Raw genomic sequence first — 72,089 nt, 5'->3', positions numbered from 1 at the left:
ATTTTCTATCCTGTTCTGCCACAGTGGGTGTGATTTTATGTACATACTTGTGGGTTTATAGCCATTACTTAGATATAACTTCACAGAAGTTTTTCTAAAATGGAGATTTGTAATGATGCTCTCTTCCAGCAGAAGTTTTTCTTCCCTCTTAAGGAGGGCCCCAAGTATGGGCTTCTCATCAAATATTTCTCTTTGCCATGATGGAGATCCTATAAAAAACCCACAAATGTCTAGAAAACAACTATACACACTCTCTTTGCTAAGGAAAAGAGACATAGATTACTTGGGAAGCATCTTGGATCCAGAGAAGGAGATCTCAGAGAAGGTCCCAGGAGGATTCCAGTTACGTTCTCTCCTTCTCCTCTTCTATTCCCCTGACACAAGATGTTTCAGGGTGTGAGGCTGGCATTGAGGTGAAAACTGCACAGATGCAGGGCTTCCCACTCCTCTTTGCTACTTGTAGTCTCAAGAACTACCGGCTTCTGTTTCCTGCTGGAAATACATGCTGAAAAGCATGGCACTTGGTACAGCTGCTACATCTTGGTGGATGGCTGGTGCAACCTTCCCTTCTCCTCCACACGTCCTCAGTTTCCAGGGATTTCAAGGGCTGCACTCGCTATCAGCTGCAAGGTCTACAAAGCCTTTTCTCCATCAGGAAAAATACAGTCTGAGTATTTTCACTTTTTTTTGTAAGGTGATTTAGGTGTTTTAATGAAAAAAAAATCCAACTGTGTTGTAAGAGTGTCACTGAGAGCAGGAATGTTACCAGTGAGCTCTCCACAGTCAGTGGCTGCTTCTCCTGCACTTTCCCATTGTTCTTTGCCCAAATGGAAGCAGGTACTCAATTTTCAGGTTTAGTCTCTGTGCTAGCCTGGTCCAGAGCTTATGCCTGCTGACTTGTAATCCTCTTTTAAGAGCCCCAGAGGCTCTTAAACATCACTGAGTGACCTGAGATAGTTTCTCCAGGAACCTATGGTTTGAAATAAAATGGAGCACTTGGCACAGCACGCTGTGTGCATCTTTTCAAGGTGTTGCAATTGGGTTTCGTTCATGCTGCCTGAACTAACCAGAGGTCCTGAGGAAATGTTTACTGAGAGCTAGGTGAAGCCTACTGGTGTTGACTTTCTGAACAGAGAGCTAGCAGAGGTCATTACTACTCCAGCACTGGGGCAGGCAGCACAGTCAGAGCTCACCCTGTCACTGCAACCTTTTGTTTCTTTGTTTGCAAGAGAAATGCAGTTTACAAAGTATAGAGGCAACCCTTTCAACATAAGCATATCATTTAGGAGGCATTTTTTTCTTCCATTTTCTTTCCAATCAATAGTTCTTTGAACTGTCTATTCATCTATTCATCCAGCAATGACTGCATATCTCCCCACATTTCTATGAAGAGGTTTCCAATCTTTTTTTTTTTTCCTTTGTTTTTATTTCCCCCCACCCCCTTTCAGTCTATTTCTTATTCGGTTTCAAATGTCCATTTGTCTCCCACACAGTCAGATTTGACTAAAGAACACTTTTTCAAACACTGAGTATTACAAGATTTTGCTCAGAATCCACAAGAATGATTGTAGCCTCAGTCCAGTAAAAATTTGTTGACCATCAGTGAGGTCGGAAGAGGAGCCATTAGAAGAGCAGTTATGTTGTTCAATTTTTTCTTACACAAACCTATTGACCTTTTAATAGCTGAGTCAATTAAAAAGAAAAAAGCTTATAAGCTCCATTGCCTGCAAGAGCTGCAAACCTCTCAGAAGCTCTGAAGGTGCCCACCTCCCACTGGAGCCAGCAGAAGCTTTTGCATCACACTGACATGGTGTAAGCTTGTTGGCATCATGCCGACATCTTACCACAGAAGCTTTGGAACGGAGCCAGAGAGCCTCCTTGTGAAGCACATTTAACCATCAGACCCTATGCAACAAGATGAGAATCTAGCAAGATCATTCTGCTGCTGCAGTTGTGCTCTAAGGAGAAACCTCATCTGACAGAATGCAAGTGTCTTTCCTTTCCTTCTTCCATTGAACAAGAAAGGCAAAAGTTGTGGAAAGCATACATAAAATAGCTAAACTGTAACATTTGTCATGTTCTGGTCAGACATCCTAGAGAGCTGATAAAGAAACTCTGAAAAATTAATTCATACAGGTATAAAGGTATGATGGAAAAACCAACTTAGAAAACAGAAAAATAAAAATGTCTCCCAGTGTAAATACAGTGACCAGAAAGGTAAATATCCATTATATTTCTTTAACAAAAAGTCTCAAACCAATGGAATGACACTATGTAAATAACTGAAGGATACAGCTTGTAATATTTCCAAAACATTTTATATAGGGCAATTTTTAGTTTACAGGGAACTACTTCAATGGCAAAAAACTGAAGGTTAAGCTCAATGGATTTGCATGTGAAAATTTCGAGTGCCACCTATTGTCAGAGATAACAGATAGAAATCAGCATGGTGCTGCATGTCCTCAAATACACATTTCCTTTGAAAAATAGGGAGAATAAATATCTGTATTTCATGTTTAAAATACCGTTCCAGATTAGAATTACACTCTGGAGAGGCACACACACAAATGTTCCTTTCTGATTAATGCCTTTATTTCTCAAGTCCTGCTGCTATCTGTGAGCCTGAGGCAGTGACAGATAAAGGTCCTCACAACCACCTTAAAATGAGCTGCCCAATGCCCTTTGAGGGCTTCTGAGGCTTTTGTCTCATTTTATAGCGTACGTAGCATCCTTTGCTTTTTCCTGACATAATTCATAAAGGAAAAGCTTTAATGAAGCCTTGAACAGTGTAGTCCTTGCCAGAAACTAATTTGCACTGAACCTTTTAAAGAACTCTGTTGATTGTTTGCCTTTTCATGGCAATGTATTTAATGTCTGAGTGAAAGTCTATTACTATCTGTTTACCTCGGTACTTTGACATTTGAATAGGAATTATCCTATTTAATTTTTTATGCCTCAGAACACAAAAAAAAAAACCAAACAAAAAAGTCCACTCAAACAAAAGAAAAAACCCAAACCAAAGCAATCGAAACAAAAAACCCAACCAAACAATAAATCCCAAACAACAAACAAACCAACCCAAAACAGCAGGAAAAAAAAAATTGTATCTTTTTAGTAGTGCTTAGGTACTTAGAACAAGATTGTAGAAAAATTAACTATAGAAAGTAAAAGCTCTTAAGTTATTTCTTGCCCTAAGTCCTAACTTTACTTCTGCTGATTCATAACAGGGAGGCCAGACTGTTAGAGATGGCAAATTGCCCTTCTGAGGATGTTAGAAGTCCTTGCCATGAAAGGCAAAGGAAATCGTAGAAACGAATGGTCACAGTGTACACAGGTTGCAGACCCTGATGAGACTTGCTCACACCATTTGCAGCAGCTCAAAATAATTCAGCAGCAGCTTAGCACCTGCAAACATGAGGACTGAAGGGCTTTTTTGGTATATTCCAGAAGAACAAGGAATAACACCAAAGTTGTGGGTTAGATCTCCATACAGGCCATTCACTTACAAGTTGGGCTCAATGATCCTTGTTGGTCCCTTCCAACACAGAATGTTCTATTGAAGGTCACAGAACTGGAGCAGCATGGAGAGAGATTGTCTTGGTTTGGATAGACAGGTATCTGCCAAGGAAGATTGGAGTCTCCCTTGGAATGTAAGCCCCCACCTCCCCTTTTTCAAATTATTATAAATTTGCAATTAAAAGGCTGTCAGGAAAAGATTTTGGGAATAGGTATAGCAGTTCTTTACTAGGGATATTAAAAATACAAATGTTGTAGTACAAAAGAATAAGCAAACAAGCAAACAAGGAATCCCAGAAAACCCTGACAGAGTCAGAAATACAACCTGATGCCCTGTTGGTCAGGGTGTTGGAAACAGTCCAAAGTCAGCCCTCCTGGAGTGGCAGATGTGTCCTGTTGGAAGCAGAGATGATCCTGTGGAGCCAAAGGGTCCAGAGATGGGTCTGGTCTTCCTTTGGGAGACCCGTGGGAATACCAGAGTGCCTGGTGGCACTTGTGGATCCTTTTTATCTAAGTGGAAATGGTTTGTCTTCTGCTCCCTGATAGAGCATCTCACAATAGGATGATGAAATGTGTCATGCCATTGGTGAGCTTTGATGGTCCATTAACGGAAGATATTCCCATGGGGGTAGTGGAACAGTGAACAGAGATAAGAAACACTACTCCATTTGGTTTTAACAGCTGCTTGGGAGGCAGTGGAAGACTGAACAGAGATAAGAAATAATACCCCACCCAGTTTTTAACAGCTGGCTTGTTATCAGAGAAGGCAGTTACCCTCTCCCTTCTGGAGTTACAACAGATAAAGGAAAATCTCCCCAACTGAGCTTTGTCCATCTCTTTGTTTTGGTCAAGTTCTCTTTAAGTATCCAACACTCAGTCTCCTTGGTAACTTATGGGGAAAAAATTCTTTAAAGTAAAAAAGGAACAAACCTAACCCCCAACAGAGGTGAATTAGCAGAAAGGGTCTGGCAAAGCATAGGGAATCTCTAAAGCAGCTGTGCCCCAGAGTAGCTGTCAGGGATCATGTGTATCCGAGAGGGTGGGGCAAAAGGAGACACTTGCAGATAAAAGTTTGCTTTGAAAGCGGTGGCAGTATTTTCATAAAAACACTTTTTAAGTGTCTAACTAATTTCCAGTTCAGGCTTTAATTAAACTTGTACATGGAAAATGCAATAAACACCACATTTGTGGTAGTTAAGTCAGAAAGGTTTTGCAGATATCTCAATCAGAAAATCCTATTTTTCAAGTAAATCAGGAGTAAATATAGTAAATTCTAAGTATTGTACAATTTAACTGCACTTCAAAACTTGTTTCTAATAGTTAATAAACTAAAGAACTCAGTTAACTGGAGGAAAATGTGCTGAAATTGAATACACAAAACCAAGTACCATACAGTACATTTTAAGACATATGAGAACAAAATCTTGCACTGTAGTTAGGAAACCAACCCTTTTTGTGACAGGGAAAAGAAAGTTAGTGCTAGAAAAATTTTAAAAAATAATAGATCTCAGATAATTTCCATGAATATCAGAATACAAAAGCTTTTCAATAGCACTAATGAGTTCAGTTTTCATTACAGACTCCTAAAGTCCTAACATTGGCAAAAGCAATTAATGTAAAATATGTATTAATAACTTTTTTCATGATTATTCATTTTATTTGTAAAATGTAATAGCTAGGAAAGCATATATGTTTAAAACAGAATTCTCAAAATGTAGTCTTTAATATCAACCTCATTAGTTATGTGTGCTTCCTCAGCATGTAACGTTTTTGACAGCAGAAAGGCATTTCAGTACAGCCCTGAGGTTAATATGAATACACCTTTTTTTTCAAATTGGATTTTTATAAGTATCAAATTAGAAAGATATTTAGTATTTTTGTAGGTTTTCATTAGTTTCCAGATCCAACCTAAAGAAAACATAATGAGAAAGTCTAGAATTTTTGAAGCCTGAAGAACCAAGATGAGAGATGAATGATAAGATATTGATATGCCCTATTTAATCTATGACAAAAATTTGCAGGTAGTGAACATACACATAGAAAATCCACCTCCATGGAAAATCTGTGTGCTGTTTCATTCTTAAATATATTCTGAATGCTATAGGAGGTAGCTATGACTGTATTTTTATCTGAGATGCACAGGTACTGAGTAACCACACAGCAGCCTCATGAGCCATATAAATACAGCAGTCTCAAGGTATTAACAAGGGATTAATGTCTCTGTATGTGTGCTATACCCTGTTTTTTACAGCATCCTTAGAGACTATGACATTTCAAAGACTTTGGTGTTGATACTTGTTATTTGTTAATACTAAAATGCAAAAATAAATATTCATTTATTTCTCATCACTTAATGCTTGTAAACAGTAATAAAAAGTCTGGTTGCAATCTTCGTTGCTCGTCTTACTTCAATACCATCAAATCAGCAAGATGAAGAAATCTGGCCATTGCTATATGGAAATTATAACTTGTAGGGATAACGGTAAATATTGCTATATTTATCCTGAGAACTGCTTAAACATCCTTGCAATCATGAAAATTTTTGGTTTTTTTCAAAGTCTGCTTGCTCAGGAACATAAGAACTACTTCTCTTGTTACAATCAACCATATTATAAAATATTTTTCACATCTCCTGGAGAAACACCTTGAAGCATACTGTGGCTCATATCAACACTGCCCTCAACAAAAATAACAATTCCAGAAGCACTCCCAAGTTCAAATGAAACTGTAGATCATTCAAGATGACAATTAAACCTCTTGGGTGAAAAAAACCTTCATTCAATAAACCAATGCTTTGCACAGAGTATTTGGAAAGAGAAGGGAGAGAAACAACTGGGTAAGCAGGCTGCTGCAGTTCTGGCCATAGCTGTGGGCTTTGCAGTGACAGTTTCAGCTCCTGACTACCTGATATATCAGACCTGTAGACTCCAAATTAAACTAAGTGCTTTCACCCATTTCAAAAAGAAGAAATTAGAAAGACTCATGTAAAATTTTCATTTGACCTGGAAAGAAATTATGATATGGGGTAATCCAACTTTTTTTTTCTTCATGACTTTGGATTTTTCTTAATGTCTTTGGATTTTTCATCTGCCTTTGCAGATGGTACATATCTGTCCTTCAATACCTCTGTTTGGTTTTTTTCTATGATCTGACATGGACATGTCTTCATGAATCTCTCATCATGCACAGGTGCAAAAGACAGGCCTGAATAAAGTGTCAAGGGCATTGGTAATGCTACATGAGAGTAGAGCTCCACCTCACTCTCAGCACTCAGCTGGGAGCAAAGCTCCAGACTCAGCTCCTTCTGAACATTCTGCCTTGGACCTGTGTTTTGCTGAGATGCCGAGTTTATTTTCCAGTGCCATTTTACAAGTCATACAGGGCATGGGTAGCTCACTGCCTCTCTATAACCTCTTGCTCCTATTAGTCTGTCTCTTCTTTAAGGTTTTGATTTTTCTCCATCTATGAATTTTTCATAGGTGTTTTTTTTCTTCCTAAGTAACAACAAAGTTCTGGATTAATTGTGGACTTAAGGAGGGAGAAGTCCATATGTCATAAGAGCAGGTATTTTTCATTGTTTTGATTGCAAAAATGATTTCCAAATGTTCACATAATATGTATACATACAAATAACAAAATACTGGACCACAACATTCACTGAAGAGAGCTTGTAATATGGAACATGATCCGGTAATATTTCACTGACCCTAGTATTATGTTTAAAAATTCTGATGAATAAAATAATTTACAGACAGCGAAAGTTACAGTTTTTCTTCTGCTACTTATGTATCACAGATACATTAATCATTTTTATTTCAATTATTTTATAAATGTTAAAAAATCTTTTTGGGAAAATTTCCTGGCATTTTATGTGATTTGGAAAGCTTGCAGTTCCACCTGCAGCTAATCATTACTTTGGCACTGAATTTGTTTTTGACCTTTCCAGATCTAGATAATGCTGCCAGGCCAACAGCCAAGAATGACATTGGACTGAGATAAGCTACTTTTCAAAATTACTGGTGGGTTATGACACATCACAATTGTAATACAGTTTGTAAAAATAACCTGTAGTGAGGGAGTTTTCAGTAAACAGGAATCACTGTCTGTCAAGGGAAATGTCTTATACATAGTGTCTTACTTATTACTGAAAGAAAGAATACATGTGGAGTGCTTCTCTAGTCATTGAACTACTGAGCAGGGATTCTTGACCATGAATGAAAAGAAGAAAAAAAGAGACAATGATGACTCATATTACAGCAGATAGACTATCTTGATGGGAACTCCATTAAATGGATTTTCTAAGATTCTCAAAGGAAAATTCAAACTGAGACTTGACAACCTACTAATAAGAATAATTCAAATTAAGTTTTGGCTTAAAAAACCCTGTGTCATTGGCCAGAGACAGAGCACAAATCTAGAAGATAAGCTGAAAAATAGGGAATTTTGCTATGCCAGAAGAGCAGGGAACCAAGCATTTACTGTATGTGATAATTTCAGTCACAAAAAGAGTAATGTGGTGGGATCAATGCACAGAGCATGGCCAACAAAGAGGAGGAGCTGAAAACAATTACTCTGAGGGGACTGACGTGGTTTATAGAGGAGAAAAGAAAGCTCAGGAAGACTTATCACTCTCTATAACTTCCTGCAAGAAGGTTAGATAGGTGTGGGTTGGTCTCTTCTCCTAAGGAACAAGAAATGAGACAAGAGGATATGGCCTCAGGATTCAGCAGGGGAGGTTTAGGCTGGATGTTAGGAAAAATTTCTTCACCAAAGGCGTTGTCAGTCATTGTAACAGCTGCTCAGGGAAGCAGTTGAGTCACCATCTCTGGAGGTATTTCAAAGACATCTAGATGTGGTTCTTTAGTGGTTGACAAGCAATATTCAATTAATGATTGGACTCAATGGTCTTAAAGCTCTTTTTGCAACCTAAAAGATTCTATGATTTTGCATTTTTCAGGTATAAAGTCTGTGGTTAAGTACCCTCTTGCACTTACCCTATCAACTGCCACCCTATCAAACCTGTATCTTTCAGGAAAAATTCTCCCTGGTCTTGAATTCATATTGCTATCAAGGTTTAAAATCAAATTTAATAACTTAAGAGGATGGTTGAATATAGTTAATAAATAAAAAGAAAAAAAAATTGTAAAGGACTTCAAACTTGGTAATTCTGGGTTAGTTCTAAATAAGAACAGGAATCCAAACCTGCGCAATCTATAGAAAGACAAAAAAAATATCCCTGCTTATATCTTTAGCCAGTCCTGGTCTTTATTTATTACGTTTTCACCACAAATTTGTTTAGTTAAAGGAGAATTCCAAGAACTTGCATTACAGCTAAGTTTTAGTTTAGGGAATTGTTTTTCTCAACCCAGCCCTGCTTTAGGTTCCAATGTGCAGACGCTCTATTAGCTCAGCATGTTTTTTTGCCATGGTAATGTCAAGTGCCAAAAGCAGAACAGCAGCAGTCCTCCTCATGGTGTTACATCTGTAAATGCTTAATGAATAGTGCAGCTTGCACATTTCAATACATTTTTAATTATATTTGGCAGAAAAAAGAAAGTATGACCTGGCTTAAAATGTATCTCAGTCAGATCCCTGGTATTTCAGCAAAAAGTTGTCTCAATGGAATACAAAACCTGTCTAATTGTTTTAGAGATCACTATGATTAAGCTTTGTAACTGTTCTCATTTCTAAATGTTTCTCACAATATTTTGTAGATACTGTAGATACTGTGGTCTTTTTTTTTAATTTTATTTTACCCAAGGACTTTTTTGGTCACGTCTTCTGAAGTGTCCATTGGTAATGAGAATGTTGCATGTTGTTTTCCAATGAAAGTGATTGTGTCAGTCAGGGAAAGTTATTCTATCATCTGTGACAATATATTATGTCTCTGGGATGGCTCTTACCAGTAGTGTGCTGACTTTAATAATGTTTTTTTCATAAGCTGAACTCCTCCTTTCCCTCCTACCTTTGGCTCAGTCTCCACTCACCACTGGTAGGTAGAATTATTTGCAGAAAGTCAGCAAGAGCTTTTCAGAAAAAGGTATCAAAAATAATTTTTCTCACTTGTGTGGATGGCTTTGGCTGCAGAATAAAGCAGAGGTCTGTACTTCTGTCCTGAGGAGCTGACTTCTGCTGTACAAAACTCTTCTTCCAGAAGCCCAAAGCCTGCAGCCCAGAAGCCAGATGCTCTTCACAGCATCTGTCCCATACAAGTACTCTCAATGCCCTGGAGCAGAGAAGCTCACTTACTGCCTGGAGATGTTTTCTCCAGAATTTTTCCTGTTTCCAAATTTTCCAGAAATTACGCTCAATCTGCTTTTTAAGCTTTTATCAGCATCTGTTCTGTCACCCAGTAGTATTAATTAAAAGCATTGTAATACATATCCAGCTCACATTACTACAACACAGTGGTCACCAAAGCACCCACAGGCCCATCTGGGCAGCGGTTGAGATGCAGCATATCTGAACTACAACATCCCCTTTAGACTTTTAATTAGTTACTCATATATTTTATCATTCTTTTACTGGTTGTCATTTTTTATTGCATATCTATGAGGCACTGTTGGAGCTAATTAATTATTCATATGCTAGTTATTTAGATAAGCCTTATTGGGAGGTCTCTAGATCCTAATTCATAATGCCGTATCATTGAGTTTTCCATTGATTTACATTGAGTGTACTCTAATGAACCACAACACATCCTACTTATTATTTGTCATCACTCACAGTTAAAAATCCCTGCTACCTGCTTGACACTGCCACAGAAATGAGACTTTTCATGTAGAGCCCATGGCCTACATCTAAGAATATTTCCCCCTGCTCTCTTCAATACTCCCTCCTGCCATTAAATGTTCTTCAGAGTAGACCAATTACCATTCCTCAACTTTCATTATAAACTATTATTCAACTTCCTTATGGCTGTCTTCTAGAAAGCTGAAACATCATGATAAACTGATCTAACAAAAGGTAAATATATTCAAAAGGTATATTTTTAATAATGCAGATAAAAATGTTTTGGATATATTGTCTCATGTTTGCTCTTTCTATATATGTATTTTGCTGCATTTATAGACAATAATTATAATCCTTATGAACTTTTTTTTTTTTTTGGTAAGCTAAAAAGCAGGCTTTTTTTAGTCCCTTATCACACAGAAAGCTCTCCAGCCTTTTCTTATTGATCTTTAACTCCCTGCTTAATTCTGTGTTTCATCAAAATATGAGGCTAAAATTGTATCATGTGGCATCCCCAACACATAGCCATTGTGTATTAGTAGGCTGTATTCCTTTCTTAATTTTTATAACTAGAGAGTACCCACTTTGTCTAAAAGTCCTTTATGTGTACTTTGCATACTGTGTTGTCATCTGCACCATGTCTCTGAGCTCTTACTCTTTTTCTCCAGGCTTTGAGGAATGCAGCTCTTCCTGTGTAACATCATCATCTTTGTTTTAACAGTGTTTTTCAACCCAGCATCTCTGGAAACTTTTGTTTTCTTGCTCTTTGTGATGAAATCATTAATACAAATTGCCTGCTTTTCACAGGAAAACAGATTTATTATGCAACCACTGTTCTCTAAATAGAATGCACGGGGCTCTTGATTTTAACAACCTGCAGCTAGCTTTCACAGTTGATAACAATTTGCAGATAAAAATCAATCAGCCATACTTGACTGGGCTATATAACAGTCCTACCAAGCTTAACTAGGCTTGTAAAGTCACCCCATATCCAAAATTCCTGCTGCTTTTATTTGCATAATATTTTTCTTTTCTTTTTGCTAGTGATTTGAACACTCATGAAAGACAGTAATTCCTTAAACTAGAATTATGATCAAAGATGGCATTGCATTATATTTCAAATTTTCAATCTTTATGCCTAAAAAAGCCTCAAACCAAACATAAAAATGCATGTGTTGCCTTTCAGAGATGGGCACTCTGACACTCTCAAATATTTTGAAAACTGTTATAAAAAGAGAGTTATCAGATGTTATTTTAAAACCTCTTTATAATTAACTTCCTGACTTTTTACTAAGTTACTCTATGTGCATGAAACTCATCATGTATTCAAAATGTCTGGGTTTGTAGTGGACTTTGTTGTTATAAGAAATATTTTTTAGTACTTTATTTCTGGAATGTGACACAAGATTTTAAAAATCTATAAAATCAATCAGATGATTTCTGTGAAAGTGTTTTGAGATACACAGCTGAAAATACCTTTATAACAGTCAGTAAGTTTATATAAATCCCATACTACATCAAGGAGAAAAAACATTAATTTACCATTTTTATTAGAAAAAGGAGTGGCAAAGATGCACGGAAGAAAATCCAGAGAGGCCTTAAGTGCAAGGACTGATCATTTTACCAAGCTCCATCAGGTAGTGAGAAGCATTGGGATGCAAAAAATCATCCTACTATGTTGTAAAATAAGGTTTGCTTTCTGAGTTTTTGCTTTCTTATACACTTTATGGAGGAAGTCAGAAAAGGTTTCCTTCTATGAGGTGTCACAAGGGAATGGCATATGCTGAGGTCTGCTGTCTCTGAAGTGAATGGATACAGATATATCCATTTTCTTTCTCCACTTTCTCTGTAGTTATCTCTAGATCCAAGGGGTAAAACTTGTGCAGAAAGCAAACCAGTTTAAATGCCGAACTTAAGCATGAGTTAAAGTACCCTGATGGACATGAATCGAAGTATACAACACTTTGCACAATGGGATTTTTAAAATTCTCCTTTTGGAGTAGACTGCTGGGAAATGCTCAGCTGCCTGAACCTTATTTCTCCTGCACCAGCAATGAGAACTAGGAATTTAGTGTTCTCCCCTTCTGGGGTCCTCAGCCAGGTATGCAAGTGGATGGTTTGTCTTGCTGGAGCAGCTGAACACGGCATAGCTCCTTTAACACTGTGTGTTTCTGAGAATATAATGTAACTGATTCTTCAGATGAAATAGTAATCAATAATACTAGATATCTTGGGAACAATTACTCTTACTTGTCAGTGGAAGTGAGGAGTTAGTATCCTAAATAGTATTGAAGAAAGATATCTTCCACAGGGAGTTGTGCAGATAAATTTCACTTTGCACAAAAAAAAATTTGCCTGAACCATTTCAGATTCATTAATCCTACTGTCTGTGAATGCTTTTCTGTATTTATATAATGGGAAGGGCATAGACTAACATTATTTTTATAATTTCTGATTTAATATATATCTTTACCGTAACAGATTTTACTGTCTTGTAGCAAACCTACTCCTCATTCCCTTCAAATTAATTAGTCCATCTGCTTTCAATCTTTCCTTTTAGGGAAGTTCTTGATCTTCTAGACTTAATTATAATTTCCCTTCTCAGGACTTTTTTTATGTGTGAGAAGTTTTAAATTGGGCCCTCTTTTATTCAATCCTTTGCATTTATCCACATTGAATTGCAGCAAGCATTATCTAGTGTAATTACATAACAGCTTTAGAAAATCTTTTTTTTTTGCCCAAATCTTGTCAAGCCTAAATAATTTCACCCTTATAAAGCTTTACAACAGGACTGTTTATGTTTGATTGAATCAATGAGAAATTGATGAGACTCAATGAGAAACATTAGAGAATTAGAAAGAAGACCATGTCATCAATTACGAGTAGAAAATATTCAGAGGATAGTAATTTCTGTGTATTATATTACTACTATTACTAGAGATTTTGATTTAACTTACAGATAACACAAGCCGTGCTGGTTTAGCTGGGATGGAGTTAATTTTCTTCAGCATAATTAGTAGGAGGGTATACTTTGGATTTGTGCTGGAAATAGTGTTGATAACACAGAGATGCCTTTGCACTGCTGAGCAGTGGTTACACACAGCCAAGGCTTTCTCTGCTGCTCACCCCAATTCACCGCTGATGAGGCTGGGCAGCAAAAAAATTTAGGAGGACACACATGTGGGGCGCCTGATCTCAGCTGAACCAAGGGATATTCCAGCGCATGTGGCGTCATGCTTAGTGTGGAGAGCTGGGTGTTGAAGGAGAAAGAGAAGGACTTTCAGAGTGATGGTGTTTGTCTTCCCAAGTCATCATTACATATGACAGACTGTGGCAGACAGGCATTCCTGGGGTTGGCTGAACACCTGTCTGCCCATAAAAAGTGGCAAATTAATTGCTTGGGTTTTGCTGCTTTTGTGCAAGCACTTTGCTTTACCTACTAAACTGCCCTTATCTCAAGCCACAGTTTTATCCTTCTGATTGTCTCCCATCTAAACAGCAGGGAGTGAGAAGCTGTGTGAGGTTCAGTTTCTGGCTGGAGTAAAAGAACAGAGTTTTCTTTCCCTACTTCTCTGAATTTAGAAGGACAGATCTGTTACATTTCATTTCACATGGTCCTCCAGTGATACTTGATCACACCAAAACTGAAAACATTCTTCCTATACATAAAACATTTTAAGTACTTTTACTTATACATATACACACACAGGGGAATGAGGAAACAAATATAATTAGTTAATTTATCTAGAGAAAAGTCACAAGACAATCCCACTGTAGTTGTCAAAAAAATTCTCTTTTGTCTTGACAAAAAAAAAACAGAGAAAACATTTTGAATACATGAAATACCTCCAGAATATCTTGCCTTTTAAAGATATTTTGATTCAGAATACAATTTATGGCTGCTATGGCATGCTTGACACTAATGTTCTGTATGGCTTTTGTTTGGTGCCAAGTTTTGGTGAAGTGCATTGGTGAATTTTCCTGCAAAAGGTTGCATACCAACTAAATGCCCAACAGACTGGAAACCTCAGAGAGCTGAGAAGCCCCTAAGGGCTGTGTAGACTGAGAGTTTGAGTGAGGACTATGGGATAACTGACATACCTGAAATACCTGATGCAGCAGTTTCTGGGGCTGAAAAACTGCAGGATCCTAAAAGCAAAACTTTGAGATTTTATTACTTTAATAATCTCTCTAACTAAACATCTACTGAAGGGCAGCCTTTTGGGACTGTAGTTGTCAAATTAGATATTTATGGTGGGGTTTTTTTATTATTATTTAGCCATTAGTTTAAAGGCCTAGAGATATAACTTAGGAATCACTATTACATTCTGAGATATTTAAGCATACTTCGCTTTGGTCACCCTGTCCATTTTGTTTTAATGCCAGTGCATATTTCAGACATAAATGCAAATAAATGCAGTTCCAGTACAGGTGATCCTTATCTATTGTAAGAATACAAAACTTTAAAATCAGAAAAATATGATATTTTGTATATTTTGTATAAAATTTGTATATTTGGGAACTCCTCTCTCTATATAACAAGGATACCTTGCAATAGGACTTTATATTTAAAAATCATTTGGATGAGGAGATTTAGTGCACCCTTCATTGATTTGCAGATGACATTTAGTTGGGCAGGAGTGTTGTTCCACTGCAGGGAAGGTTCTGCAGAGGGATCTGGACAGGCTGGACCAATGGGCTGAGGCAAATCACATGAGATTCATGGCATGCTGATATTCAGTCAAAGGTTGGACTTGATGATCTTGGAGGTCCTTTCTGACCTCAGTGATTCTATGGTTCTATGCTTCTATTCTTAAATTAGTCTTAAATGGTGAGGAATACTTCAATTTTAATTTATTGCAATGAAAAATTACATAGTCAATGTCAGGGCAGCTTTCTGTTACTATTGTTTCTTTTGGAATAGATTATTACTGTGGGTCAAAAACTCTGAAGTGAGAAACATTTCATGCAAAAGAAATCCTGCATTCAGTGATGCATCTGCAAAATTGTATTTATTAGTTGTAATACTATATATGTTTTCTTTGTCTACACATATTTTGCAGGTTTTTGTATTTTATAGTGTATAAAAGAAATACTAAATTTTTCTAATCATAATGGAAATTTGATTAAATTTGAAAGTTTACATCAAGAAAGTAATGAAAGCTTCACGTTTTGAAAAAAACCCCAAACTCATTTCCATTGTAAGGAGCAAAGGAATGTTGGAATTACTCTTCTGTGAAAAATAAATTATTACATAGATACCTTGTCTCATGCACCTGCACAGCTAGAATCTCTCAGCAGCATTTTTCTTGTTCAACCAAGCATCCCTTGAGCCCTGACTTCAGAGCCTTTTTCTCATTCTTTTTGCCTCCTGATAGACTTTCACTACCTCTGTGAATTAGTTATCTTCTGGAAACAACTTTCTCTGGTAAAGCAAAAAGGGAGTTTTACAGGACTGGAAAATCTTATCTGGATGTTGGCAAATGAAGGAATCAGAGGAACCTGAATACTGGCCAGACTCCTAAGTATTTATTTATATAACTTGAGAATCTCAATCAATAATTAGGGTACTACTGCCAAATTCTATGCATATATGTAATTTTATCTTCTGAGCTCACAGGCACTCTCTTTTCCTGCACCAAAATTGCCTTGAGTCCTGAAAGTTCCCAGCAGAGTAATGAAGGATACATCCTCTACTGGCCATGGCCATTGCAGGTGTTCAAGAGTCTATTTGCCTCCTGTGGCTGTGGCTGAACCTCTCATCAGAAAACAGCTGCTGCAAAATACTGTCCCTGAAAGAGAACAGGGGCAGCAGATGGAGCAGGTTTGAGGTTTTTTTCTTACAGATGCTTCTGAAATGCAGCCTGGGTTTTATTACAGAAGATGTCTCAGAGGAAAGGACAGCCTGGCTGGGAAGGTATGTACAAGGGATTGCTGTGAAAAGAACATGGAGAGGGGGAAGGATCTGTTCTGCACTGCTCAGTGTAGAGGCTGTGAGCTGATTGTGTAACTGCTTCTCTGAATACATGGTGGTTTCACCTTGCCTGGAGCCCACAGTGTGGGGATATCCCAGACTGGACAAGAGGGCCTCTGGGACCAAGGGCAGAACAGTGAATTCTCTAAAGTTATGCCAAAGAAGCAAGACTACATAGAATATTCTGCAGAGGTACAAATTCAGGCACAGTAGCATTTGGTCTTCTCAAATCAGTGTCATCTAAAAGATACTTCAGGAAATAAAAATCTCACATATTTGGCAGCTGGGCCATGCAAAAACATTTCCAGTGTCAATAATTTCAGTACAGCTGTCACCTCACCCAGCTTTTACTGAGGTTGCCATGATGGCACATTACTGAGACTTTCCAAATAGACTTATCTGGTCTTATTATACAAATATATATAAATAAATACAGCAATTTAAATACCCAAATACGCAAATCAGTACTTTTGAGGAAGGGCCATGCCCATTTCTGAGCTAACCTGTTTTTGTTCTTATGGACAGTGTTTTTGAAGATCAGATTATATGCCTGAAAAGTGGGAGCTACAATCATGCTCAAATACTGCTTGAATTATAGTCTCAGAAAGGTATGTATTACATGGTGTAGGAAGAGGGTAAAATAAGGATATATAATAAAAGGGTTATCTAGTAAAACAGGTTACTAAGTAGCTGTCTTTGCCTACAGTCTCTGCATCCTTCCCCTTCTAATCCCATAAGGGAACTTTCTGTTTTTGCATTGCTTTGAGATTATAGTTGGGACATTTTTAAAATCTATACAATTGCTGTCCTTCAAAAATTTGTCTTTGGAAACTGTTTCCTAGCAACAATGTATTTATAATTCTCAGGGAAAGAAATTACATCTTGCCATTCAGATACACTAATCATGATTTTTTTTTTTAGACAAGGAAATAGCGTGGACTCAATGCAACATTAAATTAGAAGGAACAGAATTAAAAAGAAATAATGGCAACCATGACTGGTGTCATGGTTTAACAGATTGTGGGTTTCTAGTTGGGGGAGAATCTCTAGGCTGTATTGGTGGTTCCCTGTGGGGACCTGGAAAAGCCAATCAGCTGGTTAGTTTTGAAGAACCAGTCAGCTGGCTATTTTTGAAGACTGACACCTCTTGGGTTTAGTTTTCATTCCCTGAGATTCAGGCTGGTGGTTCGGGTGGGTGTTTTTTGCCCTCTGCCTTCTGAAGGCTTTAAATTGGCACGAGAATGAAGTGGAGTCTCAAGGGCTTGTTTTTTCTCTTGGTTTCTCGTGTGTTTATTAATTCTTATTTTACAAGTTCTTTGTGGCGGCCAAGGTGTTCACAGCAGCTTGTACACCAGATGATTCCCTCTGTGATTGCTTTTATACAGATAACTACCTGCTTCTGATTTACAATTTCATACCAATGCCTAGCACCTATACTAAAAGGGCCATCTCTACTCTGACCAAATTCCCTCAAACTACCTTGTGTCATCACCACCTCAGAAGATGGAGGACGAGGAAGAAGCAGAAGAACTTAGGCAACACCCTAAATCCTCCATCTTGTTCCCCTGCACCTACATTCTAAAAACCCAAAACTACAAAACTTTCTACCTGATGATAAACTACACTACTGTCTGTTACACATTTGTGACTTGTAATTCCTCTCTGTGCTGGATGTTTTTCTCATGGACTGAAATCAAAATCTGTGTCTTCCTGGGCTCTGTGCCAGGCAAACCCCCATGCACAGACCCCCTTTTCTCAGGTCGCAGGCCTCTCTGCAAAGGTCTGTGACCTTCCAGGGTGCCCAGAGGGATGCCCTGGACTCCAAAAGACACCCAGTTAAACCACTTAAAAGAGTTAAACACGCCTCTGTGGAAAAACACATTCTCAAAGGAGCAAAGCCTGAGAAATGCTCTCTTGGATTCTGACTTGGGAACAGGTAACTGGCAGACCCAGCTGGGCCTAGCCTGGCCAGGCTGGGCTCTGCTGCAGCACTGTCTGGGCCAGCCCCACCCAGCCTGCATGGCCAGGTCAGTGTCCAGCTCAGCCGAGATTCCCACTGCTGCTGACCCATGCCACCAGGACTACCCCAACACTGCAAGCAACCACATGGCCAGGCAGTGCCACATGGCCAGGCGGTGTGGCACAGGCACGGCTATCTCGGCATGGCTCCCAAAATGAACTTTGTTTACTCTGGGAGCAGCACTGGGACCGGCCCCATGGCTGGCACTGGAGGCAGCCCCAGGGCCAGGAGTGGCCACATGGCCAGAACTGCTCAGCTGAAATTGATGCAGCCAGGGAAGCAGCCGTGGTTATCTCAACGTGGCTCCCAATTAACTTTGTTTGCTTCACTGCTTTTAGCCAGCCCCGTGCAGACAGAAGGACAAAAGCAGCAACGGCAGTTTTTCTTTCTCCGGTGCCCCGCATGAAGGAAAGGCACTGGGGTGGCACCGGCAGCTGGTGCGACTTGCGGCTGGTGATGACCGCATGATCAGCAGCAAGAGACACAGCGATTCCTCAGTTGTGGAAACTGGATGAGATCAACCTTTAAGCTCTGCAGAACTCTAAAAAACTGGTTTAGTTGATAAAGCTGGAGAACAAATGAACTTATGAACACCAATTCTCTCCTGGATCAAAAAGAAAACGATGAAGATGTAGAGAAAACAGCATGGGACACTGAGGTCAGTGAAGAAGGAGTCAAATTCTACATGGGAGCATGGGAGGGGATTGAGGAGATGCCTTAGTTTTGCACTGAAATTCATTTGTAAGGCTGGGGAAGATATTATATATTTATCAGATTTTGTTTCTTTGTTTTTTCCCTGTAATTCATGGCATGCATTGGGGGCATGTAGTGTTCTAACCACATCCCTGAGCAGAAGCACCAGTGTTGAAATAAGCAGATGTTGCAGTAGCTGTAATCCAATGAAAAGCTTGAACAGAGAGATATGAGAAACTTCGCCCCAAAAACAGAAGAAGAAAACCTTGGTTCCCAGAGATGGATGAGAAGAATTTTTGGTTTTCTTGCTAGAACAGCTCATCCTTGAATAGCACCCCAATAAGTTGACATGGCCCATGAACACAACTGTGGGAAGGCTGCAAGAAGTTGGAGGGACTTCAAAATTTCAGATTTGTGGGTGGGTGCAATTTGTGGAAATTGAAAACCATGAGATAAACATTTCTTGTAAAGTCTCTATAGCATGGCAAGAAACACTCCTCTCCCTGAGAGAACTGAAGAAAGACTATTTTAGAATTGGTAAACTGACTGAAAGTCCCAGGTTTTGTCTCTACATTCTCAGTGGGAAAGAAAAGAGGGTGTGGGGGGAGAAGAAGTGTTCTGAAGGCTTTTTCTGATTTTCTTATTTATTTTAATTCTGTTAATAAAGTTTTCTTTGTACCTTTTAAAGTTTTGAGCCTGTTTTGCCCTCCTTCTAATCCATATCTCACAGCAGGAAATGAGTAAATAACTCTAGGGGGTGCGTTGGCATTTGGCCAGCACTAAACCCACTACAACTGGAAAAAACCCAACCTAATCATATCTATTTGCATTAATGGATTTTCTTGCCAGCAAGGCTGTCACTAACATATAAAAACAAACTGATAGTTCCCAGACACATATAACTGACTAGCATTCATTACTTTTAAAAAGCAAAAAGGTAGAATAGGGTAATTTAATTATCTGTAACTTTGAAGATATTTTTAATGGAAGTATACTTCATCTTCCTTTGTTAACATCAGCAGCATGTCCTCTGCTTGTATCTGATGCACATTAAGAGAAGAGCTCTGAGTGCTACCAGCTGGTGACTCTAGGTCCTTAATGCCACTGATCACATACAGTACTCTCAGAGTACTGTCAGGCAGTTTGTCATCTTTTGTTTCGCACTTGTAATGCATCTGGTTTAAAATACTTTCTCAGCATGAATTTTGGAGACACTAAATGAATTAGACTTTAAATATGTTTAACAGAATCACAGAATCACTAGATTGGATGAGACCATCAAGATCATCAAGTGGAACCCAGCCCTAATACCTCAACTAAACCACGGCACCCAGTGCCACACTCGGTCTTTTTTTAAACACAGCCAGGGATGGTGACTCCACCACCTCCCTGGGAAGGCCATTCCAGTACTTTATCACTGTTGCCACAAGAAACTTTTCCCTAATGTCCAGCCTATATTTCCCTTGGCGCAGCCGGAGACTGTGTCCTCTTGTTCTGTCAGTTGCTGCCTGAGAAAGAGACCAACCTCCACCTGACCACAGCCACCTTTCAGGAGGTTGTAGAGAGTGATAAGGACACCCCTGAGTCTCCTTTTCTCCAGGCTAAACAACCCCAGCTCCCTCCGTCATTCCTCACAGGGCTTGTGTTCCAAGCCCCTCACCAGCCTCGTCACCTCCTCTGGATGTGCTCAAGCATCTCAACATCCTTCCTAAACTGAGGGGCCAGAACTGGACACAGAACTCAAGGTGTGCCCTCACTAGTGCCAAGTACAGGGGAAGAATGACCTCCCTGCTCCTGCTGGCCACACTATTTAAGATTATGCTTCATGCTTTGTTACTAAAGAGGTGAAAGAGTATTATCATCATGGTTTATCTTAAGCCACACCATTTTGCCCTCCTGATAACTGGGGATGCTCAGCAGGATGGCTGTCCTAAGCAGTTCTTCAAAACCCTCTGTTTGTATACAGCTAAGGACAAATATTGCCTGAAGGTATAGTGGAAAGCAGTTCTAATGCAAAATTATTACTACTAGGATGAGTAACATGATAAGAGTGTTCATTCAGAACTGTGTAGATATGAAAATTTATTATGCTTTGGATTACACTTTCCTGTATATTGACACCAGATTGGATCTGTATTACCTGAAATAATTTGATCTTAAGAGCTCAGCTGTATCATACTGAACTTCGTATTTCCCCTTTTTTTCCTGAGCTTCCCTGTCTTTTTAGTGCTAAATGAGGCAAACAATTTAAGTGTGTAGGCATTGAAGGCAAAATACATTGTGGTACTATTGGGGGAAAGTAAATAAATTTTACATGAGAGGAAAAAATTCATTATTGGTGGAAGAAGAAATTATTTCTGTATTTCCTTTTAATTCTACAAATTGTGTTTTAAAATATGTGCTCAGAGTATTAGCTTGATTGCCATGTAGATAATTAAGCACAAAGTGTTAAATAACTTCCATTTAACGGTGAAATTTTTTATTTAAAAATGCTCATAAGTATTTTCATCAACCTCATTTGTCATGGTACTTTTGATTGGGGAAACAGGAAGAAAATTAAAGCAGGTGTCAGCTGTAAAGTTTGAACCTGGAGAGCTGTGCTTTCCATAAGTTGCCCAATTGAAAAAAAATTCAATAGAGGAAAATTATTTATGTTAAAATCAGACCAGCTTTTTAAAATATGGAAAGTACTTCACAATAACAGTGTAAGAAACCTCTCCTCACTCTGATGTTGAAAAAATAAATAATAGCAATAATTGTCCATGAAAAAGAGTTTATAGTGCTACTTTTAGCATATTTTCGTAACTTTATGGGGAATCAGCCATTCTCAAACAAAAATCCATTTAATTAATAAGCCAGACACACTGATACTGTGAAGAGCAGAATGACTGATGGAGCTGGATGGTTTATTGAATCTTATTCATGGTAGAAGTTTCTATGAGTTTATTTCTCTTACTATTAGGAAATCAGAAACAACAAGTAGCTGCAAGAGTAGTACAGCAGTTTTCTGGTATAAATGGGTTGTCGCATGTCAGTGGTATGAATTTCCACTCTCTGGAAACTTCAGTGTCCCATGGGCAATAGGCTCACCGTTGTTTAGGATGTATCCACTACCACTAGCAGAGAGGATCCTTTTGAAATATTATGAAAATCTCTCAGGATGAAATTCTGTTATGGACCAGAGCTAGTAATTACATGCCCTGAGAGATAAAAATAGCTCTTTGACAGTATTAAATGTGCTTGCTAGGATACTGGGTATTTAATTCAATTTCTTGCAACATTTTAAACATAAATTAGCTGATTGGTCCCAGTAGACTGTTGGCTATGGTTTTAATCTGCAAAACTATCTCTCCCTCTCAGAGACAAAGCAGAAGCTGAATAACTCATGCCAGACCAAGCTGGAATATGCAGAATTTCACAGGATTGGACTGGCTGGCTTTACATCAAACTGTTATTGTCTTCTGGGAAAGTTTGTGTTTCTCTCATCACCTTCTGGTTAGAATAGCTCCTGCCTCAAAATTAGAAAATTAGTTCATTTTTCTAATTATAATTGTGCTATGCAGAAAAAGTTGCATGCATTTTTTCACTTCACTGATAGTTTTCCAACAAATGGAGCAATACACAGGAGACATGCACCAAAACTTTTGCATGTATTTTTTGCATAATGGTTGGGACAAAGCTGCACAAATTATAAAAGTACCTGAAATATTAACATGTTAATAACCAAATCTATAATGAGCTTTATCACCTTTGTACCTCTTTAGAAGGATTTGAAGCCATCAGATATCTCAGGCTTTTGAAAGACTGGTATTAAAACCTGCAAGGACTTCATTTTCATAGTAATGCTTTTCCAGGAGAAAAGAACCCTTATGACCACGTTTTGAATTTTGCATGCCGAAACATATAGAGGAATACATGAAGAAGACTAGTTTTGCCTGTATTTGGCCAAGGAGCCGTGGAGATTTTCTCCCTACCTATGTTCTCAAATGAATTTAGTCAAGCTTTTGTCACTCCAACCTGGTTTATTTCAACTTAGTCTTTCTTGAAATGACACATAGAAACCACATCAGCACCTGAATGAACATTGAATTTATTTGTTGGGGACCACTCTTGTACAATATGCATTTATATCAAAAGGTGAGTGAAAATATTTCTTTTGAACTGTTCATTTGATTTACACAGTTTTAAATATTTTGGGCTCCACACAATTTGAAGTGCTTCTGCGGACACACTAACACAAACTGGCTGAATGGCAGAGTACAAACTGGTTGAAGGAGAAAATTGAGATCTGCATTAAAATCCCTGGTAGATAGTTCTCCGTTGCAAACTGAAACTTAAGAGGTGCTTTGCAATGATGCCTGAACCTTTTGTTCCCTATGCATGTGTGATACATATCTTAGTTGTGTAGAAAAAAGATACCTAACCATCTTTCTTCCATAATAGAGTGCTAAGCTGAATTCTGGGACATTAGAAGTAAATTTTGTGCATATACACACATGGAAGACACCCCCTTATGCAGAAATATCAATTTCTGCCAATATTATCTCTCTGAGGATAGAAAGATCAATTAGCATGTCTTAGGCAACTGTCTTTCTAAACCTGAAATAAGTAGTCAGCAAAAGATAATAATGATGAGTAAAGGTGAGGAAATATTAATAATTGTTGCACAAAGTAAAATCAGACATGTTTAAAAAGTGGTCAGGACAAATTGGAAGGCTGACTTGCTGAAGACTACTTGGCTACAGATGCATTCAGTAGCATTTATTTCAATGGACTTCACCACTACTGCAGTGCCCATGTACATGCATGTACACATGTGTGGGGCTGTGCATGCATTTGTATATATTTATATCTGTATGCTGATTACACTGAAGAATATTTGATACAGACCTCTGGTTCTGGAAACAGGCTCCAACATAAAAATCATTCCCCAAAGCTGTAGATGAATTTTTAATAAATACTGACACCTTTTATGGTTCAATTGGACTTTTTGTGGAGAGGGTAGGGGTCCCATCCTCTTCACAAGCTGAGAGATTTCAGTATACCCAGATCATACTCAGCTTATGGGCATCTTTACTGGGACTCATCTGTTCACTGGGGCTCATCTGTTTCCAGCAGCAGACAGCACTATTGGTTTTGAATGGTTTTAATATCATTGCAGTGTATTACAAGTGGTATATAAGAAACGAAGAAATTCAGACAAAAGATTTATTAAGAATGGAACCTTCATAGCCTAAGTAATTTCTCTCCATACCATCTCCAGAATTTTTATCAGAAAGCAACAAGTTTTCAAATCCCTTTTTAAATATACTTTGCTAAATATCCCAAATGAAGCACTTCTGCAGTGCTGTACAACTTATTTTCCTACTGTTCAGGATTGATCTTCATTTCAGTACTTTCATTCAGGTCTGAATGAATCCATGTTTGAAATCTGTAATTCATTCTCACATGGCTTATTTCTAACAATTTAATAGTGTTAATAATTTACCTAAGTTAAATTATACAGCTAAAATTCCACAGTATCGTAGAATACTTTCATTTATTACAAATTATTACTTCTGCCTCCAGTCATATCAGCTGTTTATTGTTAATAAAAGATATCACTACATTAAGAAAGGAATTCACTTAGTGTCTTTTGTAATTTTTTCATTAAAAAAATTACTAATTCATATTAGAGACAATGAATCAACATCATTTGCATTAACCCACCGTCTCCTGTGACTTGAGAATTAAGTAATTTTCACTTTACTACCAAAATCTGTGATTCTTCCAGGGACCTGTTCCACTGTTAACTCATATCATTAATTATATTTAGTGTTGAGGGAATCACACCTGCAACAGGCAAGCAAATATCATCTTTAAAATTCTAGCGCTATAACTTGAATATTCTTTCATGACACTGTTGAAAGGGTTTGTATTTTCTACACTATTTTTTCTCATCTATCATTAATAAAAACCATTCTATTAAATAGAGACCAGAGAGAATATTGCTACTATCTCTTCAGCTTTCTGGTAGATGTTAATCCTTTGTTTACCCACGTGCTGTGAGTACCCAAGACATACCTACACTGATGTTGACTTTTAAATGCTTTTTGTGACACAGCACTTTTTTTTCTCCTCATATCTTACTTTTTTTGTCTCTGCACGTTGTAGACTCAAGCCAATCCCAGGGAAAACTGCTCAACAGGTATTTTTAACAACTTTTAAAAGATATCCTTTTCCAAGTAATCCTATGCTCTAAACTGCTATGCTTCCAGAGATGTGCTGAGATGGGGATTGGCAACAGAGACACACTCTTTTTTATAGAGATGACTTTAGGAAACAAATAGCATTTTAGCCACAAGATTTAGAAGTTCATTTTGCCTATCAATGAGGAGAACAAGTGCTACAGTCTTACATGTGGCCAGAGTATAATAAGCCCCATGAAGATGTATCAAGCCAGAGGGTTGACCTGCAACTTCTCAATGTGGCTTAATAATAGTGAGACAACTTCTTTGGACGTTTGTAAAAGAAAGGTTTTAATAATGACAAAATAACAAACAGTATTAAAAAAAAAAAAAAAAAAAAAAAAAAAAAAAAAGAAAAGAAATATAAGTCAAACACAGTGCAGATAAAAATCTTGCACTGCTAAGGCAGTCCAAAAAAACCCCCAATTGAGCAGTTCTGTGCAGTCCTTTAAGTATTTGATGGTTCAGGTGGGACAAATTGGACAAATTGCTACCAATACAAGCAGCTACAGGTTTTGAAAAACATTTCCAAAGCCCAACCAGCGTCTCTGTGCTGGCTCTGGGCTAATGCCAATGAGGCAAGCATGCAAAGTTCTGGTACTTTTCCATAATAGGGTAAAACTGAAACCCATTTTCCTTATTTAGAAACACCTTCTAAGGTGTGGGAGTGCATTACTACAAACAAGGGTCACATAGTGTATGTGCTGCTTTCCTTTTTTCTCTGCAGCAATAGTTTTCTGATTTCACATTAAAAAGAAAATGCATAATTATACTTCATAATATCACTTCAGGACATTTCACCATTGCCTTTGTGAGAAGAGACTTGGAGATTGTAAAAATACTCCTTAGTGCTTTATAAAAGTTACTTTATTTTACTACAGAATGACAAGAAAAGAAATAGAATATGAATAATTCATGATAAATGTGAGAATAAAAAGGCCTTGATTCCATTTTTTTCTTTACACCCCTCGCTGTAAGACTGCAGGCTTGCAATACTCTGCCAATACACTTTTAAGTCTACATTTACAATTAATGACTTCTAACATGAAAGCTTTTGGCATCTTCATACAAGAAATAAAGGTGACCACCCTTGGCTTTAAGGAATTAACAGTTTAGGCATACTTACTTGCAACTTTTTGTCTGAAAAAAAAAAAAAAAAAAGGATGCTAGTATTGATTCAACACCATATTATTACCTATTCAAAATGATACATGAAGCTTAAAATTTTTGAGAGCTTGAGAAAAGTCTGTTCAACGCTGTGTGTGTATTCATGGAAAAGCCATGTACATAGTATAAACCACCTTCACGAATCAAGCCCCTATGAGCAAATATGCTTCTCTGACACTGAAAAGCAGTGTTCACTTGCAAGTTATGGAAAACTAGTGAGATAAAGTACTAGCATTTTATCACCAGCCTGATGATACCTTTTGACTAGAGGCCAAAAAAATGAACTTGGTGTATTCTAGGTGTATGGAGGAAATAAAGGCAGGATGACAGCTGAAGAAACACACACCTTGCTCACCAAAACCCAAATCCAGTGCCAGGAAGAGGATTAAACTAGCCAAAAATCCATTAGTAGAATAAATGAATTGGACACTAACTGTAACATGTCCTTATTATCCCCTCTTTATAACACTCTTGCTGTGAAATGAATTTCTGATCTATTTTGTGTGGCACAAATCAGACAGATTATTACAGTTTTACTTTTGGATTTAAAGCTACCAAAGAATCTGCTTATTTTGTTTCAGCCACATGATTTTTCATGCTTGAAGAATCAATTTACAGCACGAAAAAATATATTTGTGACAGAGAATATTTCAGTTGGTAACTACAGGCCTTGGAGCAAGCCCAGAGGTATATAATAATGATAAAACCTTTAATAATTTCAAAGAGGGAGGATAAAAGTAGCAGTACATAAGATTCTGCTGCATAAAATATTAAGCTGTTCCAGTAAAGCCAAAAAAAGACATGAAGCATTGTAAGTCTACAAGTAGAAGATACCCTAGACAAAAATTTTAGAGAAGAAATACCTCACTTATAATTTTCTCCAGGAGTCAAAACTAACAGTAAAGGTTAATGTTCATTTAACTCTTCTTTTAGAGGAAAAAATAGTTACAAATAATAAAAGAAAAAGTACATCATTTGTTGTTTCAGATAAATGTAAAAACATCAGTAGTAAAAATGCAATAAGGAAATACTTTTCTTGATCTGTTAGTGACGTTCCTTTTATGCCCACTGTATGTCCACATTTTCTGCAGTTATATAAAGTGTCTTGTGTTAATTGATTTTTTTAAAATTAATTTAAAGAACAGTAATTAAGGTTTGAAAGGAATGTTTCTATTTAATAATGGGATGAATAAACTAAGTTCATAAGCATTTGGATTCATTCATTGTGTAAGTTCTCTGTGACATGTTACAGAAAGTTAAACCTCAATACTTGATGCCACTAAATACATTGCAGGTTATATATGGAGAGATGTTAAACAAAAGCTGAGATAACCACACGAGTCAAAATGCTGGATTGCCTTTACTGAAAACAGAAAAGGTTTAAGGTGATACTCTTCAAAATAAACCAATGGAAATAGGAATGCAGCATGTCACATGCAGAAGCAGGGTCCAGGTGTTGGAAAGAGCAATATACTTATTCTGGAAATGCTGTATTTACTAATGCAAATAAGAAAAGAAATTCCTATTAAAATGTCAACTAAAGAAATTCAGGATAATACTCAAAGAATTTTTAGACTTTAGATTAATTTTAGAGCTCCTTCAAAAAAGAATTTGAAGGTTTTTTTAAGAAAATGTCAAATAGCTTTTATTGAAAAAAGTTCAATTACATATTCTATGGGAATCCGTAAAAAAGGGTTAAATTTTTACAGGCTGTTAATTGTGTATTTTGCACATTTCTCATGAAACAGCTGACACGTGGTAACTTGTTAGCATGCCTAAGCTCTTGTACTTCAACCTTACTGCACGATTCATTAGTTTTATTACTATGTGAAAGTATTTCATTCATTCCAGTTAGTGCTCATACATGAATAATATAAGAACTTCAAGTTAACTATATGGGGCAAACAAAATTTTGATTATATGTGCTATGAGACAAGCAGAATGTTTGACATAGGATGGTGAGATATTCCTATCATACAGACATACATCATTATTATTGGTGGTCCAGAGTACATGAGGTCTTTATTGCACTGCTAGCATCTGTTTCATCATCATCATATTATTATATCTTCTTACCACAGCAGGTCTTTGCTCCACAACATTTGTCGAGGGAAGAAGAAAACCTCCATGTGCCATATTGTTCCAAGAGCCCTCTTAACTGAAATGGGAACAGACAGAATGTTGAATCAGTGGTGGATCAGAGGAGACCCTTCACCTGTGAAAATGTTTGTTAGGTGACAGATTTCTTCATAATTAAAAAGCATGAGAGATTTGTCATGAGAGATTATACCATTTTTTTACTTGATGGTTAGGTTAAAAGACAAAGCCCGAACAGTAATACAAAAACAACTGTACAGGATTTTGAAGGCACAATTACTTGGGTCAGCAACTAAATGGAATGAAAGAAACAAGGAAGATTTTTAAGATACTCAAAGCAGGATCAGGTCAGGGACATGTTCAACTTTTTAACCAAGAGCAAAACTTGGACTATAGAGCTGTTTTTTCACACCTTTGAAGAAAGGAACAGCCTGAATTTAAGATTATTAGTGATCATAATTTTGTTGTTAGAACATAAACAGTTAAGCTGTGGTATGGACTGGATATCCATATTTGATTTATTGAATGCTTCTGCTGCAAGAAAAATCTCAAATATACTGACCTATTTCAGAATTTCTGAAACAAGTGTAAATCAGTAGTGGCTTTAATTTATTTTACAAAAAAAATATTCATTCCTTGTAACAGCAGCAGAGAAATTCTGCTCACAAAGTTCCAGGATTCAGCTTAGAGCTCTGTAGTCTGGTATCTGCTGTAGGCTTGCTTCCAAGCCAGGTTCTCACTGGGTTGAGTGGTAAAGATGAGAGGCATACTATCCGTTGAGATAAAAAATGATGGCAGAAGCTTTTTTCCAGGGATAAAAGCAATCCCAGATCTCAACAAATTTTCAGGAAGAGTTCTTAAAAAAACAAAACCAGCAAATTAGTTTATTTCATACAGTTCCTGCAGTCCCATTTCAGGTATACTTTTAAGTTGAAAGTACTAAACTTTCTACAAAAACTATTAATACGGCCTCTCTTGTAAATTGCTACCACTCTGATTATGTACTTTTTTGGCAGTTACTAGGGCATATTACAAAATTCTTCATTTATCTTTTCAAGTCTCTGTTATCTTAAATCGTTTTGTAGGTCAGGATTTTAAAACAGAATGTATGTGCTTGGAATCATGTCTGTTTGAGGCTGAGGTCAACAAAGGTGGCTGCTGACATCCCTATACTACATGCAGCCTGTGGGGGATGTGAGAATTACATCTGAGCACCCAAAGGGATGATGAAAACAGCTACCTGAAACATCATCACTGAGAAACTTTGAAGAGCAGGATGGTACAGTACTGATAATGCTCTGTTTGCCTATTTGTTCTGTAATTTTCAAAAAGAAACTTCGGGTGTCTCAGGAATTGATTTAAGAGTTACAGCCTCCTTCTTGCATAACCTCTCCTTCCCTATGAGTAATTAACTTCTCAGAAACATAAACCTGAATCATCCTCATTCTTAGCACAGAAGAGACTCAGCAAAATATGGCCACTGGTGTTGTCCCAGACCACACTGCAGGAATCTGGGAGCACATTCCAGCTCTCTGGAGGACAGATCATGTTTTAACCATCTCCATATCTAAGTCTTGGCTATCTGTCCTCACATCTTCAAATGCCACTTTGAAGTAAGCCCTGGCCCAGGCACACAGATAGAAACTTAAGTCCACTGCAGGACTGAACACACCTTGAGCCAAAACAAGAGAAAGAGGATAATTTTCTTTTCTCACACCACGGACACAGACAGCTTCAGTCCTTTCCATGATGTCTGGGCTACACATGTGTTCTTCCTGGATATGTGTCCTCTTCAAAGCCAAGTGTCTTTGCCAAGGGTACGTACTGATTTTATCACAGCTGGCAGCAAGACCATCATGAGCAACCTCTTCCATTTTTGTGCAAGAACACCCAGAATTTACACTCTTACCGGAACTACTGCCTGAACAAGAGTTGGGTGTTATATGCCTGTCACTGTGCTTTTCTTTCCAGTAGGCCTGCATGCTGCAAAAAAAAATTAATTAATTAATTCTTGAGGGACAGTTTGATGATATTTTTACAAAATTTTCAAAATAATTCACCCCGGTCTAGGTTATTTTCTCACATATAATTGCTGTAGCTATAGGCCTTTATCAGTTGCCAAATATGGCCAAAGCTACCACCAATCTCATCTGAGCAAAATTCATTACACAAATCTGAGGATCTGCAAATATTCTGCTGTCATGGTTCTAGATGCCACAGTTCATGTGTGTTGTCTTATCTTAAAGATTATAGCCACACTCCTTGGAAAATTGCAGTCAAATTAAAGAAGAAAAAAGGCAATTGAACATGCTGTGTTTTTCAAGCACCGGAACTGGAGACAGCTCTGGGCTTGCATCTTCCTCTCAATAAGAACTTCCACTCTTGAAATTCTCTCTTGCCTTTTTTTTCTTCTTTGATGTCATAAATCAGACACCCAAGAGACAGAGGGGAACTAGGACAGACTTTTCAAATGCAACAAACAGAGCAAATGTAGCTGGGTGGCTCAATGGCAATCCTCAGTGTCCCAAAGATTAGAGAGCAACACTTTTTCTGAACTGGTACAGAGAAGAGGGGAAGGGAGTAGCCAGGGGGAAGAAAAACAATATTTATCTGTAATTCCTTTTACTTTAGCTGAAGATGTTGCCATGGGAACTCCCAGCAGAGGAGATGGAGCACTGGACCTGACAGTTTCTGGGAGCTGGTTTAGGAAAGCTGACTTGTTTCCTGTGATATTCAAATAGGGGGAAAATATATTTAAAAATGTTTTATTTACTTTTATTTCCTTTTATTTCCAAAGTCAAAGCTGTAAGTTGTCAGCTTTGCCTGCCATAATGCCTATTATCTTCACTTATTATTACTAGGTCATTGTCTCTGGAAGAAAAATGGAGTGGAAAAATCATTGGACAGAGAGCAATTGAAAGCTTTTATGCTGCTGCTCATTCTCTACACATTGAGAGTGATTTTTAAACAGACAGTAAACATTGGTATTCCTGAGAACTGGCACATGGTCCTGCTATGGTAGTTGTTAGATTGCCTGTCAGATGATTTGAAACTGTATGGTTTATATAGTACAAGCTGCCAGAAATTAACACATATGTATTTTCTGAGTAATAAGGGGAAAAAGCTTACCATTTTTCCTAGGGACATTCTAGGGACAACATCAGCTCTGAATACAATCCAATCAAAAAGGCAAGCAACAGTACACTTATTTGTGGTTCAAACAGCATTCTTCTTCTTCTTCAAGCAGAAGACTTGAAATTATTAATTCATAAGATCAATAGGAGATGGAGCCTCTAACCATTAATACCAAACACTGTATTAGCCCAGCCAGGCTTCAAAGTAATTAAATATGTAATGTGAAAATTGCTTTGGTGAAGACTACTAAGAAAGCATGACACTGAATGTGATAACTGAAATTAGCTGAAGTCTGGAGAATAGGCTACCTGAGCATATTCTAAGGAAAGAAAAGTTCTGGTAATTTTATAGAAGACCCAACAATATCCTTACTAGAAAGAAAGAGACTGTTCATTTACAAGTTTAACCTGAATCTCCTTATGCTCCTTCAGATTAATTTTAAAATATAGAAGAATTGCTTCAGAGAAATACAAAAGATTTTCTCAGAGACTGTTTCACCTGGTGGCTTCTCAATGCTAACTATTAACATGGCCTAATAAAAAGATACTTAATCATTATATCTCTAATTAGTCTGTTCTTATTAATAATCTGGTGGTAGATTTTGAAGTTTTATCCTCTTGCAGAGGATGGTCTCTAATATTTGACTTCTAAGAGCTCAAAAGCTCTTGTAAGGATCTGAGCAATTTATAAATAGAGCTCTCACTTTTTCCTATTAACTACTATAAGAAGTGGGTGGGAATCCTGAATATATACCAGGATATCCTGGGATAGCTCCTTATATTCTGGAAAAAAACTTGTAAGAAAACCTTGTCAAAAATTTCAGTATCTACACTTGCTGTTTTTACTTCTGCGATAGTCACAGATCAGAGAGGAGATATAAATAATTCCGTAGCGGAAAGAAATTACTCTGCCATGGTATTTATCATGTTTCTTTAGCTCAAGGTTTAGCAGCAATTGTTGTCCTAGGAATGACTGCTATGGAAGTATTCAACCTAGCCTCTGTCTTTAAGGGATGTATTATACTACTGCTTAATTAATTTGGTACCTTTTCCTAAACCCAAATTAAAACAGGAGCTCAAGCATGAAACAACTCTCATGTGAAAAGCAATAATGTGGATAGTTGACTCCAGATTCTCAAACGCATCTTTCCATATCCCATAAATGAATGCTAAGAGTTTATTTCTCATACAACTTAGAAGTTTTGGAAGGAAATCTCTGCACCTCAGCTGCAGTACAGACTTCAAACTTAATATTTCTCCTCCATTCTTGAGCATTTTCAGATTTATACTTTTTAATTTATTGCTTTTGTAACATGAACTGCTTGCCTTGAGCAGCAAAAGTAACAAGGAGAAACTGTATTTCACATTGACACATCTTTTTAAATATCATGTGACCTACAAATCATTGAACTATAGAGTGGTTTGGGTTGAACGGGGATATTGAAGATCATCTAGTTCCAATCCTCCTGCAATGGGCAAGAACACTTTCAAGTATACCGGGTCACTCAGAGCCCCATCCAACGTAGTCTTGAACACTTCAACAGATGGAGTTTCCACAACTCCTCTGGGCAACAAGTTCCAGTGCCTCACAGCCCCCACTGTGAAGAAATCTAATATAAACCTACCCTCTTTCAGTCTGACACCATTCCCCTCGTCCTGTGACTACATGCTCTTGTAAATTGTTTCACCACACCTTTCCTGTAAGTTCCCTTCAGGTACTGAAAGGTCACAACTAGGTCACTCCTAAGCCCTCTCTTTTCCAGGCTGAACAATCCCAGTTCTCTCATCTGATAGGAGAGGTGATCCATTCCTCTAATCAACTTGGTGGCCTCCTTTGGACCAGTTCCAACAGGTCCATGTCCTTCCTGTGCTGGGACCCCAGAGCTGGATGCAGCCCTGCAGGTGCAGAGCAGAGCAGAGGGGCAGAATCCCCTCCCTGGCCCTGCTGCCCACGGTGCTCTGGATGCAGCCCAGGACATGTTTGGCTCTCTGGGCTGTGAGTGCACATGGCTGGGTCATGTCCAGCCTCTCATCCACCAGCACTCCTGAGTCCTCCTCGGCAGGGCTGCTCTGGATCTGTTCATCTCCAGCCTGTTTTGATACTGGGGGCTGTGCCTGCTCAGGTGCAGCACCCTGGTACCTGGTCTTGTTAAACCACACAAAATTCCTGAAGATCCACTTCTCAAGCCTGTCCAGGTCCCTCTGGATAGCATCTTGTCCTTCAGGAGTGCTATCTGCACCACTCAGCTTGGCATCATTAACAAGTTTTCTGAGGGTGCACTCAATCTCTCTGACTATGCCATTAATGAAGATATTAAATAGCACTGGCCCCAGTACACACCCCTGAGGGAGGCCAGTGAAGGTGTCAAGAACAACACCTGGGATGATTTTGAATTATAGAGATAGACACTTGCTATTTGGTAACCTCAAAGGAAATTTTTCTACCTAGTATTATTGCTTTGTTTTTTTTAAAAAAAAAAAAAAAAAAAAAAAAAAAAAAAAAAAAAAAAAAAAGTAAATGAAATCCAGAAGAGATAAATAGGAAAAAAAGAAATGCCTACTGTTGTAGCAGCCCTCTTGTTAGAGAGGAGAAATGAGCCAAGACACAGACTCCTTGTTTATCACAGCATGAAAAGGGTCCTGGTTTATCCCTCTTTACAGCTCAGCCATTTTGACTCCAACTATTCACTAACTCTGGCTGCAGCAAGCTCCTACTGTAGGTTTCCCTTACAGTCCCTGACTGCTGGTTATCTCCTGCTAAACTGTAACTGCACGTATTAGTTTGCAGACTCCAAATGCAGGCTTTTACCCAGCTAGACTGTAACTGCAGACCCAGCCTGACCTCACAGCAGCAACTCCCTCCCCAGGATCCCCCTTCTCCTTGTGCCTCTCATTCCCTCTTTCTTCATAATCCCCTCACCAGCTAACACACTCCTTTTTATCACACTTATCTTTATTGGCTATAGCTGTAACTCATCAGGGGCAAGGCTGTATTGGGTAATTAACACAGCTGTTTCTTATCAGGGATGATATCACCTGTATTCCCTCTCCTACAGCCTACCACATTCAGAATTTATAGATCGATATTTTAATACCTAAACTGGTCTACCAATATCAGAGATGTCTAATGGTCACAATTCCATAAACACAGAGGCCACCATGTGAAGACCAGAGTTTGACAATGAACTTAACCTTAAAATTTTTCAGAAGTGGCAAATAATATCCATAAAATATCAATTGCATGTCATATCCTACTTGAATGCAACTGTAAACCTATGACAGCATATAATTACTATCATCAACTATCTATCCATATTATTTCCAATTAAATATGAACTTGGTTATTTGAGAGCTTGATAGATCTAAACAAAATGATAGATAACCAGTCTCACTTCTTTTTCCATTCCATAAGCAGGCAAATTTCACTTTATGTGCAATGATGCCATGCTCCCACATGTGCTTTCATTATTCTCCCATACGCTGTGTCAGACCTTCCAGACAGAGGTATTTATTGGACCTACATGAAGAAATTGATGCAGACTACAATTAAAACAGAATAAGCCAAATCCACCTGTAATCGTCTCGATAAGTACCATTTTGAATTCCTCTTAAATAAATAAATCTATATGGGAAACACATAGTGTTTCATTCTACATGTAGCAATGGTTGCTTATGAGTATTTCATAAAAATAATAGGAAAAGAGTTAAATAACCTTCTATAGAAAGCAGCAATATTTAGAGAAACAGCCTTAACATTACTTGTAAGACAGATTTTTTTTAAAAAGAGCTGTTTCTAAAGAAAAGTGAACACCTTTGAATTATTAAAGGGAGAGGTTTGACTCAAGTGTCTTTTGTCTTTGTACTGAGTCAGAGGAGCATTTACTTCACCCAAAATTTCAACATCAGAGAGAGCTTTTAACGGTGGAAGTTATTTATTGTGAAGAAGTTTTTTAGCTAAAAAACAGTGCTACACTGAACAGAAACTGAAAAATTTTCTCTTCACTTGAGGAATCTAATATCTTTCTTTAATTTCTAATGTCTCCCTCCACTGTTATTCTTACATTACCTCATAAATAATTGACAACAACCTTATGAACTGCAAAATTGTTGCCTCTTTGGTGCTGGCATTTTTCATCTAATGAAGTTCTGAATTTTGCAATTCACCACTAGTTGTAAGAAATATTTTTTAGTTCAAGGCTAATATTAGAGAGAAAAGTTTAACTTCATTCTTTATAATAACCAGAAAAAGGAAAGCAAGCTGTGAAAATGATTTGAAGTGGTTTTCAAAAGATTAACACATTTCAAATTAAACATACCCACAACACTATAAATGAGAGAAAACAAAGGAAATGTACAAATGTCAATGACATGTGTTTTATTCCTGTTATTGCAGCTTCTCTGATTTAGTAGTTTTGGATGTATGTCCTCAAAGTGATCATTATTGTAGCTATAAGGCTGGTGCTGTTATAGACAATTAAAAGATATGGAAAAATGGAATATTTTACACTTAAATATAAATGAATATAAATTACATCTAAATGAATTTTGAAAATACAGCTATTAAAATATAGGAATTCCAGAATATAAATCAATATAATTTGACCTCTTTGTTTGCTCTATGGTATACAGCCTTCTGTTATAGGATCACTAATTTTTTTTACAGTTTCACATATAACAGTGAAAGTCTCTTTCACAAAATGCAAGCTTTTATATATGCAATGGTGTCATATTTATGTCATTAAAACTGATAGTTAATTTTATTCAACCCAGTTTTCTGTCATTAATCATAACACAAAAATTCTTTTTTGACGCTTCTCTATCAGGTTTCCTGAATTAAGAATTCCATAATCTGCCAGCCAGACTTTTCTGGTGTGGAAAATAAGTCTGTCACAAATGAGATGATACACAGCTCATAACAGATTATTCCATCAATTCTGTCAGATTCTGTAAAATATTTCATTTAATGACTGAGCACCAGATTTTAATATAGAGAGGCTGTAATTGGTTCTAAATTTCTGAACCACACATTGATTCAGTTTAGTTTAAAGACCTGTCTTAATGTGTGCTGCTGAATCGTTCTTACATAAGTTATGATATTAAACCAGCTATTCACTGTAAAGTGCAATCAGAAAGGCACTTTTTAGGTAAGATCACAAGTGCACTTGTTAGGAGTGCCATGTCACTGTACTCTGTAAAAGAAACACTTTGAGCTCAGAAGAAAGGACATTAGAAGAATAAAAATGGAGGGGAGGAAAAAAAAAAAAAGTAAAAGCAGTGGCATCAGTATGGGGTTGATGATTCAGTCTGCATCTGTTTCTTGATGAGACTTAGAAGGGCTTGCCCTTAGCCATCAGAATTTGTGTGAAAAAGACAAAATTGGTTGGTCAGTTTGCAAAATTTCTCTCTGATTGCTACTAAAATGCCTAATTCTAGAAGCTGTGTTTGTGTCAGGAAATTTTAGGATTTCAGCAGCAATAGGTAAACATGAACCTAGTCTTTTTATTTGTGAGCTTATCCAGTTATATCAAGTCAAGCATAAATACCAGGAGAATAGTCTTGTGTAGGCAAGCACTTTAATAAGCTCGTTTGTTTTGAGATCAGATAGGTAATTGAAGGTCAGAATGAAAAGCAGGGCTTTGCAGGAAGGATTTTTTTTTTGTAAGTTTTCTAAGGATCTACTAAGTCCTTTGTGTCTTTTTTGTCTTTGTCCATGTTTCAATCAGGTCTGATTCCAGAACATTCTCAATTCCACAGAATTCAGATTTATATTAAGAAAAAATGCACCTATATTATTTCTATATTATTTACGTTTTTGACCCAATAGTGACCCTTTCAGGTTCTCAATGCAGACATTTTTCACCCAGTTAGAGAAAGCCACCCAGATCTGTGAAGAAGACAGAAGAAGAAGGTGAAGAAGAACTCAGACAACACCCTGAATCCTCCATCTTGGACCACACACATTACTACATACCAAAACCCCAAACCTAACTTTTCACCCCGTGAGATTACACAGCACCACTCTAACTACACACCCACAGCCCAGTGCTATCACACAACTTTGGAAGCCTCTTCCAAGGCCTCAAGTCAAATGCAGTGCCTGCCTGAGGGTCAGCACCTCTTAGCTCAGAAAGCCTGAAAATTTCAGCCTCCAGGGTTCCAACATGCACCTTGACTAATCAGTTCCCTTCTGGGAGCAGATCTTCAAGTTGCATACCCTGGCTCTGATTCACAGCTTAGTTTCAGGAACTCAGTCTAAAATATTTAGGCTTCCTCTGGCTATATGGAAGAAAGTTACTATCTTGTGGCAAATGGGATATAACCAGATCTCTGTCCCCTTACAGCCCTAAGATCTAAGAAATAATTTTCTGGGATCAAGTTTCAGAGGAAGATTGGAGAATTATCTCCAATTAAAAAAAAAATAAAAATTTAGAGTCAATTACAATCAGCTGTTTTGTGACTGTGTATGGCTAATAACAGGTATTGCCACAGATATGAGACATTACTGACATACAGTTATTGCTCTCATCCTTTGGAAATGGATAGGAATAGAATGAGGAGATGGAAGTGTCTCTGCTTTCTTGGTAGAAATTTATTGCACCTACACCAAAAATATCTATTTCTTCACTTTACTCCACTTAGTTCACTTTGTTGAATTGCCCACTTTCCTGATTTTCCTGCACTCTTGCTTTTACATGCATAAAGTTACTTTAGGAAAACCTGTCTCTTCCACTGGGAAATCAGCAGTGGCAAATTAACCACTATTTGGCAACCTTTCACAGATGATGCCAGCAGAATTTCAGCCTAAGTCAGTAAGAACAAGGCAATTTAAAAACATTAAAAATGCATTGACAGCAAAGAAATAAAAGCAGCCACTCAGGTACAAGCCAGAATAGTTAAAAACCTTTTGGACAAAACCAGGCTTTTTGTTTTCTGTTAAACACCTTATTTTGCAGAGAGAACTCTGTAAGTGAAGAAAGGCATAGTAGCGTATTCTCTACTCAAGATATTCTTTGGGAAAGAGGGTTGTAATATTTTTGTCTGATATCAACTGATCAAAATAAGCATTCAAACCTAACATATACATTACTAATTTTTATTTTATTTATGATAATTTCAGATCTTGTCTATCATTTAACAGTCTTCTGAAAGCTATTGTCTCTCACACACAGACATAAAAATTTCATCTGCATTTTCAAAGCCATCCATTATACATGAAGAGCTGTGCTGTCACTACTATGGGAGAAGGGATTAGCAAGTGTGTAAGGCAGTTCTATAAATATTTGTCCTGAACTGGGGCCTCATTACAGTGTTTACTACAGGAATGTGAAATGCTAGGCTTTTTGCCCATTGGTTCCTTTAGGAATGCATTTACTGCTTGTCTTAAAAAGTCCTATTTTTTCCTATATTAGTACTAGTCCAATGTGGATTTTTGGTAATTTCCATCTTTTTGAAATGATGGAATTCCATCAGCTAAATATCTGTATAATATATGAATATGTAAAACCCAGAAAAATTATTTAATATCTGTAATAGATGTGATAGATTAAGATTTGATAAATCATTTATAAATTAATTTTGCTTTCTTGACAACGTAGGTGATTTCAGTATTTCCAAGTGCAATAATTTTTTAAATGGTTGCTGGCAGGCAATTTATTAGTATGTTTACTTGGTATTTAAATTTTCCATATTTAGCTGGGTCGTCTGCTATCTGATTTGAAATATAGAGGGAATAGGTAACAGGATAAAATGGCTTATCTCTGATCTTTTGAGGGTTGTGTCAATTCCTGGTGAGACACATGAATTTTCTAACCCATAACTGTATGTTATCATAGCACAACCTGGTCATTGCACTGCAAGTTAGAATTTTCTGTGTGAATAAATCAGAAAAAATCACAAATCTTAGGTATGGGAGGAAACCTTGTAACTTACAACGACTTTATGTCCTGCAGTTCTCTTTTTTTTTTTTTTTTTTTTTTTTTTTTTTTTTTTTTTTTTTTGGTTTTGTTTTGGTTTTGTTTTGTTTTGTTTTTTGGGGTTTTTTTTGTTTGTTGGTTTGGTTTGGTTTTGGGGGGTTTTTTTTGTTTGTTTTGGGTTTTTTGTTTTGTTTGTTTGTTTGTTTGTTTGTTTTTGGGTTTTTGTGGTGGTTTTTTTTTTTTTCTGTTGCTGATATTTTATTTTGTTAAATCTTTTTAAAATTGAATCCTGATATACTGATTAAAGAGAATGCTCATACACTTACTCAGCCCTAATTTTACCGAGATAAACCAACTGGGCCTTTTTAGTTGCCACAGAGCACCATTCTAGTTCTTTTTAATAGCAGTTCTTTACGAGTTCAGTCTTTCTTTAAGTGTCATGACTAGCTTTTCATAGGGTTTTCTCAATAAGCTCCTTCCACCAGTTTGGTTGGTTCCCATTGTGTGGTATGCCTCAGAACAGCTGCATAGGCAGAATGAAGGGAAATATCCCTATCTACCTTTTCCACAGCCTATGCATAGCAATAGGTCATAGTCTCACTGACAAATCAGTTATAGTCATCTTTTAATGTTCCTTTGACATTTTCTGCTGGCTAGCCATGACTTTATTGCAGAAATTCATATCAGTCATTGAATATATGACCTTTTAATTGTGATGCTCCATTTGTATAATTCTTGCCTACAAGACACCAAATTTTTCCTGTAGGATATTTTCATCTTTTTTTGTACCAGTTGTACTGATATTATTAAATTTTAAGAAGACTTTACAGCCCTTTTACACAATTTTTTCTTTTATCCCTTTTTCCAGCAGTACTGACAAGGATCACCATGTAAGCCTAGCTTTAATAAGCATCCTGTGTTTCGTGGATATGTGGAATTAACCGTGGAAAAGCTATATTAAATAGTCAAGCCTAGCACCACCAAATAATGTAAAATTAATTAAACTCCCTCTGGTGTTGAATTTAGTTTAAAGAACTTCTTCTTTTAGCAAAAACTAACTGCAGATCTCAAGAAAAATCTCCTTTTTTGTAGAACTCTGCTCCTTTGCACATATAAATTAAATTTATGGCTTCATGACTGAGACTTTGTAAGTTACAAAAGTTACTGGAGGCATTTTTAATGACACTCCTAACTCAGGTAAAAAAAAGAAACCAGCATGCAGAAACCAGTTATAAACAATTTGTCTAAATCATATTTCTATGCTTCTAAGTATTACAGGAAGAGGAGGAAATTGTTTTTCCCCCAGCAAATTAACCAGCCTGTTTAGGCAATATTATATTAGTTTGAGTGATTAGAATATGTAAATCCCATATCTTCATGGGAGCAACAGTGTTTCCATTTTATAGGGGAAATTTAATTTTGTTCATCCCAGATTCCTAGAAACAGTGTGACATATACCCTCAATGATCGCTGTATCCTGAAGACTGTATATTATTTCCAAATGTCACAACTTGCAAGGTTCTTCTTTTCCAACACTTAAAAATTATTTCACTGTTAGCTTAGGACTCCTCAGAGACCCAGCCAATTCCCTTTCTGCAAAAAGAAAATCCTTCCGGGGTGGCTAAAAGAAGCTGCCCTGACCCAAGTACTGTTCATACTTTTTTTAACAAGATGTAAATATTGTTTGTTATATCGTCTTACAGTTAGAACACAATCCAGTTTTGTATAAACTAATATTTTTTTGAGTTGTGAATTATTTGAAAGGTAAATTGAAACGTCAGTAAAGTATTTGCCCAGAAATGTAACTTTTATATAAAATCACAAAAAACACTGGTATGACTGCATCCAGAAATACACAAATTCTCAAGCATTTATCATTACATTTTTCATTTAGAAAGAAAAATATATTAATTTAACCTAATTCATCCACCTTTTCCAGAAAAAGTATTGAATTTACAGATAGCTGCATAGTTACAGAATGATAGAAACCTGAGAACACAACTGCTAAAAGTTTTGGGTTGTTTTTTTTTTTGTTTTTTTTTTTTTTTTTTTTTTTTTTTTCCCTGTGAAGAAAATCATATAAAAAGGATTTGGACAAGGACAAGGCTATGGCTGCTTCAAGAATTCTGTACTCCCTAAGTCAATTCTTAGTATTATTAGGAGCTTTAAATTTTGTGAATCTACTATGTCCAACCCTATCTCAAAGGAAGATGTGATATTTTCTCTGTGTAAAAAAAGCAGAATGTTGTAGTACTCTGAGATATTGTATGTGCTATGCTTGAACTGCAGATTTATTATATTATTTATTTACTTATATTCTTTTATTAATTGAAACAAGAACAAGATTTATTGAAACATATAAGAACTAATTTACACTCTTAGATAATAAAACAGCAAGATCAAACAGCACATTGGAAGACAATATAACCATTTCCCTAAGAGAAAAATTAGAACAATATAGGGAAAATTAAATTTCTTTAAAGCACCTTTTATACTTGAAATCTCAAATTTTTTTTGTATGAATATCTCCCTGTGTTTATCTAAGAAAGCTAGTTACCATATATCTTTGTCTCAAAGAAAATTAGGAGCAATTTTGCTGGTAGTTTTACATGGGGTGAACATTTCATCCTAATTGTCTGTACAGTCTGACTTCTGGTATTACATTTAAAACCAAATTCCAGTAAAGAGAAGATTATTTTCTTCGCATGTTTTCTTAATAAGATGTTAAGATTTTTGTTTCTGAAAATGTTTTTACGTCTCTCTTATCAACTTCTGTAAACATGCATTGACCTTGTCAAGGTCTAACCTCGCCTGGCAACAAAGCCCCGCTCAGATACTCCCTCACTTCCTCCATGTCAGGAAGAGAATCAGAAAGGCAAAAGTGAGAAAACTCATGGGCTCAGTTTAAGACAGTTCAACAGAGAAAACAAAAGCCACACATGAAAACAAAACCTTACAAGTGCTTGCACCACTTCCCATAGGTGGGCAGGTCCTCAGCCATCTCTAGGAACACAGGGTTCATCCGGCGTAACACTGCCTTGAGAAGACAAACGCCACCGCTCCAAACATCCCCTATTCTTTCTTCATCCCTCAGCATTATGTACTGAGAATGACTCCATATGGTCTGGAATATCCCTTGGGTCAGCTGGGGTCACCTGTCCAGGTTGTGTTACCTCCCAAATTATTGTGCATGCCTGTTACAGTTCTGGTTGCTTTATCTCGGCTGAGGTCAGGCTGAAAGACACAGGAAACGTAAAGTCAAGTTCGGTCTTGGTTGTTTATTATCTCTTATCTATTGACAGTCTCATGAGGTGTGAGGCCCAACTAGTAAGTTAGAGAAATGAGGCAAAATGGAGTGCTTCTAACTCTTACCAAGGCTATTTAAGAGGTAATTACCCAATAACAAGGTGGCAGTTATATTATTTATATTTTTGACCTGATAATGGCTACTCGAGGCCCACAACCTTCTTCACCCAATTAGTGAAAACCACCTAAATCCATGAAGAAGAAGAAAGAAGAAGGCAAAGAAGAAGAACACAGACAATGCCCTGAATCCTCCATCTTGCTCCATACACATACTAAAACCCCAAATCCAAGTTTTTCACCTGGTGAGATCACACTCAAACTACACACTACCAACCCCTGTGCTATCACAAAATCTCGGGAGCTGTTCCAAGGCCTCAAGTCAAATGTGGTGCTTGCCTGAGGGTCAGCACCCCCTAGCTCAGAAAGCCTGAAATTTTCAGCCTCCAGGGTTCCAACACATGCCCAGCCTCCTTGCTGGCAGGGTGGTGTGAGGAGCAGAAATGGCCTTGATGCTGTATAAGCCCTGCTCAGCTTACACACACTATGAGAATATCCCTGTATTTTTAGTGCTGGTTTAGCATAAATCTAAAACACAGATCCATACTAGTGACTATGAAGAGAATGAATCTTACTGTATCCCAAATCAGCACAGTCTCCATCTCAGGACATCAAAAAAAACCTGACAAAAGCAAGACTGAGATGTAAATTATATGAAGAAACATTTATTTTGGTAACTGCTTTTTAGGGGAAGCACTGGACAATTCAAGTGGTCGGTCATGGTTAATATTTCTGTCTCTTCTTCCTGAGTTTGTACAGGAACATAGTAGGTAGGATTACACTCTTTTTTGTGTATTAGAGATTAATAAGTAGACATAATGAACATTCACCTGGAATAAAAGAAATTTCTATTCCTTAAAATTGTATCAAGGAAGACCATCAGTTCTTTAAGGACTATCTGCTTGGTGTGAAATCACAGAGCACGAAACTATTCCAATTTAATTCCAAAGTGCACTCTGACTTCTTTTACCTTTGATTAGTCTCTGACAAAAAAGAAGTTCCAGCATTATTGGAAATGACATAATTAAGAGCTCCTCCAATGTAATTAAGAGTCCTCATGCTTAGATTAAATGAAACTTATTTCATGGTTAAAGCATTAAAATTTAGAAAGTGAAAGGGTCAATGGAAAAGAGAATTAAATTAAAATAAGACCCCCACCCCCCATGCAAATTGAATTTTTTTGCCTTCACTGTGATTCTCAGAAAGGCTTTAGAAAACTGCTAAGGTCTTCAAAAGGAACATAATTCAGCTGTTGACTATACAAAGTTTTTTCCTCTCCTTTTTGTAAGAAAATGTATAAAGGCACAAAATTTCAAGGAAGACAATAAAAACAATTAAGAGTGTAATCCAAATTATTGCATCATCAGCTATTGCATCCATGCATTTTCCTTTAATAAGATGTCTAATGGTTTCTCAGTGATTACATTTGGGATCTTATCAAAGTCTGATCTTGTTGTCTCTGAGAATACAGAATTCCTTTCATTATTTCTCCTGCTAATCAGAATATGCCCTTATCCTTCTTTAATGAAAAGCAAGCCAGTGTTGCAGGCCTCTTCTCCTCCCTTTCTCTAGAAACTATTCTGCTACTGAAGCTTATACCATCAAAACCATCAAAACCCATCAAAAATCTCGGTGAAATTTCTCTCCCTCAGGGTAGCCAATCCCTGCAGTTTTATGTCCCAATTCTTTGCCCAGAAGATTTTGACTATTATCCTCAAATTTTGACACTAATATATTTTGTATTCTGCTAAAAATCAGTCAAGATCTCCATACAGTGTTTCAACCTAACAAGTGAATGCAATCTACTTCAGGCCAAAATGTTTTCTTTCAGAATTTTCTTTTTCTGTTCAAAGATGGCAAAAATATATTTTTAAATGCTACAGTTCTTTCAAATTAAACCATCCAGAAGACACCCTGAAATGTGAAATAATATTAACAAAATATAATAGACATGCACAGTAGATAGTTTTTGTCCCCCTCTTTTCATCAGTTTCTACCTTTTAAATAGAGCAAAAAATTACATGTTCTTTTTCCCTTGTTAGGGAAAATTGCACTTCAAAAATATCTTTGCTCTGTATGAATGTTGCTCTCTTCAGGATTATTTGTCAAAATAAAAGAAAGTTTTCATTCCTTCTTGTGTTTTATGGAGTAATCTAGAATACAGTAGAATTTCATAATTGGTAGCTTTCCTTATTACCTTTTACCTTCTAAGTCATATATGAAGACCAACAAGTTTTGTCAAGTGTTGTGTACAGTTATGAATGGGACATATTTATGTTAACAGTAATTGTTTTGGGTTTGATGCTTCTTTTTTGTTACCTTCAATTTAATTTGTAGCATTACTCATTCTTTTGTAGTTTCAGTTAAATGAATTTGTATTGTACACATCTCTCACAACAAAATTTTATGAAGGATCTCACCATTTTTGGTGTGATGAGTAGAGGGATGGAGCACCTCTTGTATGAGGAAAGGCTGAGGGACGTGGGATTGCTCAGCCTGAAAAAGAAAAGTCTCCAACTGGTAACCCACTTGCAGCCTTCCAGTAACTGAAGAGAGCCTACAAGAAAGATGGAGAGGGACTTGACAAGAGCATGTAGCAACAGAGCAAAGAGGGAATAGTTTCAAATTGAAAGACAGTAGGTTTAGATAAGACATTAGGAAAAAATTCTTTACTGTGCATGTGACGAGGAGCTGAAAGAGGTTACCCAGAGAAGTTGTGGATGTCCCAACCTTGGAAGCATTTTAAACCCAGGCTTAATTGATATCTAAGTAATGTGGTTTAGTGGAAGATGTCTCTGTCCATGGCAAATGGACAATAACCCAGCCAAATGTCCTCTTCCACTAATTTTTTTCACATGAATTAGGGTTCTCTCAATATTCAGCTGTTTCTTTAGTTGGTTCCTATTTCTCCACAGGAACTCTCTTTGTCTTTTCTAAAATACTGCTTATAAAATTGAAATTAGAGGATACAGAATTTTTTAGCTTTGCTGAAGTGTATAAAGGTATATTTTTCTTTTTCATATAGCTGAGGAGCTTTCTTCACAGGATTGAGATGATTGTGCCCTATCCTCCCTCTCTTCCTAACTTAAACGCTATTTGAAAGGAAAAAAAAGCTATCTAAAACACATCTCACCTTCTTCTCTCCCCAGCCTGTATGACTATACCAGCTAGGTAAGAAAGCAAGAATTATTTCTTAGTCTAAACAGGAAATCATGAACTATTCACAAATTACTTCCAAAAGTGATTGCTCTGCTTCACTTCCCACTTGGAGTATAGAAGCTGACTGGGAGAACAGCCTTTACCTAGACAAGCAATCATGAAAAGTTGTACCTGGAACTTTTTCACCTGAAATCTAGCAGGCTACTGGGGATCCCAGGAGATTTCTTTCATGTGCCGTGGAAAGACCACCTACCTTTTGCACCACCTGTCCAAAACAAGGACTCTAGCTTGTATTGGCTTTTCGTTGTTGCATCCTGATGTAAAAATGAAAAACCTCTGATAATAATCTGCATTTCAATTTTTTTTTTCAAAATTACTGTAATGATGTTTTCCATTGGCCTAGGATTTTTAGGATTTTTAGGATTTTTAGACTTTTAGGATTTTCTACTTCCCCTGTATTGCCCTCATTTGACAATCTGATTTTTCATCTCTTCCTTAATGCTAAACTTCCCTGTTTTTGAGGCTGGAATATTTATTTGAGCAATACCAGCTATTGAGGCTACACTTGTTTGTTCAAGGACCAAATTTATAGGCAAGCATTTTAAATTCACCAGATCTACCTCAGCTATTCTATAGGATCAGTCCCACAAAGCTTCCCATCCACTCCCACTGTGGTCCAGGGAAACTGTGACTTGTGCTGATCTCTGTGGGTGTCTCAAATTGAGCTCAAGGCTCTTCACACATGCACTTCACAAGACTGGTGTAAGGATTAATTAGTTAGTGTTTAGAAAGAGCTTCATAAAAGTAAAGTACTAAACGTTATTGTCACATTAAAGACAAGCTGGAGCCCCTTGGACAGAGTTATTGTATTATATGGGCTCTTTGTGCAGATAATTATACATCATAAGACATTCATAATTATATCAGTATTCAAGTTACTCAATTCACATTATGCGTGTCTTCTATAAAGCTCCAGCTGTTATGTGATCCATTAAAGGTAGGATCTCCATGTATTCAGAACACATTTTCAAACCAGTCTGATGCTTGAAAAATGTCTGACCAGAGAACTGGGATGTCTTTATAAAACTTTAGTTGTGGCTCTGTGAGAATCAGTGAGTATCACCACCCATAATATATCACAATAATTAGTAAGGAAAGGGTGTTATTTCCTTACAGACTGCTATTTTGACGGATTTTGAGAAATACAAATAGATTATGCTGAAAAGTGGCAGGACGTTCTGAAGAAAAACTGTTTGTTTGTTTCTTGGTTTTGAGTGTCTAGTTTCTTTCACTTTTTCATTTATAGCTCCCAGAGTATTTATTCTTCACTCTTTAAATAGTCAAATTTTCATGAAAACACTGCAGTTTTGTTAAGGAGTCTACAGATGAAACTGAGTGAAAGGGTTTGAATGAGTTCTTAGACAGAATAATTTTTTTTCTACTTTTGTTTTTTGCTGTATGTATTTCCAGTTTTTTAAATCTGGCTTGAAATTAGCATCTTTTTAAACCAATTTAATAATTTTGAGTCATGTTTACAAAGGATCAGGCTAGTGAGATTTTAAGTAACATCTGCTGTAGAAAATAATGATATAAGCTATAGGAGAGGGAATACAGGTGATGTCATCCCTGCTAAGTAACAGCTGTGTTAATTACCCAATACAGCCTTGCCCCTGATGAGTCACAGCTATAGCCAATAAAGATAAGTGTGATAAGAAGGAGTGGGTTAGCTGGTGAGGGGGATTATGAAGGAAGACAGAATGAGAGGCACATGAAGAAGGAGGATCCTGAGAAGAGAGAATCACTCCTGTGAGGTCATTCTGGGTCTGCAGTCAGAGCCTGTCGTTGGAACCTGCAGTCATAGTCTAGCTGGGTAAAAGCCTGCACTCGGAGTCTGCAAACTAATCCCTGCAGCCATAGTTTAGCAGGAAATAACCAGCAGTCAGAAGCTGCAAGGGAAGCCTACAGTAGGAGCTTGCTGCAGCCAGAGTCAGTAAACAGTAAATTGAGTCAGGATGGCTGAGCTGTAAAGAGGAATAAACCAGGACCTTCTTACACTGTGATAAACAAGAAGTCGGTGCCTTAGCTCATTTCTACCCACCTACAAGAGGGCTGCTATCATGATACCAGCAGATGTATGTTCAGTCCTTACTAAGGAATCAAAACTGGAACAGGTTGCCCAAAGAGGCTGTGGATTCTCCGTCACTGCAGATACTTGAGATCCATCTGGACACAATCCTGTGCTCTGGGTTGACCCTGCTTCAGCAGGGAGCTTGAATCAGATGACCCACTGTGATCCTTTCTGACCTGACCCATTCTCTGGTTCTATGATACAAACCTGATTTTGAGAAGCAAGAACAACTTACAGAAACACAGATATGTGGTATTTGTCCATCATGTTAAGAACAAAGGGTAAAGCCACCTGAATAGTCTGAAAAATACCTAGCTCTGAACACAAGGCCATGTGAGATGCAGAAGATGTTAGAGCTGTGCCACACTATTTTTATTCTTAATTTCAAACTTTTTGTTAAGTGATTTTTCCATAGTAGATTTTCTCCAATATTTACTAGCATAAAAGTACATACTACTGAAATTTTCTGTCCAGCTATTTATTCTGACTGTCAATAATTCACTAAAAAAACCCATTATTTGTTCCTTTTCAGGAAACAACATGGAGTAAAAGCTTTTTTTATGGAAAGCTTTTCAAAAGTAAATATTTGTTAAATTGCATGAAGATTTCAATACACAAGTAGATCTTCAAAATATCTAATTTTTTAAAATTATATGGAAAAAATTTAGATCTGAACAAGTGCTACTATATTTTCAGAATATTAAATGGAGAGACAATACAGTGATGTGCTTAACTGATTTATAAGGCAATTTTCCAAAGTACTTGGTGGCTTAAATTTGCTTGACTAAGAGTAAGAACCTAACCATGGCTATCACTGGAAGGAGAGATGATTTAATGCTGAAATTTTCATTAAAAATCTTCCTTTTTATTATGTAACAACCCAAGTAGAACAAAAAGCAGCCTTTCAATTTTTAGCATGCATGGTATTTCTCTGGTTCTGCAGCATGAGGTAAAAGGAGGTAGAAAGAGTCTGATATTCCATCATTACTTTACCATAAATACATCAAGGCTTGCAATAATGGAAGCACTGAATTCACTCAGGAAGAAAGCACTAGCCAAATAAGTGTAAATATATCTTTCTGCAACCAAGAAGGAACATCCTTATTTTCAGTTTTCTGTTGTTTTAACTGTAGACAGACAGTAGTGAGCCAACAGCAGAACAAGCTTTGGGAAAAGGCTTTGCTTGTCCTTTATGAATAACAGCAATGAACAGGCAAAAGTTCCCAAAATTCTGTTCCTGAGTTTTTCCTTGAAAGATATAGAAAGAAGAGTGTTTTCTGCTTTTACCAATTGTAATATTGAATCCAAGATATTTTGAAAAGAAGAAGTTCATTTATATCCATTTTACTCTCCATTCTTTTAGATGTTGGTCAGTTTTCCATCCTGCAAGTAAGACTGAGTATACCATAGGCAATGCAGTTTGAGACTCATACAAGAAGAAAAAGGTCCCTAAAGATACCTAAAGAACAGGCATAGGGGAGATTTTTTGGGGAAAAAATAAATTCAGAAAGAGAAAAGAATAATAATGTATGCTGATAGAAAGATATACTGACTTAAGTTCTTATCCCAGATCCTGGGAGCTGCAGAGAAAATGGCATTACAGCTGCTCTTCTTAACACCTCATGATTCTTCCAAATAACGAGATGTTGACAAAATTGATTTCAGCTTTTTATTTTAGAAGACAAGAAAAAACATTCTATTAAAAATGTTTATGCATACCTATGATTCATTTCCCTTTCCCGAGCTTCTGTTCTTTGAAATATAGTTCCCAAATATGACTGCTAAGAAGATTTATTTTTTTCATCAGATCATTAACAGTAATTTAGAATAGCTCCTCTTTATTATTCCCAAAGATATATATGCTGAACTTTTCACACTGTTAATTTGTATTTCATAAAAAAATTGCTGTAAAAAGAATCAATGTGTTGTTTGATCAGAAACTGTCAAAACTATTCACTCTTTCTCTTTGGTCACTTTAGAAGATATTTTACAAGTTTCTACAATAAGCATGAAGTAACATCCAGCATCAGTGAACTCTTGAAACAAAGAACGTAATTTATTCGGTAACTGCTGTGTTAGTGTGAACAGGAGTGATAAAATCTACTGAATGAAAGTTCAAGTAATATCAAAAGATGCTTCATCAGCATTTTTCTGATTATCTACCATAACTCCTGGATGAATGGCCATGATTAGCATCTCTAATACTACCTGCTATAGAAACATTCTAGATCTATATTAATATTAAAGTAAAATGGAGAAAGATAAAATCTACCAAGAAAATGTTGATTTTTATAAGTTGCTCAGGATTGATTAATGGAAGCCTGAAAAATGTTTTGCAGGGTGGTACTAGGCTACTAGCAAGGACTGATATATCCTCCTGTAATTCTGCTCCTATAATATTTCATTGATTATAATGATAAACGACTGAATGGTATAGTGGGCATTTTGTGCATATAGGTATTGAAAAATTATTTGCTAGGCTGTTGCACCATTACCAGAAGAATCTATGCTGAGCAAGTGAAATTCAATAATAACTTCCCTCTTTCAGGGAGTTCTCTACTGGGTTTTGTGGTAGGTTTCACCGTGTGTCAGACACTTCCCAGATTATTACAGGTCTTTTTTCAGTTACTAAGTATCTGAGATGTGGTAAATTACTATTATCTGAGAAGACATCTTGTGGCAAGCTTGAAGCAAGAGCAAAGCTCACTTCCTGACATTAATTTTGAGAGCAGGTCTAAAAAGGGATCGAAATATTCAGTGATGTAGAATATTTTCCAGAAAATGAAGAAACCTTATCCCATTTTCCCTGAAGAGAGAATTTTCATTTTTTACTGACAGCAGTGCAACAGTTGCTTAATGAGAAGTGCTGCAAAACTGTTTTTAGAGATGAGCAGCACTCTTGGGCTAAGTAGTAAAGTTTTAAATCCTTAGCACAAATACAATTGTAGAACAATTTTTCTTTCCTGCAATATGGCATAAAATGAAGCAATCAAGACTGTAAGACGTGGAGACATCAAGTCTGTATAAGCTAGTGCTTAGTCTGTTGGCTTGGAAGAATGGGCAATAGCAGTCTCTAGGCAGGTCTTTCTTACACCTTTAAACTTCTTAGTTGAACAAAAAAGTGAATGGAATAGAACAGGATACAAACAAAAAGATACAAGAAGAGAAAAAAGGTGGATTTCATACAATTAGCATGAGGCAAGGTAACAGGTACTAGACTAGAAGAGAAATTAAAATGCCTGAAAACCAAAGGAGGTCAAGAAATGCTGGCACACAGCCTTCATACTTTGTAATATAGATCTGTCATTGAGAGGAAATTGAACATGGGTAACTGCTATAAAAAGGGATGAGAAGAAGCATTGTCACATTCTCTTGCTTCTCATATAATTTATGAAACATAATAACTTGTATGTCCATTAATCTTCATTTGAAGAATGACCAATCTTTTCTTTAAAATAAGGCTAGATTTTCCATAAAAAGGAAATAGGGAGAAAAGATCTAATAGACACTAAAATATGATCTAGATATACTTTCCAAGGACTAAGCCCTTGTATTCAAAATAATTTCCCAAGTGAAAAAGTTTACATGGTGTTGCCCCTGACTTTCTTGCTTTTGAGTGTTTGAACCTTTGCAGCAGCTTTCTCACGCTGCTTCATGTAAGCAATATTGTATTCTTAGAATTCATCAGTATATTTTGCATACTTGTTCTCTGAGAGAGAATTTGACTGATGGTCATAGTGACCAATGGAGTCAGGAGGTTGTAACCTCCTTGGGCCAATCTTGGCCCTCTGTACAAAATGTATATAAGCCTTTGGAGTCAGATAATAAAGAGCCTTCCATGTTTGATCCTGCTGCCTGCCATCCTCTGTGAGGGTCCACACCACGTCGCAACGTATTGCCCCTCTAAGGGCAGGGGTAGCAACGTGGTAAATCTTTTTAACAGAACTGTGAGGAAGGAGAGAATAAGAGGGGGAAAATATGCTCTGGCCATTCGTTTTTTTTTTTTTCTCAATTCTTTCTAAAATTGATATAGTTTAAGCTGCTGTTTTGCAACCATGGAAGCAGAGGTCATTGCTTTTCATGGATTCAAATCCAGCTATTTTCTGGAGAGCTACAGGTGGGGTACTGTTATCCAGCTTTCAGGAGAGTGAGCTTTTTAGCTGGAGCCTAGGAAGACAGAAATAAGACAAAAAGTGTGGAAAATAATGTTGAATTATGAGGATCCTAAAGCAGGAACCAATGTTTGTAGAAGTCCTGATATAAAACTCTGTCAGATAATAACATCCGCCACAGAACCTGAGCTTGACAATAGCAACCAATCAGGCAACAGCCATATTCTCATTGTGAATAAATACTGATGTGGTTATAACGCAGACAATGTTTTATGGAAGTCACTGTCTTAAAAGAAATAGATAATGTGCTCCAGAAGCAGTGTGGTATAATCCACTGTGATTCTGAGAAAGCAATAATTATATACTTAACCAAGATCCTTTAGAATAATGTTTAGAGGTGCAACCTGGAGAACACTGATTGAATGTTCACTGAAATCAGTGAAAAGATTTAGTTTACACTCAAAATGCTTTGGGTTAGATAAAACAAAAAGACATTTGCCCTGGCAACATAAGAATTGCAACTGATCTCAGTCATGAAAAACCTTAGGTTTTTGAACTATGAGTTTGGTGCCGGTAGGTATTTTGGAATTAGGTTTGAACTACCCAGCCTGGGCCCCACACAAAGGCCAACTGTGAAGCCTGTGGCACAGCTAGAAATTAGATGTTAAGGTGTTAATGAGAGATGGTGGGTTTTCTAGAGGTTAATAGGTATAGTCATTAGTGTGAACACTTTAGCCACCTCAAGGAACAAGTAAAACAATGTTTGTTTGCATTTTTCCTGTGCTGTAGGCCAATGAAAATGTATCTGCATTTGTAAACTATATAGAAGAGCATATAACCTGCCATTTTAGACAAAATAAATAGAGAATGTAGCATTAACCATAGTGGCTGGATCTGTGTTTGCTCCTGTCCAGCTTCCCAATTATTTTAAGGGTCCTTTCACTTTAGGTGTCAATAATTTCTTTCAGCATCCTTTAGAGTTTCGAAAGTTTGTTTCAGAATTGCAGCCCTGACTATTGTCTTCAAAACATAATGACAAAATCCCTCAGAGGAGCAATTATGAATTATTATTACTTCTAAATCATATAACAATCAAGAGAGCATGAAAATGCGTCTTCCCATCCTTTCATAGCACTTACCTCTGTTCAATTCCTTCACAGTGAAAGATCTATATTTCCAACAGCTGAGGCAATACCCTGACCTACACATTCTTATTGAAATTCAGATACTGTTGGAAATGATTTGGGATTTACATGATCAGGAAGTGCTTGAAAAAATGAGGTCTGGTCACCTCTTGGTGAGGGCACTTACTGGAAAGAAGGTATTAATTTCTGCTCCCTGCTTCTTGGACATTTTATGCATTTAGCCTGAAATATTAGTTATATAAAATCCATTATATTGTTTTGGGGTTTTGCACAAACTAATTTTAAAATTTGTTCAGATAAAACTAGATATATTCTCACTATATATTTATATATAAAGATGAATTTATTTGGTTTGTGAGGCTAACAAGCTTTTTAATGGTAATCACAGCTGAGACTTTTACCTAAAAAACCCCCTTCCTTCAGATAACAGTAGTGCATCTTGATATACAAAACACCCATAAATCTGCTTAAAGAAGCAGGGAAGTGTGAAAATTTATCCTCAGCAATTTTCTAAAACCTATTTTTGTTAAAAGTGTTTTGAATTCCAAATTTCAGACAGCTTTTAATGTATAGAATAGTAAGGCTGGTGAGGCTCCCAGGAACCTTTTAGACAAGACATTGCAAATTCCCTTCCCAGGGTCTGAGCTCCAAGAAATACATCAAAACTGAGTAGCTAGGGCATGAATATAATTTTAAAATGCTTCATATTCAAACCTCCTGCTTTATTTGAATGCATAGTATGGGTGAGCTTTTCAGAAGAGTAGGACTCTTGTAAGTCAATGTTTTTATCAGGAAACAATTAGCTTTTCAGAAAGACTGGAGTGAATACTATACCATGTTATCACTCTCAGCATTCTCAAACTCCACAGAGGGAGTTTGGCAATAACTAACAGAAGCCTTTAGGCTTCAGGTAAAGTCAGGTAAAGTAGAAATATAATTTTGAAAGCATCATTAAATGCATTAAAATCAGCAATATAATTTAAGATGCCTAAGAAATATCAAAATTTTAAGGTAGACACCAGTAACAAAATTCATGCTCTCTCCAAAGCCACAGTAATCAGAGAAGAAAGATGCTTTTTGCTGTGCCCTGTCAAGAAACTGACCTGACAAAAAAATATACATTGTTCTGTGTTAAGTACAAATCCAGATAATTCCCTTGGGAGCCTTGTGCCTCTTCAAGTTCCTGTGTCATGGAGAAAAACTTAAATCTTTCTGCTGATAGTCTTAATTCATTGTTGGAAACACAATACTTTATCTTCCTTCATCAGGTAAAGGACACCAGAAAATGCACAAACACACATAAAAATAAGTATTTTCTTGTGGTGCAGGTTCCTGGCACTATTTTGGATGTGGAGATAAAAGACAGATTTGCTAGTTCCCAAATCAGACATGATCTCAATACAGCTGAAGGCAGATATGCAGCTCTGCTTCAGGCAGATGGCAGGAGGTGAGGTCTCTTTATTTTCTTTAAAGAGTTAAGTATTACAATTGCAGAGGAAATCTGTGTTGAACCTCAGAAAGAAGAGGCTGTGGGATAATTAAGAACCAATAGATTAACTTAAAATAGTATATTCTATGAATGTACAATCAAAATATACTATCAAAATACTGAATGAGATCTAGTGATCAGGGCCTTTTGAAAGTGACCCCAGTTTTCAGCAAAACCAAATAATCCCTTAAATACACCATAAAATGACTATTTTACAGTCAGTCTAAAGAATAGAGTCAGTGGAAAACTTACACATGTATAAGGATGTAGCTCTTCTAACCTATAAAGACTTAGAGAAACTCAATTAAGATATATTAAACTGGAAATAGGTTATTCTTCAGTTTGTTTTGTGCACAAGATAGCACCCTGAATGTTAAGAATCATCTATTCCTTGATATTCTGATTTATTCTAAAATTCCTACATGTTTTATTAAAAAAAATTATGCATAATGCACATTTGCTTCAATGATTTGAAGGCTTGAGGCAAGGTGATGCCATATGCAATAGGGGAACACTCAAAACTTTATTTTTTTTCAGAGCTGTTAACATCAGTTGTTCATATTGTAATGCAAGAAGACAGAAGCTACAGGACTTATTTTTAAAACCATATGGAAGCAGCCAAGCTCAGACTAGCACCATATTTAGTGCAGCTCAGAGAATAATTCTGCTTGGGAAGCAACAACCTTTGGGAAATGAAATGGACAATCAGGACTGTCCAGTTTTAATTAGACTACAGTTATGAACAAGATTTCAAAGTTATAGTTACTGTAGCACATAGAAAATTTGAAGGCTTAGCTAAAGACTTTTGACCTAACTGGAAATCACTTGAAATATTTTTTATGCAAATAAACAGATGTCTGTGGAACACCATACATAGAAATAGATATTCACACATCACAGGATCCCAGCAGATTTTACTTATCTATTATGCTCTGAAAAGACATGTTTTATTTTCATGATGATATCTCTCAAACACAACATGAAAAATGTGGATTTAATACTGTAAATGAAATTTTATGTATTGAAATGCTATTAATGTTTTCAAGGGGTTTATATGGATCTTAGTTCTGACATCACCATGAGCTGTATCTGTGAGCTGCCTAAAGAGGTAAATAGTAGGAGACTATTTAGTGACCATGGGTGCATCCTCAAATCCTATCTCACATTAAGACCTGAAAGGATTGGATTACAATTCTTTAATTTCAAAATCTATCTTCTGACATCATCACTGAAAGAATAATGGTCCAGGATCTGACTCCTTTTTCTCACTGTCTTTTCCACAAAAACTAGAATAGCCACACTTTGTTATTACTTAAGCTAAATAGATGTCACTTACTTCGACAGCAGATACCACTGTTACCATTACTACAGTGATATTGTCACAGGTCAAGGCCCTTGATCTCTGCTTTGGATGAGATTATTACTTCAAGAGCTCCCTTGCACATAGTCTGATTTATGGCCTCAGTACCAAAAGCCAAGTGGATCAAGAAGAGAACATGGTCTCCTTTCATCTACACAGAAATATGATCTCTAATCAGGCTTTGCCACAGGACCCCTAGCCCATCAAATAACTGCTTCTTCAGAGTTTATTCTCTTGTCCTGTGAAAAAAACAGTAGGAGGTTTTTTTTCAACTGCATCTGTGTGAAAAGACTATCTTCATTTTTTTTTCTCTTCTTAAAAGTCAGGCACATTTTTAGCTCTTTCTTTACTCTGTGTCTGGGATTAACTCTTTCCTTGAAGGCTGTATCACATTATGTTGAGTCATGTGCTGTGCAGAAATCATCATTTTTTTCTCTGTACCCTGTTTTTGGCAGAGAGGAAACATAGCTTTTGAAGCTCATTCTTCTGAGAGAAGTAGGATGAGACTAAGTAGCATAAAATTACGCAGTTTGAAAGTACTATAATAGGGAAACCTTCAATGATGGTATGTTCAGAGTTGCTTCTACAATCAATGGTAGTATCAAATGTACAGAACAGTAGTTATAAAACCCATGTAATATAACTTTGAGTGGTTGCATGCTTCAGAACATAACGCTTGCCATAACATAACAGATATTGAGTGTATAAAAAGAAATGTATAAAGATTTAATGTATACAGATATGTGTGTATAAAATCATGCTATACACTACTTATGTAAATTCAGAGAGTTTTTGCAAGCTACTTACATGGTAGAACACAGGAAATTTATTCACTATATTAGAAAAGTTAGGGCAGAAAGGAAAAGGAAACTGTGAATAGATGGACCCACAAAATAAATCAACTACGATCTTTACAAAAGTTCTTATTTTTGTGTTCAAGTAACTAGCATGACAGAGAAATAAAAAACTGCAAATAAATCCAAATACACTAAGGACTGTTTCAAATGCAAAGGTATTTAGTAATGCAAAGGTATTTTCATGGCACAGAAATGATGAGTTTTATTGGTGATAGAAAGCTTTTCCTCTGAGTAAGGTTCTGTGCCAGACTCCAGAAAAAAAACCAAAACAAATTAAATCTGCTTTTTTAATTGTTATTATTCTCTTTCATATTGTTCATATAATTCTTTTGTGAGGGTACCTCATTGCTGTGTTCCCTCATCTGAGCAAGCTTTTATTGCTGTTTAACAATTTTCAGAGGCATGCAAAACTAGACTCAGACTTGTTAGCTACAAGCATGCCACTCTAGAACAGGTGTTTTAATAAACTGCTACCAACTGCACATTCATGTGAGACTACAACCACCATTTGTGTTTACAACAACCATTGAGATTAAAATTGTGAATTTCTGGGGCAGCATCCCCTCCAACACAGGCACAGTATACTGTAGAGGTGGCTAGCACATTGCAATACATGGCTCTGATCAAAGGCTTGGAATGTTTATATGAACTATCCTTCTCCCTACAGTTCTCTCTAATAACACACTTCATTTTTTGAGGCAAGATCATGTCTACCTCAGAAATCTTTGTTACAGAATATATAGAACTTGCTCCACAAGAATATATGGAACTCCCTCCACAGTGGAACTCAGATAGCCAATGATTTTTTGTTTAGGATTTAGCCCTGCCATACATTTCATTATATCCAGAACCCTGGATTGCATTAGTTTTAATTTAGCAAGGAATAAATTGAAGTTAGATTACCCCTGCTAGTTTTTAATGTTAAATTACCTTTTCTCTTTTCTGAATAGTCTAAAGGAATATCTAAATACCTTTTCAAGTCTGTAGAAATATTCTCATTGGAATAAAGAAAAGCATAATACATTCACATTTTGGAGTTTTCCATGGAATTGCTGTTCAAACAGGTATATTTTGCTAAAATTTACTTTTAAACAAAAATACATTTCTGGGATTTGAAGGACACTCTATTTTTACATTTGAAAAAAACATCTCTCACAAGTTCAAATGCTTTTGTTTGAATATGTAAAATGAAAAGGTAAAAGGTTTAGACAATTTATTGCTGTTGAAACAAAACTTTCTCACCATTAGTTTAAGAGATCCTTTCTTACCAAAGTGTTTTGAATTTCTCATTTGCAATTGAATTCACATTAGCCCAAAAATCAAAGTCTCTCATTTATATATGTAACAGAACTTTCTTACTCTTAACACCAGTAATCTCAGTGCAAAGGTTTCTCAAGGGTTTGTGAATGTGAAAGAAGATAAATACACCCCAGATGTCCACCTGTAATTTTTCATAGTTTAGAGCCTCACATTTTCAATCCTATTCAGTGGAAGAATAAGAAAAAAATCTTTGGTTGTGAGATTACTACCACAGTTTCCAGATCAAGATGACTGATTTGGTTATTGGGAAGGTTGAGACGGGATCTCATTAATGCATACAAGTATCTCACAGGTGGGTGCCAAGAGGAGGGTGGCAGAATCCCTTCAGTGGTGCCCAGCAATAGGACAAGGAGTAATGGTCATAAACTAAAACACAAGAAGTTTCACTTCAACATGAGGAAGAACTTCTTTCCATTGAGGGTAGCAGAGCACTGGAACAGCTGCCCATGGAGGTCATGCGGTCTCCCTTTCTGGAGATATTCCAAACTCACCTGGACACATCCCTGTGTCACCTGCTCCAGGTGACCCTGTCTTGGCAGGGGAGTTAGATCATGTCTGGAGGTTCCTTTCAACCCTAATGATTCTGTGATTCTGTAATTTGGACAACTTTTGAAATTTTTTGATAGCTTTGAAGTGTGATTGATTATTTATTATTTTTAATTTTCTTTCACAGATCTTTGTTCATTATTGAGAAAAAAAACTAATAATATAAAATTAATAAATCTAGAATCTGTTGGGTTTTAGCTGTAATTGATGGAGATACTGAAGTTTTAGACAAATAAGTTAAATACTGTATGTATTCCACAGACATATTGTAAACATGCAAACCTTCAAAATACTCTTTTTGTGAAGAAGAGCTGAAAACACTTGCTAAAGTTATAGCATTCCTGCAGATAAACTTCTTAGGTTATTTCTGATTAAGGATCATCACAGGTTTTATTCTAGATTTTAGGTGTTTCATAAAAGTTTAAGGGAACATACTCTATGAATTCCCCAGAGATACGTAAAATGTTTTTTTCATGCTGAGTTAGTTTGAAGCAAACAATACCTCTGCCTCAGAGACAAGTCTTGAAATAAGCATCTGTTTTCTGGTGTGATCTTGACATGATATCAGATGTTGCTCTGTATTATTTTCTATTATAAAAAAAATGGCACAAATTAAAGAAAAATTATCTTCTGTTGTTTAGCAAACTACAGGGTCATTAAGTAATAGTTACTATGACCTTTTCATAAACATTTAACCAATATATATCAGTGAAACTGTGGTTATGTGTCCTTGAAACTGGCAGGTTGAACAGTTGGTGTGGTGGGAGATGGGCATCAGTTGAATCAGTTAGTGGAAGAGGAAAGAAATATTCTTTGGATAAAATCAGTGTACAGGGAGAATAAAAGCATCCAGGTGTTTGGGAAAGAGATTGGCCCAACAGCAGGGCATGGAAGGTCATTGTTTGAACTTATTCCTTCAAAAGACTTTGTGGGAGTGAGAACTGAGACTGCTCTTTCAAGTGGGGAGCTGACCGGATAGCAGAAATGAAAGAACTGTCTTCCCTGAGAGCAAAAGAGACACTGGAGTGAAAAAAACCCCTATCTCCCAATGGAGGAGAGTTCCAAAAGTGACAGTTGAAAGGGAAAGGCTTCACAGAGATGACCAGCAAGAAAGGAAGACCCAGTGACTGCAGCTCAACAATAGAGGGATGGTGGAGGCAGAAACTGCATAAGTGATGTGAGGAATCATGGAAAATGAGATGTGGGAGACTTAGCAGGAGACTAAAGAGCTGCAGTGTTTGAAACTGAGAAGTAAAGAGGTAAACAAGGATCTGAATACGAAGGGTTATCAAAGAGGTTGATGTCTCTTAAATTCCTGTGGCAGCTCAGACAAGATGATTTAAGAACTTGGGATGTTAGGGTAATTTTGATACGTATTACTCATAAGTTAAAACTATTTCTGAGGTTTGTCACTGATGTTCATGAAAACAGTAATAATGTTTTTAGACATGTAACACAGAGTTAAAGGTGCTTTCTTTGATCCTTGGGCAAAAAAAATGCACTAAAGAATTGCACAATACAGTGTATGAAGAGCTATTTTCAAAGCTGTAAAGTAATCCTAACTCCTAATAACATCGACAGAAAGGACAGAATACTCCTTTCTCTAGTAATCATCAAGCATGGAGCTTAATTCAGTGAGACATCCTTGCTTTGCCCAGCACAACACAAGCAGCTTCTGGATGCCTGGGGGATTCCGGCAGTGCTGAACCCAATGAGTGCTTCCTGAAGCAGAAGCAGGAAGCCAGGACTGGCTCCAGTTCACAGGAATTTCAGCAGCCCCTTGACCAAGCCCTCAGCCACAGGGAGTATCAGAATGAAGAAAAAAAACCTTTGATCAGAGGAGCAGTACAGATAAGGATTTTGAAGTCCCAAAGAGGTAGAAAGTTTGTATGGATGATAAAAACATAATATGACGAAACAAAACCTCTCTAATTTTTCAGCTCTTGGTTTTTCCTCCCAATCTCAGCAAAAAAGCCCCAGGTTTTTCTTTCTCAATGTTCTCTGTGTGACAAATTTCTTCAACTTTTCAAGGGTTTTTTTGGATAGGTATGTCAGTGCTTGCATTAAGTGAATTCCTGGGTAGACTGAAAAACATTTATAATTACAAGGTTTTTAATCTTAATGAATTCTATGTGACAAGATTAATTGAATTAGCATGCTTGTATAATATACTTACATTATGAGTTTCATACGGAATTTAGAGGATGTAGAATAAAAATCTTTTATTCAATGTTTAATGTACTTTTTAGATGATGGAAAAATTTTCAGTTCTTTCTACTTCTGACAGTTTGTGCTCACAACTGAGATGACTCAGAGAAACGACATTTATGCTGAGCTGACTTTCTGAAGTTGATGCATTGCTTCAGGACGAGTGTTACTGTTACTGTATGACTGATTTCTTCCTGTTATACTATAACTACAGTTAGATTTACCTAGGAAAACTCCTATGTACATAATTTATGCGACTACTTGCAACAAGATGACTCAGGTTGCACTGATGAGTATATATGATACAGAACTTCAGTGACTTTGAATATAAAACCAGATTCTCTCAAACTCTTAAAAAGTATCTTAAAAAATGAAGCCCTAAGGAAATGATGACTGATTTTTCACCAAACTGAGATTTTTTCCTCATTTTGCTTTGCTACTGGGTATGATAAGCATGGTAATAGAATATGCTATGCCAGACAAAGTCTTTTATTGTTAATTTGAAAATGCCATTAATGGCAGCTTCTTCCTCAGAACACTCCCTTCCTAGATTTTCAGTGTGTGGGCATATAAAAATACAGTAGTATTTTTAATTCTTTTAAAGGAAAGATTAAATAGATGCCCTCAAGTAGCATTTGCCACACACAAACATAGTCAAAGCCATGAGCCATTTCATTCATCATTTGTCCAAAAAGTACCTTAGACTATTCAAGAAATCAGTGTCTATATCCAGTCTTGCTGCATGTTAATAAAAATCGAATGCCATAGGAGATGCAATTTTCCCAAATTGATCCTCAAACATAGGTTAGTTACATATTATCACAAATGTAATACAAAATTTTCCCACTTCGCCAGAGAGCCTAGTCCCACACCTAGTGACTATTCAGCACTGAGAAGAAAAAGGCCACCAATTCAAAGCTTTTCCTGACTCCTTGTTGAAATCCAACAGTACTGAGGAACTGGCACAGAATAAATGCTGAAGGAATAACCTGGCACATGCAGTTTTGGAATATAACTTCAGAAAAAGATTTGGAATGGAAAACATTTGGGTTAACTTCAATTTGGGATATCACTTACATAATACAACTAAAATGCACTGTCAAAATATTGATGGATATGGCAGAAATCATGGAAATCAAGCTGTTCCACAAGAAGCATTTTAGAAGAAGATCATGAGATAAAACCAAAGCAAAACATTTAATTCTGGTGATATTAAATCTACCAGCATAGGTAGCTGTGATGCTTCTTTTCTACTTACTTTTCTTCCATGAAGACTTACAGTCCATTTCTCTGCCAGTTGTTATTGCCTTGAGAAATTTCAGTCAGAACTTCAGTTTAAGTTTCATATAAGTAAGGAAAATCAGGCTTTGGCACTGAACAGGGTGTATTAGGAAGTAGGACAGGATAGAGTTTAAAGGATTGTGTGTCATGTGTTGCTAATGCAGGCCTCCTTCACCTTGAGAAGATTCCTGTTTTGGTCAGCATCAGGGGTAATACAAGTAAAATGAGCAGTGCATATTATTTCCTTTATTACTGACAATCTTTTAAGGAATGCCAACAAAGTAACATTAGAATTGGGCAAACATTTCTAGAAGTAAACTTGATAAATGCAGAGCTCGCCATAGTGCAAATAGAATGTCTTCACAGACATGTAGCTTCAGTGATAAATTATATCATATAAAGTGCTGCACCCATTTGTTTGAGATCTTCACGGGTCTTACAATATTTTTTAGTTTATTGACATAGCAACAAATAACTGGTATTAAATAATAAACTTGGAAAACAAGATTCCAATTTGTGGTTCACTCTGGAAATCTAAGAATTATGCTTAACCAATCATCAAGCAAAGAAGCAAAAAATTTACTAGATGATATATTTTGATGATGAACAGCACAAATTTTGAATAATGAATTCTTCAATAAAGTTCTAAGAGACAACCTTCAGAGTAAAAATTTCTCAGAGAAATAATACAGTGAATGATGAATACATTGGAGAAAATACAGGCATATGGACAAATATTGCACAGAAAAAGCGAAAACATGTAATAAAAATTAAATAATTTGTTATGAGTTATTCACTTGCATTCCTTCTTATAGAAAAGAACAGACTTTCATGTCTCATGGTATAAGTCTTCAGTTACCTCATTGATTATATCCATTTTATTTCACAAATATACCCAGGCTGTGCTAACTTCTGTGTTACCTGGCACCATTGTTCCCGAGAGACCAGCATCCTGAATTAGTCAACACCAGTTTACATTGAGTGAAATCCTGGATTGTATTTCCTGTTCCCTCTTTATACTGGTGTTCTCATTTGGGCCCACTTATGTTAATGAACTAAACTTTGTTATCTCAGTAAAGTACAAAATTATTCATATATTCATAGATGTGAAAGTTGAAAAAAAACTCTTACATCACCCTATTGGCTTTCCTCTTAGAAAAGAACCATAATATTTGCTAGTTCATGAACTCAAATAAATTCACAGGTGTGTGTATATATATATATATATATATATATATATATTATTTTTTTAAAATAGAAAAAACAATGGAGGAAAGGAAAAAAACCTACTCTTGGAGTTTAAATAGTTACCCTAGGTTACAGAACTTATAATTAGGCAGAACTGGGAATGTCTTCCATTTTATACTGCAGTTATTAGGCTACAGCATTTTTCACTGGATTTCCCAAAATCAGAGGCTGAAGGGAGCAAATTTAGTTGAGGTTCATGACCCAGAGAGCATAGAGGTTCAAAAATACAATTTCATGTTTAACACTGCTTTTTGTTTTGAGTCACTGCAACAGTTATTATATCCCTACTTGGCAACTATCTGAAAAATTGAATAACATGAAGGACAGTTTCAAGACTCTATGTTCAGAAAGGGATGAGGCCTAGAAAAAGAGAAAATGAAGTTAGAAAAGATGTGCATATTTTATAAAAACATCCTGAAAACTCTACTGTATAGTTTGAATTTCTTACTGCATTGTAATATTGTTGTGTCATTCCATAGCTGGGCATGCGAGATTCAGAGAATATTTGCATTGAGACTGAAGGATATTTAAAGACTCCGTGTGCAGTGCTACAAGGGTTTATGTTGTGAAAGCATTTATGTATTTATAACACTTCAATTGAAGGGTATCCACCATGTGAAAAGTGCTGTTATAAAATGATGGGTTTTCTAGAATGACACTAAGTGAGAACCTCAGTGCTGACCCAAGGGGCAGGTGAGGCAAACAGGTACAATATCTTTCATTTTCCAATCATCTCTGTTTTTGCATCAAAATATGTTACTATACATACCTGGAGAAACCAACACCATACACACACATTCCAGTGAGTCAGCTCTCAAATACCTCCGTTTCTGTAACTGAGTTCTCTGTTTATTTATATATTGTTAGTGCTGAATCAGATATATTCCCAGAGAAGCCTGGATTTAGAGAGCCATGTATTTTTTCATGCAATATCTGCTTTGGAAAAATATTAACTATTTCACGCCTTGTCAAGAATTAGTGATTGATATAGTGCTAATTTAAGCAAACACATTCATCTAGTCCTAGTCTTGCACTTATTAGCCATTTATGTGTCATACTGACTACTTGCTCCATATGAGAAGGATTAGCTCACATTAAGCCTTGCAAGAAGCAAGTATCTTCCAGAAACTATACAGTCAAACTCATTTTCTTATCTAACGCATGCATTAGATAAGAAAACATCAACACCTATTTAGCACAGACTTACAGAGAAGTTTATATTTTCTCTTTTCAGTGTGTTCTTTGTGAAGGTATCTAGTAAAAGTTTCCTCCTTTGAAAATGAGTGTACAATGCTGCTGGCTAATCTTAGCCAGCCTGGGGATTTCTTATTATCCAAGAAAGACATATTTTCTTAGACTTTACTAATGTTTTAAGAAGCTCACTAATTTTCAGAATTAATTTAGAGGTATTGTCTAGGCTCTTCCATATTTATTCTTATTGCATAACACTTCCATTTGGAATAGGTCCCTTATAAACAGAACACAGTAATATAAGTGGCAAAAGTAGAACCTGTATTAGGGAACTCTTGCTTTTCTGGGCTGTCTGAATCTACAGCAAGAAAGAACAGAGGGATATGGATTTGTCAAGGAAATGTTGATGTGATACCAAACCACATTTAACATCACTTATTCTACATTGTTTTATTTGATGGGTATTTAGCATACTAAGCCATCACCTAAAAATTTTGTCATTTTATGGCAATGGTAACTGGTAAAGCCATTACCCAAGAAATCTCTATGAATTTTGTATCCAGCATGTTCATCTCAGATATTTGGATACTTTGTAGACCATGTAGCATAACTGTCTCCTGTAAATTATTAGAAAAGCAAATTCTTTTTCCTTCAGTTTGGCAAAACTTTTTATCATCCTAATGATAATCCTACTCTAGATTGAGTGTGAGATGACAAACACATAAAAGTAAAATGTAATTGATTTATTTCTTGCATATTTGCAGCATATTTAGCTACATAATTAGAAATTATTCTTGGAGAAAAAATTACATCGTTTTTATAAATGTAGTGGTCAGGATAAATTGTCTGATTTCCATTCAATTTCTTAAAATCCTCATTTGGTATTTAACAGAATATCTGTACAGCTCAGAACCTGAGATAGGCTTACCCACCTTATTGACGGACAGCACAGGTCTCTCCAGCTTAATTATCTGTATTCTTGCAGCAATCTTTCATGATTACTGTCAGGTTGATGTAGAACAGTTAGCTATGTCCCTGCGTGCTATTATTGTCACAGAATCTCTGTAGGTCGATCATTTGCAAAGCCCACATAATGCCACAATGATTTTCTTCCCCTCTGATGAAAATATCCTCCTGTGATAAATTGTTTCAATAGTTCTAGTACTGATACTCTACTTACATAATGAAGGTAAAAACTTTATACTTTTTTTTCTGTCGTTAATGTTCTTAGGATTAATTTTGATGCCATGGATGGTTTTCTGTTCTGTGTGTCCACAAATGTTTAGTCTCCTTTTCAAAACTAGGTTTCCTTCTCTCTGTTTTTATTTTTGGTACATATGCATAAAAACACAGTCATAAAATAAAAATTAAGGAAATCATCATTGTAGGTAGGTCAATCGTGATATTATGGGAAATTATTGCCAGACATCCTCAGCCATCCCAGGAAGGATATCTGTTTTGAATAATTTTGGCCTTATGAAAAATAACACATTTCATGTGGACAAATATGCAATTTTTCCAATGTTTCTAAAAAATGGAATTAGAGCAGGTTTTTTGTTCTTTTTTCTATATATATATTAAATCCAACCAAATAATGAAGGATATTTTCAGTGTTACCAAGGTTCTTGTTAAGTCAGTTAGAGTATTGTCAGTGAATGTTTCTCAGTTAGGAATGTCATGTTTAAAATTAGTAAGATTAGTAAAAATTTCCCTCCCAGAATGTAGAACTCTTTTTGCAATGCTGGCATATTTTTTGTTTAAGACTTTTTTAGTATAAATTTCTCTTCTCTTAGTATCACTTTTTAGAGTGCATTTTTTCTCTTATTCCACCATTCTTAAGAGGTGGCATGTTTAGTACCCCCAACGCTATCTTCATACAAACACATTCTTAAGTTTTAGAAGTGGACTAGATGAAACAAATACAAGAAGTGCTGAAAATGTTTTTTTTAACATTCATGTGAGTTTCCTTGGATTTACCAGGACTGAGCATTATTTGGAAAATTCTGTGCCAAACTGTACAAAAAGTGACTCTAAATGTTATTTTTATTCTAAGAACTTTAACTTCTTACTTGTGTTAGGATTCAGTGATAAATACCAAATTATTAGATACGTATGTAACTATGGCTTTCTAGAGACAGAATTAATCCTAAATGCAAGAGCAAACTTTAGATGTTGAAATGTTTTGAGTTGTGCAGGCCTCCCTAACATCCTAAGTGATATTTGGCATCTAGGATGACTCAGCAATGACCCAGCCAGGTGAGGAAACCTGGATATATACATTAATTACTGAAAATATTATTTCCCACTCTAAAAGAAAGCAGAGAGTTTCAAAGGTAGGAGACTGAATGTAGATCCGTGTGTTAGTGCAGGTGCACAAATGTGGGTGGGTGGGTGGCTGTGGGTATGAAAGGGCTGTAAAAAGCACAAGTGTTTGCAAGTAACCCCCAAGTCTGGATCTCCACTAAAGAAGAAATGTAAAGTACTTTATCACATTTTTTTACTTTCTAAAATTACTCTAATGTATATATTTTACCATTCTGGTTGTTGACATTTCAAATACAACTTGTCTACTTTTGAACTAGCAGCTTTATTTTTGGAAAAATTTTAACCCTTAAACTGAGCGATACACCTAAGATCATAGTTTATTCTCTTTAAATGAATTTATGAAGGCAGAAGTTTTAGATATTAGATTAAGGAAAATTATTTTTAAGGCTGGATTAACCTAAACGTATCATATGATAACTGCTACATTCCCAAGGGAAAGAGATGGGAAGATATCACACTTTGGTATAACAGAGGCTTTCCTTGCAGCTGCTGGTTCTCAATGCAGGGAGGAAATGTAACTGGAAAAAATTGTGCGTATGAGATCTTCCTCACTGTGGTTCAGAAAATGGCTCTTATCTGGACCTACCAGGTAACAGATAATGTATTCTGGGATGGTGACTGACCTCTGTAACCCCTCTTTCCCTTCCCAGGAGCAGAGCAACAGCAGGAAAGAGTCAAGCCAGTAGTGGCACCAACGGTATGGAGCAGAAAACTCCGGGGAACAAAATTAAAGAAGACAAAGTCAAAGTTGAAGATGAGACAAAAAGTTAGAAAATGGAGGAAAATACAGATATCAGTCATTCAGTGGCTTTAAGATTTTACCACAATAACCCTTAAGCATCATGCAACAACAGGCAACCCTTCCCAAACCTCCTACCACTAACACATTTTTCCTTTCTTTTTCCCAATCTTTTTTTTGTCTCATCCCTTTAATTTAAGATTTTTTGAGGCAGATCTGTCTGTCAATACAAATAGTTGTGGAAAATTCATTGTGACAGCAGGATGACCTGGGTGAGGGATATTGCAGTATACATAATAACATGGGTAACATGAAATCAACATTCACAGTTTTTTATATTGTATTGAGTAAAGATCCCTCTAGTTCCAGAATTTCCAGTGTTCCATGCACAGCTTCATAATTTTATTTCTTAACATTCTTTACATAGAACTAAATAGAAGTCTAAAAGTAGATGAAAATAGACCAGCAGTTGTTTAAATTAAACAAATCCCACAACATCATAAACTTCCTTCATCAATAAGTTTATATCCTGTCACTAGATAATTTGTTGCATTTTGATGTAGTCTGTGTGAAGCAATGTAAGCAATTGTTAGCATAATTACTAACTCCCCTTTCACTAAAAGTTAGTTTAAATTTCATCTTGGCTTAATGTTTTGAGCAAAGAAAATTTTGCATGTGAATTGTTTGTTTGCACTCTTCTTCTTTGGAGCATAATTTTTCTGATTTTATGTTAGAGATATAAACTTACAGAGCTTCCAGAAGAATAAAAATGGCAAAGTATGCTGCATAACAGTAGTTGCAGAATATTTAAAAGTTGTACTATAAATTCAACAAAAAATTGACAATTCAGATAAATTTCATTTGCATTTAGAGATAATCAGTTCCAAGAATGAAATGTTACTTGATCAGGTAATGACTTCATTAACAGCAGTTAATCACATACTACCTTCACCTAATTTTCAGAACTTGGAATTAGTTATTCAAATTATAGCAATTAAAATATCTCAGTCAAGGACTTGATTCATTTCAGAAAAATTCTTATGCAAACTCACCACAGATTTATTGATCATTTCTAAGAGCCTGAATGTGAGCTGAATATCTAATTCTAAAAGAAAAGAAGTGGTATTAACTAGATAAATATAGGATTCTGCATGTAGAATAAATGGAACAATACAAAAATAGAGGTTATTCTTTTATTTATAGGAAGCTTGTCTGGAATTTTACTGTCTCTTCACTAACATGAAACAACTAGAATTTCCTGGTTTTATGAACCCAAATAACATTAGTGCTACTAGCAAATTTTTTTGAGTTAGAGCTCTTAGAAAGAAGTGATCCCTGGAAACAGATTTCAAAACATAACTAACAATAACATTGTTAACTCTCAGCTTTCCTTTTTCTGTGTCCTGAATGCAATCTAGTGGAAAAAGTCATACATTTGCTGTTTAGATGCAGCACAAATAAGCAGAGAAGTGAATAAAGAAAAGTTGCCATTTTCTGAAGCATTGTGTGATTTATGAATATTCATCTACTATTGTGATTTTGAATGCTCCATATAGTATTGTATTTTAATCATTGTATCTTCAAAAACAATATTTCAGTGTATTGACTGCCAGGATGTAAGTGATTGTTGGTTCTGTGCATTGAGGACTTTGAAGGGTGGACCATGTGAGTTGTACCCTGTGTCTTGTGTACAAGCAAAATAGTTCCACTGGTTGTGTACAGTACATAGTCTTCTGTTGAGCAAGGACCACCTGACATATGCTTATAATATGTTCTAGGAGGTGAAATTTCTAAATGATGCTGACTGGCAACCTGCAATGTACATCTAGATAGATAGGTTTGGGGATTTTCTCTCTCAAGAACAGAATCATAAGGTAATACTGAGTGCTCGCGGGTCTCAGGTACACCAGAAGGAATTCAATACCAGAAATGCAGTAGTCTAGTTTCATTTAAAATTTATTCATAGTATCCTGAGAGCTGCTTAAAATATTTTTGCTATTCAATAAATACTTTTTATACAAATAGAACAGTATATGTCTGGAAATTACCTGAAACCACAGGTATTTGTCTTTCCACACTTTACATAAATGGATTAATTCTTAAAATGCCCTGAATCTTCCCCAGATCTTCTTCCAGCATGGGATTGAAAAGCAGTGATGTTGCTTCGCGTATCTGTCTCTCAGGTCAGCTCAGCGTCAGCTGGGCCGCCCTGCTAGCTGTGATACACCCAACAGTACCTTCGCGTGGGTTTTTGGTTCCGCAGTCCTTTTGCCTTAACTGTCTCGGCCGTGGTTAGAAAGAGGGGACACTCCAGGCTCAGGGAGAAAAGGTTTTATTCGGGTAACTCAGGGAGCAGCCCCTGGTTCCAGGCCTGTGCCTCTGGGGAGTGACCCCGGGCCTCGGTTACAGGGGGTTTTTGTTCCCCCAAAATCTCAGGGGTGGATACAGGTTACAAGACCAATCACACAAAGCCAGGTGGGTAAGGTCAAAATGCAATACACAACATTAACAAATCAGGTGGATTTGGGATGTGGCCCTGGGAGGCTCACCAATCCCTGTCAGACACCTCTCCTGAAGGTCTGGGGTCTGGGGGGTGGTGGACATGTGGGGGAGAAATACAATGGGATGGGGGAAAACACAATAGGACGATCGAAACCCAGGGCAGAGGATTAGAGTTGTCTTGGCAACTCTTATCAACCTCTGATAAGCACATTCCAAGACAGAAACTTTACCTGGCTAGGGTTAAAGTCCAAATCACATCAAACCTACAACTAAGAAACTTATGATACTATTCCAGCACCCCCACACAGTGATGGAGGAATGTAATGGTAAGCTCATACCTAGTCTGTGGTCAGCCTTTCCATGGCTCCTACTTTGCACAGCCAAGGAAACCTCTGCAGATAGCACATGAGATGCAGTTTCTCTTTCTGATGAGGTAGGGATGTTAGACATGGGTTCATTTAATTCTAATAATCCCAGGGAATACAGCTGTGTTTCCCTTCTCCATCCATCCCACAGTTTACAAAAGAAGTTAGGCCAAAGGGATATCTGAGAACTTTTTTAATGATTAATAGAAAGTATAAATAAACTGATGTAGTTCCTCAAATTAAAGAAAATCATGTACAAACAAAACTGCCATAGCATTCTAACTGGCTCAAGGTGCTCTCTCTAGTCTTGAACCCATGGTCAGCTTGCTAGGAATGAGCCAAGTCAGACCTTTTCACTGCTCCAGTGGCTTTTGTATCAAGAGAAGAAAAGTACAATTGGTTTTTAAAAAGATATAATGATTACTTTCCTAATTAACATAATGAACAGCTGTTTAATAAAGAATACACTACCTAAATTCTGCTAGTGAAAGCGTGCAGTGCCCATGCTCAGTGAAATTTGAAAGCCCCATGAAATCAGGAAACATTCCCATTTGTCATCCCTGCCATGGACCTTTATTTTCCTAACATTTTTGAGCTAAATATCTGTCTGAGATATAAGACCACAATGTGCTTGGTTTCAAAAATCCCAGGTACATTAAGTGTTCACTGATTACTCCTCAGTTAATCCCAGATTTAACAGAATGGTAAATTAATAAATACTTTGGGTTATCTTAATGACTTACAGTAGATCTACCAAGACCTTACTGTAGTCTGGTTTTTAAATATTTGTTACTACAATATTATTCAGATGTTAAAAAACCCCCTCATTTTAATGCATGCATAAAATTTGCTATAATTGCTATACTTTTCTATCAGAATAGTCAAATTAGGAAGACTAAGAAATGTAAAAGAGGAATGTTTTGTTCATGTTTCTATAATGTATTATAAAGCTTGGAAAAACTACAATTAACTCAAGAAACATAAATTTCCAGTTTGTTTTTTGTCTGATACAAATGTCAAAGAATTGCCATTCATCTGTTTCAGCTCATTTACCTCAGAGATAACACCCTGTTTTTTCAGTCTGTTCACAACATCTTTAGATAGCATCATTTAAATCCCTTGGATTTAAATCCGGAGCATGATTTAAATCCTGTGGATTTGGGATACACATCATGTATATTTTTATTTTCTTAAAAATAGTTGAAAAACATGGTTCCTACAATTCTGGAGTTCCATGCAACAGAAGTCTTAAGGTCATTATCTTTTAGAAGAAAAAAA

Source organism: Zosterops lateralis (assembly GCF_965231275.1).
Source record: "Zosterops lateralis genome assembly, chromosome: 5".
Lineage (NCBI taxonomy): Eukaryota > Metazoa > Chordata > Aves > Passeriformes > Zosteropidae > Zosterops > Zosterops lateralis.
This window is presented reverse-complemented; position numbering follows the sequence as displayed.